At 43.6% G+C, this 72,089-nt stretch overlaps 4 protein-coding genes across 4 annotated transcripts; 2 read left to right on the top strand and 2 right to left on the bottom strand.

Annotated features, from left to right (window-relative positions):
• Positions 1–19,691: 19,691 nt before the first annotated feature.
• LOC109754652 (two-component response regulator ORR42-like) lies at positions 19,692–20,459 on the bottom strand. The gene is made up of 2 exons (XM_020313567.3): positions 20,251–20,459; positions 19,692–20,142 (listed from the first exon to the last, which is right to left on the bottom strand). Exons 1-2 carry the CDS (start codon positions 20,446–20,448, stop codon positions 19,963–19,965), a joined length of 378 nt encoding a protein of 125 aa, XP_020169156.1. The 5' UTR covers positions 20,449–20,459; the 3' UTR covers positions 19,692–19,962.
• Positions 20,460–36,453: 15,994 nt separating this feature from the next.
• Positions 36,454–46,412, top strand: LOC109754654 (structural maintenance of chromosomes protein 5). The gene is made up of 28 exons (XM_020313569.4): positions 36,454–36,967; positions 37,211–37,284; positions 37,367–37,516; positions 37,643–37,747; positions 37,847–37,992; positions 38,393–38,504; positions 38,599–38,754; positions 38,939–39,060; positions 39,128–39,272; positions 39,360–39,425; positions 39,944–40,072; positions 40,466–40,564; positions 40,657–40,822; positions 40,905–41,050; positions 41,144–41,207; positions 41,272–41,396; positions 41,491–41,568; positions 41,894–41,966; positions 42,432–42,535; positions 43,321–43,437; positions 44,038–44,115; positions 44,220–44,319; positions 44,406–44,460; positions 45,169–45,217; positions 45,320–45,407; positions 45,521–45,593; positions 45,713–45,816; positions 45,909–46,412. The coding sequence occupies exons 1-28, from the start codon at positions 36,562–36,564 to the stop codon at positions 45,965–45,967; spliced, it is 3,189 nt and encodes a 1,062-aa protein (XP_020169158.1). The 5' UTR covers positions 36,454–36,561; the 3' UTR covers positions 45,968–46,412.
• A 1,288-nt stretch (positions 46,413–47,700) lies between these two features.
• On the bottom strand, positions 47,701–49,550 carry LOC109754665 (putative RING-H2 finger protein ATL12). The gene has a single exon (XM_020313577.3). The coding sequence runs from the start codon at positions 49,320–49,322 to the stop codon at positions 48,018–48,020; it is 1,305 nt and encodes a 434-aa protein (XP_020169166.1). The 5' UTR covers positions 49,323–49,550; the 3' UTR covers positions 47,701–48,017.
• A 1,435-nt stretch (positions 49,551–50,985) lies between these two features.
• LOC141039227 (uncharacterized) lies at positions 50,986–51,698 on the top strand. The gene is made up of 2 exons (XM_073506566.1): positions 50,986–51,327; positions 51,441–51,698. The coding sequence occupies exons 1-2, from the start codon at positions 50,986–50,988 to the stop codon at positions 51,696–51,698; spliced, it is 600 nt and encodes a 199-aa protein (XP_073362667.1).
• The last annotated feature ends 20,391 nt before the right edge of the window (positions 51,699–72,089 follow it).

Genomic DNA, 72,089 nt, shown 5'->3' with positions numbered 1-72,089 from the left:
ATGAACTCCTGACAATCCTTCAGGCAATTCCATCTTGTAGGCAACTTCTCCCATACGTTCCAAAACTCTGTATGGTCCAATAAAACGGGGCGCTAGCTTTCCCTTAACTCCAAAGCGCTTCACTCCTCGAAGTGGCGATACTCGCAGATAAACTCTGTCTCCGACTTCGTGAACTGTCTCCTTACGTTTTGAATCCGCATAACTCTTCTGCCTGGACTGGGCTACCTTGAGCCTATCGCGAATCAACCTCACTTTCTGTTCAGACTCCTTAATCAAATCTGGTCCAAACAACTGACGGTCTCCAACTTCGTCCCATAACAACGGTGTTCTACACCTCCTTCCGTACAAAGCTTCGAAAGGGGCCATCTTCAAACTAGTTTGATAACTGTTGGTGTAAGAAAACTCTGCATATGGCAAATTATCGTCCCAACTAGATCCATAATCTAGTGCACAAGCTCTCAACATGTCCTCCAAAATCTGATTGACTCTCTCGGTCTGTCCATCTGTCTGTGGGTGAAAGGTTGTACTAAATTCTAGCCTGGTTCCCAATGTTTCATGTAACTGCTTCCAAAACTTCGAGGTAAACTGGGTTCCTCTGTCTGATACAATGGTCCTCGGAACTCCATGCAAACATACGATCCTGATCATGTATATCTTTGCCAACTTAGCACTGGTGTAAGTGGTCTTCACTGGAATGAAATGAGCTACTTTCGTCAAACGGTCGACTACAACCCATATTGAGTCATAGCCTGAACGAGTCCTGGGCAATCCCGTGATAAAATCCATGCCTATTTTATCCCACTTCCATTCGGGTATTGGCAATGGTTGTAGCAATCCTGCTGGCTTCTGATGTTCTGCCTTCACTCTCTGACATACATCACAAACTACTACATACTCCGCAATGTCCTTCTTCATTCCGGTCCACGAGAAAGTATCCTTCAAATCCAAATACATCTTGGTATTTCTTGGGTGAATCGAATACGGTGAATCATGGGCCTCTTGCAAAATCAACTTCCTGATCTCCGGATCATTGGGCATGTAAACGCGGTCCTCAAACCATAAGGTATCGTGCTCATCCTCACGAAATCCCTTGGCTTTTCCTTTGGTCATCTTTTCCTTTATCTCATCAATCTCCTTGTCTGTCTTCTGAGCTTCTCTGATCTTTTCCATCAAGGTAGACTGAATCTCCAATGTTGCTAAGTAGCCTCTTGGGACTATCTCCAAACATAGCTCGCGAAGGTCCTCGGCTAACTCCTGAGGTAACTCTCCTGTCATGAGGGTGTTGACATGGCTCTTGCGGCTCAACGCATCTGCTACTACGTTAGCCTTCCCTGGGTGATAATGCAATCTCATATCATAGTCCTTAATAAGCTCCAACCATCTCCTCTGTCTGAGATTTAACTCCTTCTGCGCGAAAATGTACTTCAAACTCTTGTGATCCGTGTACACCTCACAATGGTTTCCGATGAGAAAATGTCTCCATGTCTTCAACGCATGCACTACGGCTGCTAATTCCAAATCATATGTGGCATAATTCTTCTCATGGGGTTTAAGTCGTCGTGAAGCATATGACACAACTCTTCCTTCCTGCATAAGCACTGCTCCAAGTCCTCGACGAGAAGCGTCGCAATAAACTTCATAATCCTTGCGTTGATCTGGCAGAATCAACACTGGTGATGTAACCAATCGTTTCTTCAATTCTTGGAAACTAGCTTCACATTCCTCAGTCCAATTGAACTTGGTGTCCTTCTTTAATAGCTCAGTCATGGGTTTTGCAATCTTTGAGAAATTCTCAATAAACCTCCGGTAGTATCCTGCAAGTCCAAGGAAACTCCGGATCTCTCCAACTGACGTGGGTGATTCCCAACTTTTTACCGTGTCAACTTTGGCGGGGTCTACTGCTATTCCTTCTCCAGATATAACATGTCCGAGGAATCCAACTTCCTTCAGCCAAAATTCACATTTGCTGAACTTGGCGTATAACTGATGTTCTCTGAGCTTCTCAAGTACCAAACGCAAATGCTCCTTATGCTCTTCTTCATTCTTGGAAAAGACTAAAATATCGTCTATGAACACACGACGAACTTATCCAAAAACTCCATAAACACTTTGTTCATCAGGTTCATGAAATAGGCAGGTGCGTTAGTCAGACCAAATGACATAACGGTATACTCATATAGCCCATATCTGGTGGTAAAGGCCGTCTTAGGTATATCCTGCTCTCGAATCTTTAACTGATGGTATCCTGATCGTAGATCGATCTTGGAAAATACTTTAGCTCCTTGTAAGCGGTCAAACAAATCATTGATCATCGGCAGTGGGTACTTGTTTTTTGATGGTCACTTCATTCAATACACGGTAATCAACAACCATCCTCAACGATCCATCTTTCTTCTCCACTAGAAGTACTGGTGATCCCCAAGGTGACGAACTTGGGCGAATATAGCCTTTATCCAATAACTCCTTAATCTGCTTCTTAATTTCCTCCAAATGTTTTGCGGGCATCCTGTACGGTCTCTTAGATATTGGCCCTGTGCCTGGCAAAAGTTCAATCAAGAACTCAATGTCTCTATCTGGTGGCATGCCTGGCAACTCTTCTGGAAATACATCCGGGTAATCCTTCACCACTGGTACCTCCTCCTGTACAACTCCTGATAAGGAATTCACTTGAGTCCTCTTTGGCACATGCCGGGATACATACTTGATCCTTCTTCCTTCCGGGGTGGTAAGCATAATCGACTTACTGGCACAATCAATGTTCCCTCCATACTTTGATAACCAATCCATGCCTAATATCACATCCAATCCTTGCGATTCCAATATTATTAGGTCTGAGGGAAACAGGTAGTTACCAATCCTTAACGGTAACCGTTCACACCATAAACTAGCCATATACTCTGCTCCTGGCGAGGTTACTAACATGGGTGACCTAAGGGCTTGGGTTGGCAGTTTATACTTATCCACAAATCCCCTTGATATGTATGAATGCGATGCGCCAGTATAAAAAAGAACGAGTGCCGTAAATGACTTAACCATAAACTTACCTATTACTGCATCAGGCTGTGCTTCAACCTCTTCCACGCTCACGTGGTTCACATGTCCTTTATTGAAAGGGTTCGGCTTCTTCCCAGAGCTTCCATTGCCATTTCCATTCTGGGCTTCAGGACAATCATTTGCATAGTGTCCAGTTTTCTGGCACTTGAAACAATTAATGTGGCTTAGATCCCTCTTGGCTGGGGTAGATGGGTTGGTGCGGTTCTGTCCGTTGCTTCCTCCATTCCCATTACCATTCTTGGAGCCATTATGGTTGTGCGAACTACCTCCTCCATGGGTATGTTGAAACTGCCCTCCTGGTTTCGGGGCAAAACGTGGCTTCTGCTGAGCTCCAGAATTGTACTTCCCTTGTCCATACTTCCTCTTACGGTTTTCAATCTGCTGCTGCTTCCCTTCAATCATGAGTGCTCTATCTACCAACTCCTGGTAGTTGTTGAAGGTTGCTACCATTAGCTGCATGCTCAGCTCATCATTCAGTCCTTCCAAAAACTTCTCCTGCTTGGCTGCATCTGTAGCAACGTCATCTGGTGCATAACGTGCTAACTTACTAAAATCCTCCACATACTGGCCTACGGTGCGTCCTCCTTGGCGTAGGTTGCGAAACTCACGCTTCTTCATAGCCATAGCTCCTGCTGAAACATGGGCTGTACGGAAAGCTTGCTGAAACTGGTCCCATGTGACAGTGTCAATAGGGTGTGTGGCTGTGTAATTCTCCCACCATGATGCTGCGGGTCCATCAAGCTGATGTGCGGCAAAACGCACTCTTTCCGCATCTGTGCATCCTGCAGTGGCCAACTCCCTTCCAACTTTGCGGAGCCAATCATCTGCAACAATCAGCTCGGTGCTGCTGGAAAACACCGGCGGATTTAGCCTCAAGAAACGGGCTAAGTGATCAACAGGTGGAGGTGGTGGGTTGTTGTTGTTGTTGTTGCCTTGGTTCTGTACCAACACTTGCATCAGGGCATTCTATTGCTGAATCAACTGAGTGATCTCTGGTGGGAAAACAAATCCGGTGTCGCGTCTCGGAGGCATCTGATGGGTTAGAAAAGATGAGAGTTAAGAATAGAATGAGGTCTAGAGAGGAAACACTACCCATATGCTCATGAGACAAATACAATCAATATCACTCAATCAATTCAAACAAGGCATACAATCGATCTAACTAGCGTTACAAAGTGCTTGAACTATACTATTAAATGGGGGAAAACTACTACTGATATGGTGGTCTACTAGAAATTCTGATCAGTTGAAGACTCCATAATATCTGCTCCAGCTTCACCAACAAAGTCATCTTCACTGGGGTCCGAGTCGGTGTCGTCGATGATGATGTAGTTATCCGGGCAAGCGCATTCGTCATCTTCTGCTTTTGACACTGGATTTCCCATGAATACTCCAATCTTCTTCTCCAGGTCATCATTCTTTCCTACTAGTGCGATGATTTCCTCCAGATAATCCTCGCGTGTAGCCTTGAGTTCTTCCTCCAGCTCCTTGATTTTCGTCAACGCCTTCTTCAGCTCTATCTTGTCTGAGCACATCTGGTTCTCCTGGCGACGAATGTGTTGGTTTTGCTCCTGGATGAAAGCTGCAATTGATCCATCCTTCTTGGTGCTGATCATCTCCCATTGCTCGTCTCGGCGTCCACAAATCTGATAAATAGTATCCTTAAGCTCCCTGTGGTAGACTTCTCCAATGCGTCCCATAGCGATGTGGGCTGCCATGCTCTTCCCTAAACTCCAGGTTGGTGCTTCAAAAGCCAATCTTATAGGTTCAGTAACTGGCGCAAACGTCCTTCCTGGAACTTGAACTTGAATCTTCCAGCTCTCCTCTTCAGGTAATGTGGCGTTGTAAGTTCCGGTGATGCTTGGTATTCCTATGTTCAAGTACTTAGTGACTTCCTTCAAGTGACGTCCAAAAGGCGTATCTTCATCTGGTTGCATGAACTTGCTCCTTGCATCCGCCATTCCTAAAAGAGTAGAAAGTGGAGAGGGGTCAGAAATGAGAAGAGAGAAGTGTTCTAGGGTTTAAGCTTAGTGGTCGTGTCCTACAGTCAGCGTGTGCTCTGATACCACCTTTGTAGCGACCAGACCTCAAACAGTCTGTGCTGCTGTGCACCAGTGTCATCCCTGGATCTATAATGCTGACACGCACAGTACAAATGGAGGATTTATAACAGAGTAGCAATCACACACTTATTACAATAAATATCTCAAAAGAGAATAAGTATGATAAATATGGCTTAAGGCCATCTAAAATGATAACAGCGGAAGGCTTCGAAGATAAGTGAGTCCATCAACTCCAACGGCATCACTGAGTATAAGACCACGACCTAAGGCACCTTACTCGTCGTCTGAAAAGTCTGCAACATGAAACATTGCAGCCCGAAAACGGGTCAGCACATGGAATATGCTGGCAATATAACACATAGAGAATAATGAACATAATAATGCTATACTACATGCATATATGGCTGGTGGAAAGCTCTATGGTTACAGTTTTGCGAAAAGCCAATTTTTCCCTACTGCAAAGGAATAAGTTATGTTTAACTATCATGGTGGTTGTTAAACATTGAGAAGGTACCTCCAACTCAATCCCAATTAAGTGTCATCATTAACCCAACAAAATTAATTAAAGTAACATGGTGATGAGATTCACATGATAATCCAGGTACTAGATACTCAAGTTGTCCATAACCGGGGACACGGCTAACCATGATTAGTTTGTACACTCTGCAGAGGTTTGCGCACTTTTCCCCACAAGACTCGATCGCCTCCGCTTGATTCTCGCACTGCATGATGTTTGAGAAACGGATGACCGAGACACAGTCTTTCAGAAGCGTTAACTCTCTACTCCGGGTAGACCGTACCACCTACATCCCCTACATCTGCTAGTCTACCTCTTCAAGAGCTCACACAACTTAATCAACTATGCTAGAGCCCATAATAGCTTGTGGCTGCACACGGAAGTTTCTAGCATGAAAAATCTCATGATCCCTTTTAGCCTGGGTGGCGGTCCATAGGATGATCACACGGGTACCCCGGGATATCCAAAAATACAGGCAGCACTGGGTTCCCCAGGTGCCTCAATCCACCCAGATGTGAGTTTTAGTTGCCACCTTAAGTAAACCATTATTAACAATCTCACATCTGTCATGAATATCTCTCAAACCCAATCCACGTCTACGAGCATAGCATGGCAATATAAGCAACGTAGAAGTAACTCCCAAGGGTTTGATAAATAAAACAAGTAATAGGTACTACCTCAACTACTTCCCAATACCCACAATTTAATTAGATCCTAACCATGCAATGTTTGAGGATTGATCTAATGCAATAAAAACTGGGTATGGAAAAGTATGATCAAAGTGTTACTTGCCTTGCTGATGATCCGCGAAACCTAGAGATTCGAAGTAACAAGCGGCGCACTCCGGGTACTCTATCGCAAACAAACAAGCAAAGAATAAGTACTCATCTAATGCACAGGTAAAACTCGAATAAAAGATACAACCAGAAAGTTCAACTTAAGAACTCCGGTTTGCAAAAAGAATCAAATCGAACGAAGCAACGAAAGTCAAACGGCGAAAGAAACAAGCTTCGTTTACTAATCTGGATCTAGGTCAAATTTTACAGTAGCAAAAACTTGTTTGAGTAGGTTAAACGGAAAGAGAATTTCGAGACGAAACTCTAGGCGCTTGAATCGCCTGATTTCCGATAAACGGGCGAAAAGTTAAATGAAAACGAAGATCCGATCAGGAATCGGGATCTGGAAAATCGCGGAAAAAATCCGACAAAAAAGAAAACTGACGAACGGTTAAACGAACGAACGTTCGTTAACAGGGAAAATCCGACGAACACGTTCGTTAAAACGAACGGGTCGGTGAACGTTCACTAAATAATAAAACCGAAAAAAAATAAACCGATCTAGGGTTTAGAAAAAAACGAATTGTTTTTTTTTTAGAAAACCGGCAAACGGCGGCGGCTCGGTACCTCGTCGGGACGGGCTCCGGCGGGGTCGGCGAGGCTCCGGCGGGGGCTCGGCGAGGGCGGCTTGGGGCGGCGGGGCTCGGGCGGGGCGCGGGGCGGCGAGGGGCGGCGTCGGCGGCGGCGCACGGCGAGCGGGGCGGCGGGCTCGGGCGGCGGCGCTGCGGGCTCCGGCGGGGTCGGCCTGGGGCGGGGACGGGGTGAAGGGGGGGCGGCTTATAAGAGAGGGGGGCTGGTGGCGTGGGGGAGGTGGCAAGGCGGCGGCGGCCGTGCTCCAGGCGGACTCGGGCGCGGCGGCGGCTGCGTGCGCGCGAGGGAGACGAGGAAGGTGGGCCGGCCGGCTCGGCTGGGCCTCGGCCCGGTCGGGCGCGGGGTTTTTTTTAAATATATTCCGCCGAATCTAAAAAATCGCAGAAAAATAAATAAAAATCCAAAAATGATAAAACAAATTTTCCCCGTCTAATAAAATTAATTAGAACAAGGTGAACATTTTTTTTGACCCAAAAATGCAGTTTTAATGCAATTAAAATTGCAAATAAAATCCGAATAAAATCCAATATATGATTTTAATATTTTTCCTCCAGTATTTCAATTGTTTTGGAGAAGTCATATTTTCTCCTCTCATTTATTTTAATGTGAAATATTTTCCCGGAGAGAAAATAATTAAAACCAAAATCCTCGTTTTATTATTTGATAAAAATCAAATATGAAAAACCGGTTAAATCCCCAACTCTCTCCGAGGGTCCTTGAGTTGCTTAGGATTTATCGAGGATTTGCCAAAATGCAATAAAATATGCTATACAATGATGATTTAATGTATAACATTCCAAATTGAAAATTTGGGATGTTACAATAAGGCATGGTTCGCAAGCATCAACTGATTCCAAAAGCCCATCAGCATGGATTTTCTTCATGCGCTTTACACCAGTATGACCTAAACGGCAGTGCCACAAATAAGTTGCACTATCATTATTAACTTTGCATCTTTTGGATTCAATATTATGAAAATGTGTATCACCACGATCGAGATCCAACAAACCATTTTCATTGGGTGTATGACCATAGAAGGTTTTATTCATGTAAACAGAATAACAATTATTCTCTAACTTACATGAATAACCGTATTGCAATAAACATGATCCAATCATATTCATGCTCAACGCAAACACTAAATAAAATTTATTTTAGGTTCAACACTAATACCGAAAGTATAGGGAGTGTGCGATGATGATCATATCAATCTTGGAACCATTTCCAATATACATCGTCACTTCACCCTTAACTAGTCTCTGTTCATTCTGCAACTCCCGTTTCGAGTTACTATCCTTAGCAACTGAACTAGTATCAAATACTGAGGGGTTGCTATAAACACTAGTAAAGTACACATCAATAACATGTATATCAAATATACCTATGTTCACTTTGCCATCCTTCTTATCCGCCAATTACTTGGGGTAGTTCCACTTCCAGTGACCAGTCCCTTTGTAGTAGAAGCACTCAGTTTCAGGCTTAGGTCTATACTTGGGCTTTTTCACTTGAGCAGCAACTTGCTTGCCGTTCTTCTTGAAGTTCCCCTTTCTTCCATTTGTCCCTTTACTTGAAACTAGTGGTTTTTGTTTACCATCAACACTTGATGCTTTTCTTGATTTCTACCTTCGTCGATTTCAGCATCACGAAGAGCTTGGGAATCGTTTCCGTTATCCCTTGCATATTATAGTTCATCACGAAGTTCTACTAACTTGGTGATGGTGACTAGAGAATTCTGTCAATTACTATTTTATCTGGAAGATTAACTCCCACTTGATTCAAGCGATTGTAGTACCCAGACAATCCGAGCACATGCTCACTGCTTGAGCTATTCTCCTCCATCTTTTAGCTATAGAACTTGTTGGAGACTTCATATCTCTCAACTCGGGTATTTGCTTGAAATATTAACTTCAACTCCTGGAACAACTCATATGGTCCATGACGTTCAAAACGTCTTTGAAGTCCCGATTCTAAGCCATTTAAGCATGGTGCACTAAACTATCAAGTAGTCATCATATTGAGCTAGCCAAACGTTCATAACATCTGTATCTGCTCCTGCAATAGGTTTGTCACCTAGCATCAAGGACATAATTCTTCTGTGCAGCAATGAGGATAAACCTCATATCACGGATCCAATCCGCATCATTGCTACTAACATCTTTCAACTTAGTTTTCTCTAGGAACATATCAAAAATAAAACAGGGGAGCTAAACGCGAGCTATTGATCTACAACATAGATATGCTAATACTACCAGGACTAAGTTCATGATAAATTTAAGTTCAATTAATCATATTACTTAAGAACTCCCACTTAGATAGACATCCCTCTAATCCTCTAAGTGATCACGTGATCCATATCAACTAAACCATGTCCGATCATCACGTGAGATGGAGTAGTTTCAATGGTGAACATCACTATGTTGATCATATCTACTATATGATTCACGCTCGACCTTTCGGTCTCAGTGTTCCGAGGCCATATCTGTTATATGCTAGGCTTGTCAAGTTTAACCTGAGTATTCCGCGTGTGCAACTTTTTTGCACCCGTTGTATTTGAACGTAGAGCCTATCACACCCGATCATCACGTGGTGTCTCAGCACGAAGAACTTTCGCAACGGTGCATACTCAGGGAGAACACTTGTACCTTGATAATTAGTGAGAGATCATCTTATAAAGCTACCGTCGAACTAAGCAAAATAAGATGTATAAAAGATAAACATCACATGCAATCAAAATATGTGACATGATATGGCCATCATCATCTTGTGCCTTTGATCTCCATCTTCAAAGCATCGTCATGATTTCCATTGTCACCGGCATGACACCATGATCTCCATCATCTTGATCTATATCAATGTGTCGTCACATGGTCGTCTCGCCAACTATTGCTCTTGCAACTATTGCTATCGCATAGCGATAAAGTAAAGCAATTATTTGGCGCTTGCATCTTATGCAATAAAGAGACAACCATAAGGCTTCTGCCAGTTGCCGATAACTTCAACAAAACATGATCATCTTATACAACAACTTATATCTCATCACGTCTTGACCATATCACATCACAACATGCCCTGCAAAAACAAGTTAGATGTCCTCTACTTTGTTGCTGCAAGTTTTACGTGGCTGTTACGGGCTGAGCAAGAACCGTTCTTACCTACGCATCAAAACCACAACGATAGTTCGTCAAGTTAGTGCTGTTTTAACCTTCACAAGGACCGGGCGTAGCCACACTCGGTTCAACTAAAGTTGGAGAAACTGACACCCGCTAGTCACCTGTGTGCAAAGCACGGCGGTAAAACCAGTCTCGCGTAAGCGTACGCGTAATGTCGGTCTGGGCCGCTTCATCCAACAATACCGCCGAACCAAAGTATGACATGCTAGTAAGCAGTATGACTTGTATCGCCCACAACTCACTTGTGTTCTACTCGTGCATATAACATCAACGCATAAAACCTGGCTCGGATGCCACTGTTGGAGAACGTAGTAATTTCAAAAATTTCCTACGCACACGCAAGATCATGGTAATGCATAGCAACGAGAGGGGAGAGTGTGTCCACGTACCCTCGTAGACCGAAAGCGGAAGCGTTAGCACAACACGGTTGATGTAGTCGTACGTCTTCACGATCCGACCGATCCAAGTACCGAACGCACGGCACCTCCGAGTTCAGCACACGTTCAGCTCGATGACGTCCCGCGAGCTCCGATCTAGCAAAGCTTCGAGGGAGAGTTCCGTCAGCACGACGGTGTGGTGACGATGATGATGTTCTACCGACGCAGGGCTTCGCCTAAGCACCGCTACGATATTATCGAGGTGGACTATGGTGGAGGGGGGAACCGCACACGGCTAAGAGATCCAAAGGATCAATTGTTGTGTCTCCAAGGGGTGCCCCCCTCCCCGTATATAAAGGAGTGGAGGAGGGGGAGGGCCGGCCCTCTCTATGGCGCGCCCTAGGAGGAGTCCTACTCCCACTGGGAGTAGGATCCCCCCCCCCTTCCAAGTAGTAGGAGTAGGAGTCAAGGAAAGGGGAAAGAGAAGAGAAGGAAGGAGGGGGCGCAACCCCTCCCCCTAGTCCAATTCGGACTAGGCCTTGGGGGCGCGCAGCCTCTCCTCTCTCTTTCCCCTAAAGCCCAATAAGGCTCATATACTCCCCGGCGAATTCCCGTAACTCTCCGGTACTCCGAAAAATACCCGAATCACTCGAAACCTTTCCGATGTCCGAATATAGTCGTCCAATATATCGATCTTTACGTCTCGAGCATTTCGAGACTCCTCGTCATGTCCCTGATCTCATCCGGGACTCCGAACTACCTTCGGTACATCAAAACACATAAACTCATAATATAACTGTCATCGAACTTTAAGCGTGCGGACCCTACGGGTTCGAGAACAATGTAGACATGACCGAGACACGTCTCCGGTCAATAACCAATAGCGGAACCTGGATGCTCATATTGGCTCCCACATATTCTATGAAGATCTTTATCGGTCAAACCGCATAACAACATACGTTGTTCCCTTTGTCATCGGTATGTTACTTGCCCGAGATTCGATCGTCGGTATCTCAATACCTAGTTCAATCTCGTTACCGGCAAGTCTCTTTACTCGTTCCGTAATACATCATCCCGCAACTAACTCATTAGTTACAATGCTTGCAAGGCTTATAGTGATGTGCATTACTGAGTGGGCCCAGAGATACCTCTCCGACAATCGGAGTGACAAATCCTAATCTCGAAATACGCCAACCCAACAAGTACCTTCGGAGACACCTGTAGAGCACCTTTATAATCACCCAGTTACGTTGTGACGTTTGGTAGCACACAAAGTGTTCCTCCGGTAAACGGGAGTTGCATAATCTCATAGTCATAGGAACATGTATAAGTCATGAAGAAAGCAATAGCAACATACTAAACGATCAAGTGCTAAGCTAACAGAATGGGTCAAGTCAATCACATCATTCTCCTAATGATGTGATCCCGTTAATCAAATGACAACTCATGTCTATGGTTAGGAAACATAACCATCTTTAATTAACGAGCTAGTCAAGTAGAGGCATACTAGTGACACTCTGTTTGTCTATGTATTCACACATGTATTATGTTTCTGGTTAATACAATTCTAGCATGAATAATAAACATTTATTATGATATAAGGAAATAAATAATTACTTTATTATTGCCTCTAGGGCATATTTCCTTCAAAGAAGAAGAGAGACCCAAGTATAATCTCCAGCCAGGATTTATGATGATTTTTATGAATTGGCTGAGAATGCAGGCCTCACCGACTTCCTCCGCGACAAACGTGAACAGTACCTCTTACTCACTAATATCTTTGTGCAAAATTTTCATTTCCATTCTAGGAGGTCACCACCTTTGGTGGATTTTTATTTATATGATGAGTATAAGAAGATGACCCTTCATGAATTTTGCGAGGTTTGCAAGTTGCCTTATCCGGGCAGCGTAGACGAACCACGTCGTGACGATGTGGAGGGGTTTATTGAAACAATTGTCGTAGGGGAAACTAGGAAAGTTTCCGATGCAAGAATCACTAGCATACATTTTCCTGTTTTAGGTTACTTTGCATTATTTGCTAGTAGATGCTTAATTGGTCGCGGAAACTGTGGCAACCTAAGTGCCCCTGATATTGTTATTTTGTGACATGCCTTGTTTCGTGACGATTCATTCAGTATGGGCGCTATTGTTGCAAAGCGGTTAAGTCTTAACCGTACTAAGGGCCCCATCTTGGGAGGCATCTTCGCCTCGCGCCTTGCTGCATACTTTAACATACCTATTAGGCATTATGAGAAGGAAGAAAATTTGTTGCCTACTGTTCTTCTAGATTACAAGAGATGATTGCACATGATTTCATTGTTAAGAACAGGAAAAAGGAGCTTAACTATAGACTGTTATTTGATAAAAATCACCCTGAAACTATTACCTTGCCTGCTCCTTCCTTGTTTGATTTAACTGCAGGCGAGTACCTTGTTCCGTTAGAGGCCATTCACACCTACTGGAACCCCACATCAGCTACAGAGCCAGATCCGGAACCACAATTTGTTCCCCCACGCCAGTCTGTTTACCAGTGGAATCCGGAGGAGGTTGCCAACTAGTGGCAACCCGAGGCTTCATCTCAGTACGACCCCAGCTATAACTTTGGATATCCGCCAGGCCAGCTGTGGCCATAGACCAACTTAGGCCAAAAGCCTAAGCTTGGGGGAGTACGTATTTCTCACCGACATTACATTCATGTTTACACACTCATTGCTCGATGTCGGTGCTCATACTTTTTCATTGTACTATCCATGCTAGTTTATTTTCCTTTTTATGCTTTCTTCTTGTGTGTTTTAGAAACCTTAAGAAAAACTAGAAAAATCAGTAGTAGCTTTTAGCTAGCTTATTTTCTTGCTGTAGTAGTAGTACTTAAAAAGAAAACCCAAAAAGATTTCTCGTTCTTCTTTTGCTTGTTGGGAGCTTTCCCGTGTAAATAGTTTTATTTCTTTTCTTTTCTTTGGGGGTCGATAGGAGAAGACCATAATAAAATTGTTGAAGTGGCTCTTATATGCATTATTGTTGATTTAACCAAGAGCCCATATTGCCTTGTCTTCTCCTGTTTATTGAATGCTCGCAGATTCCAGCTTAGTCCAATGCACGTGCACTATTATTATTATTCACATCGTTCGGTCGTGCAAGTGGAAGGCAATAATGACGATATATGATGAACTGATTGAGATGAGAGAAGCTGGTATGAACTCGACCTCTCTTGTTTTTTTAAATATGATTAGTTCATCGTTCCTAATTCAGCCTATTATGAATAAACATGTTTGCAATGACAATTAGAGATTATAGTTGCTTATGCCATGCTTAATTAGCTAGGAGTTTATAATGGTTTACTTTGTGTGCCAACATGCTATTAAAATGGTTGTGATGTGGTATAATAGGGTGGTATCCTCCTTTGAATGATTCAAGTGAGTTGACTTGGCACATGTTCACGCATGTAGTTGAAACAAAATCAACATAGCCTTCACGATATTTATGTTCATGGTGGATTATATCCTACTCATGCTTGCACTTAATGTTTATTAATTTTAATGCATGTTCATGACTGTTGTCACTCTCTAGTTGGTCGCTTCCCAGTCTTTTGCTAGCCTTCACTTGTACTAAGCGGGAATACTGCTTGTGCATCCAATCCCATAAACCCCAAAGTTATTCCATATGAGTCCACCATAGCGGTATCTACCTGCCATTCCAAGTAAATTTGTATGTGCCAAACTCTAAACCTTCAAATGAAATTCTGTTTTGCATGCTCGAATAGCTCATGTATACACTAGGGTTGTCTGTATCTTCCATGCTAGGCGGGTTATTCTCAAGAGGAGTGGACTCCGCTCCTCACTCACGAGAAAATGGCTGGTCACCGGGATGCCCAGTCCCATGCTTTATGCAAATCAAATCAAAATAATTGCAAACAAAACTCCCCCGGGACTCTTGTTAGTTGGAGGCACTCGTTGTTTCGAGCAAGCCATGGATTGATGCTTGTTGGTGGAGGGGGAGTATAAACTTTACCATTCTGTTTAGGAACCGCCTATAATGTGGTAGCATGGAAGATATCGCCATCTCTCGGTTGTTATGTTGACAAGGAAAGTATGCCGCTCAAAATATTATTTATCTCTATTTCAAAATCGAGCTCTGGCACCTCTACAAATCCCTGCTTCCCTCTGCGAAGGGCCTATCTATTTACTTTTATGTTGAGTCATCACCCTCTTATTAAAAAGCACCAGCTGGAGAGCACCGCTGTCATTTGCATTCATTACTATTAGTTTATATTGGGTATGACTATGATTGGATCTCTTTTACCATGAATTACAATGTTTAGTCAGTCCTTGATCTTTAAAGGTGCTCTGCATTTATGTTTTGCGGTCTCAGAAAAGGCTAGCGAGATACCATCTTGTTATATCATATTATGATTGTTTTGACAAAGTGTTGTCATCCGAGATTTATTATTATTGCTCGCTAGTTGATTATGCCATTGATATGAGTAAACATGAGACCTAAATGTTATTGTGAATATGGTTAGTTCATAATCTTTGCTGAAAACTTGAATGCTGGCTTTACATATTTACAACAACAAGAGTAAACAAAGTTTGTAAAAGTTTTTCTTTATCACTTTCAGTTTATCAACTGAATTGCTTGAGGACAAGCAAAGGTTTAAGCTTGGGGGAGTTGATAAGTCTCTGTCGTATCTACTTTTCCAAACACTTTTGCCCTTGTTTTGGACTCTAACTTGCATGATTTGAATGGAACGAACCCGGACTGGCGCTGTTTTCAGCAGAATTGCCATGGTGTTATCTTTGTGCAGAAACAAAAGTTCTCGGAATGACCTGAAACTTCAAGGAGATTATTTTTGGAAATATAAAAAATATTGGCGAAAGAATCAAGGCCAGGGGGCCCACACCCTGTCCACAAGGGTGGGAGGCGCGCCTGCCCCCCCCCCCATGGCGCGCCCCCTGCCTCGTGGGCCCCCTGGAGCTCCACCAACCTCAACTCCAAATCTATATATTCGTGTTCGGGGAGAAAAAATCAGAGAGAAAGATTCATCGCGTTTTACGATACGGAGCCGCCGCCAAGCCCTAAACTCTCTCGGGAGGTCTGATCTGAGTCCGTTCGGTGCTCCGGAGAGGGGAATCCGTCGCCGTCGTCATCATCAACCATCCTCCATCACCAATTTCATGATGCTCACCGCCGTGCGTGAGTAATTCCATCGTAGGCTTGCTGGACGGTGATGGGTTGGATGAGATTTATCATGTAATCGTGTTAGATTTGTTAGGGTTTGATCCCTAGTATCCACTATGTTCTGAGGTTGATGTTGCTATGACTTTGCTATGCTTAATGCTTGTCACTAGGGCCCGAGTGCCATGATTTCAGATCTGAACCTATTATGTTTTCATGAATATATGTGAGTTCTTGATCCTATCTTGCAAGTCTATAGTCACCTACTATGTGTTATGATCCGGCAACCCTGAAGTGACAATAATCGGGACCACTCCCGGTGATGACCATAGTTTGAGGAGTTCATGTATTCACTATGTGTTAATGCTTTGGTCCGGTACTCTATTAAAAGGAGGCCTTAATATCCCTTAGTTTCCAATAGGACCCCGCTGCCACGGGAGGGTAGGACAAAAGATGTCATGCAAGTTCTTTTCCATAAGCACGTATGACTATATTCGGAATACATGCCTACATTACATTGATGAATTGGAGCTAGTTCTGTGTCACCCTATGTTATGACTGTTACATGATGAACCGCATCCGGCATAATTCTCCATCACCAATCCAATGCCTACGAGCTTTTCACATATTGTTCTTCGCTTATTTACTTTTCTGTTGCTACTGTTACAATCACTACAAAACTATCACTGTTACTTTTGCCACCGTTACCGTTACTTCCATACTACTTTGCTACTAAACACTTTGCTGCAGATACTAAGTTATCCAGGTGTGGTTGAATTGACAACTCAACTGCTAATACTTGAGAATATTCTTTGGCTCCCCTTGTGTCGAATCAATAAATTTCGGTTGAATACTCTACCCTCGAAAACTGTTGCGATCCCCTATACTTGTGGGTTATCAGTCATCGAGCTAAACGTGTGCAGAACTCGGAGGTGCCGTAAGTTTGGTACTTGATCGATCGAAACGAGAAGAAGTTCGACTACATCAACCGCGTTGTCAAACGCTTCCGCTTTCGATCTACGAGGGTACGTGGACACACTCTCCCCCTCTCATTGCTATGCATCTCCTAGATAGATCTTGCGTGAGCGTAGGAAATTTTTTTAATTGCATGCTACATTTCCCAGCAGGTTTGACCCGCAATTTTGTATGGCACTGAGTGTTGGCCGACTAAAAGGCGACATGTTCAACAGTTAGGCGTGGCGGAGATGCGTATGTTGAGATGGATGTATGGCCACACAAGGAAGATCGAGTCCGGAATGATGATACACGAGATAGAGTTGGGGTAGCACCAATTGAAGAGAAGCTTGTCCAACATCGTCTGAGATGGTTTGGGCATATTCAGCGCAGGCCTCCAGAAGCCCCAGTGCGTAGTGGACGGCTAAAGCGTGTGGAGAATGTCAAGAGAGGTCGGGGTAGACCGAATTTGACATGGGAGGAGTCCGTTAAGAGAGACCTAAAATATTGGAGTATCACCAAAGAACTAGTTATGGACAGGGGTGCGTGGAAGCTTGCTATCCATGTGCCAGAGCCATGAGTTGGTCGCGAGATCTTATGGATTTCACCTCTAGCCTACCCCAACTTGTTTGGGACTAAAGGCTTTGTTGTTGTTGTTGTTGTTGTTGGATATGCTGGAGATGCTTTAAGAGCATCTACAGCTTGACCCCTCTCATATCGTCCCTGAAAGTCCAGAGAGATGGCCCGGTCAGTGACTGCTGACGGAAATGCGACCCAACCGCACCCCTTAAACCGGCCCTATACGTCTGGGTTGTCTGGCCCCCTCAAACCCATCCCATATATAGGGCGGATATGGGGAGGCCCGGACGCGTCTGCCACATCGGATCCGACAGACCAGACCCACCCCAAATCCCTCCAAATTGACCTAGTCCACCTAATTGACCGCCCTCCTCCCACGTATGCCTCCATTTCTCGCGTCCGAGTCATCGTCGTCCTCCATCATTGCTCCCAGTCCGCGTCGCCTCCCTCATCCACCGTCGTAGATGTGTACCGCGTCCCCCACCTTTGCCATGCATGTTGCCTTGGCGGAGTCTGTGGGGTCAGTTGTAAGGTGGAGAAGATCACCCGGAGGGAGCGACACGCCAGGTGGCGTGAATTGGAAGCTGCGACCAAGGAGGTGATCCACATCAACATGGATGCATCCGATCCAGTGGAGCCGACCGCCCCATACGCATCTGCCCCACCACCGAGAAAGAAGGTGCCATCCGCTTTGCTCGTGACCGAGTCCGTTCCGCCGTCCGAGTGGGCGGGGATTCCGGATGGCTTGGCGAAACAAGACGCATCAGAGATGGTGTACAACTCGCCGCAACTCCATTGGGTGTAGACAACCCTAGGAACCATCGGCGCCAGGTTTGCCTAGGTCATGTTTGACGAAATCGTGGCGGAGGACATGGTACATTTTTTGCCACACTTTGTATTGATTCGTTCATTTGTTGCGTATGCCATTCAATCAATTGTCATTGAATCATTTTTTTGTGTATGCCACTGAATCTTTTAGTTGCACATGACATTAGTTTATTTGTGATCATGACCATTTTAGGAGGTTATCATGACATACATGGTCAATGACGGTCAATATCCTATGCATTATGACTTGGGCGATACCTCTTTTATGTATGATGTCGGGCAAACACCAACCACTCTAAACAAAAAAAAGATGCTCAAGGCAATAGGTGTGACATTCTCAATTCATGAGATGTTTTGTTGTGTGAAGCTTGGTTGGCCACAAGTATGAACCCTATATATGGGACCAAGCAAAAGGGAAATAAGTATTGAGAAAAGATCCACAAGATTACCATCAACACAAGGAATATGTGGATTCGAGCCCTAACCACACCACCTGCAATGAGACCTCTCTCCAACATAGATGGTCGATCATCCAAGAGAGTGTGAACAAGTTTTGCTGCCACTATTCTTCCATGGTTAGCCGGAAACAAAGTGGCGTTGGAATCAAGAGTCATGTAAGGTGACTTGCTTCGTTTTAACATCATTATGCTAGCTTTGTTTGTTGCATTCTCATGAGTGATTCTTGTTTGCTAGATGAGGTCTTGCACCAACAAATCGAGGGGAAGTCATTCACTATGTGTCATTGTTGGTTGAAATTGAATGGGAAACCAAACTGGCAAAAATTCATCTATGACCTCAAGAACGACAACAAGAAGTTGAAGAAAAAATGATGGCTCAAGCTCCCAACAATCCATTGGATTGGGTGACGAAGATGAGGAAGGTGGAGGAGAGGAGGGACAAGCCACCATGCCAAAGAGGGACAACCAAGTGATGGGAAACAAGTGGGATAAAAGCAGGGTCTTGCATGACGTTGTGTCGAACAAAGTGTCTGCCATCATGGAGAAGAAGGAGGAGGAGAGGTACAAGCTCTTCTTGGATGTGAAAAAGAGAGGATAGATTGGGACCGGGAGAGGATGAACAACAAGTTACAACTTGAGAGAGAGAGAGAGAGAGAGAGAGAGAGAGAAGATAGACTTGTAGGAGCATGAGGCGTATGCCAGATGGAAGCTCGAGAAGGCAAAGACTTTCGGATCAGTTGAGCTCGAGAAAGAGAGGTTGTAGCTAGCGCATTTGATTTCATTCAAAAAGTCTTTCAATATCAATCTGCGCCGCTTTTCTAATTTCATCAAGAAAAAATCAAATATTGGTTGGCGTATCTTTAGTGATTAAATGAGCCATGTATAAATATTTATTTATGTATTTATTTCATGTTTCTAGAAAGAAATTATGTGCACGCATGCGGTATGCTTAGCTTCACAGGTGTCGTTAGTTAGACGTACCATGCCAACAAGAGAAATCCAATCCATGAAACAATTATCAAATTAATTGGGTGTCGAATAACTTGCCTCTGGAACACTTGCACATGGCACACACACACCCTGAAGCACAAATTAACGAGAAGTAATAGATTAAATTCAAAAGGTTACACATTACATTGATTCCAACTATCTCATTACTGGTAGCCTCTCTTCTTGTTCTTTTTTGCTTATCACGCCCGACCTTTAACATGACCTTGAAACTAAAATGACAACACGACAACAATATAATGCAAAACAAATTAAATCTATCAAACATTCACGGTATATCCCTCGCAAAAAATAACATTCATAGTATATGGGCTAGCTTAATTTATTCATCCATGGCTGGATCGAGCAAGCGTCACTAATTATTCTTCATGTTGATGACCTCCTGAATCATAGGCCCGAGAACCTCAAGCCTCATTGGTTTGGGCACAAAGTCATCAGCACCGGCACTCATGAAGGCCTCCATGGCGTTATCATCAGCGGACACCCCGACGATCTTCACATCGGTGGCTCCCATAGCACGGATCTTCTTGATTGCCTATATGGAGTAACATGTACAAGTGTCCGATGAGGTGACCATCCAATATATGTTATGTTCAAGCAAAAAAGGAAAAGAAAGAAACCGTAAATTAACTCAAGTACATACCTCAGGACCAGTCATTATGGGCATGTCCTTATCACACACAACAATGTCAAACTTGTTACCCTCAAGGAACATATCAACATCTTCTTTCCCATTCTTAGCCAGGATGACCTCACAGTGAAATTTGCGTAGCATGAAGGAGAGAACCATTCTGTCAACCGCAGTATCCTCAACAAGCAGTGCCTTGAGGGATGATGCCATGATCAGCTAGCTAAAGTAACTACAAACAGAATTAAATAAGGAGATTAGTTATATCTGATACACACCAAGATCAGCACACGTTTCATAGGCAACAACAGCCAGTGCAACAAATATTGGCAGTGCATGGTTTAGGCACCACCTCTAACAATCTCGATCTGTGTATGCATGGAGCCAAATTAAAAATAGTGCACCAGCAATGATGCAAAAAAAGTCAGAAGAAACAAATTAAGGAAGGAACAGATACAATCATCAGAGTACCTAGTTGTTGTTGCAAGAGGTACACTCTCTTAATTGGTAATCTACCCCTTTATGAAATGCTTCACCAGAAATAACATAAGGATACAAAAGTCAAAAAAATACAACCCAAAATGTTTTTTGGCCAAAATAGATGCCTATACATGGCTGCCAACAACAACCAGAAAGTGTGCTGCATGGACGATCAAAATGAACAATCTCGATCGATCTTTTAGGCATGCATGCAGAGAAAACTACTCCATCCGTTCCTAAATATAGGTCTTTCTACAGATTTCAACAAATGACTACATACGGAGCAAAATGAATGAATCTACACTCTAAAATATGTCTATATACATCCGTATGTGATAGTTCATTTGAAATCTCTATAAAGACTTATATTTTGGAACGGAGGGAGTAGTGGAAGATGCACGACAAGACAGAGATGGAGGACAGTGGGTATGAACCTTTGAGCTTATGACTGAAACTACTACGCGTTGCTCTTGCTTGCTGCTTGGGGCTTTGGTGGTGTTGTGTGGCTTGTACCCGGCCAAGGTACAGGGGTATTTATAGGGGTGGCTACTGAAACTACTACGCGTTGCTCTTGCTTGCTGCTTGGGGCTTTGGTGGTGTTGTGTGGCTTGTACCCGGCCAAGGTACAGGGGTATTTATAGGGGTGGCCGGTCGATCTCGGCCGTCCACCCGTAATCGGGTTGCTTCACACATGCAAGTATCCATGTTGCACCGCTTTCTAACTCCACCAGGAAAATCAAATATTTCGCTGGCTGGCGTATCTTTTGTGTTTAAATGATATATGGAGTATCAAAGTATTTTCATGTTTCCGGAAAGAACTTACTACAGCAGAGTATATATGGCGTCAAAGCTTGTCGATTATGGCGCGTATATCTGCCTCGATCACAGCTAGCGTATATACGAGTATATCTGTCTCGATCGCCGCGTATATAGCTGAATCCCACAGCATGATTAAAATTAATTAATTCCTTGTTTAATTTGCAATCAGCGATGTGCGAGTGGCAGTTCATCCCGAGATCAAATAGATCGTGGCAATTAATTCTTGGTTTCATTATGAAAATAGACGTATTATGAACACGCCAAGATATATAAAGATCCATAATGTATATACTCCGTAGTATACTACAGTGTATTCCAGCTAGTGTATATACGTAGTATATCTGTCTCCATCCCAGAACATGATTAAAATTAATGTTTTTGTTTAATTTGCAATCTGCGATGTGCGGGTGCTAGTTCATCTCGAGAATAAATATGTCGAGGCAATTAATTCTTGATTTCATTATGGCAGGAAAAAGCAGACGTATTTTGGACGTGCCAAGATATATAGAGATCCAGACCATATATTGCGTACTATAGTGTATTCTTTTTTTTTTGAGCATCAGTACAGACACAAGCGCTCATATACACGCGCATACACTCATCCCTATGAACGTACACACACACACCCTATCCCTATGAGCACCTCCGAGAGACTGAGCCAGCATATCATCTTGAGATTTACGAAGTCACCGTAGGCGCCTCGTCGTCGACGGGAACGTCTCCTCCCACTAAAGCGCATCGCCGGAAATCCTGAAATAAATTCAGGAATAATGCGAGCATCATGATTTGAACCCTGGTGGGTTGGGGATACCACTGTCCACCTAACCAACTCAACCACTGGTTGATTCGCTTCTACAGTGTATTCTACCTAGCGTATATATGGAGTATATATGTCTCGATCCCAGAACATGACTACAGTTAATTTCTTTGTTTAATTTGCATTCAGCGATGGGCGGGTGGCAGTTCATGTCGACATCAAATAGATCATGGCAATTAATTCTTGGTTTCATTATGGTTGGAAAAAGAACAAATGTATTTTGAACGTGCCAATATATATAGAGATCTAGACCTTATATTGCACACTGCAGTGTATTCCAGCTAGCGTATATACGGAGTATATTTGTCTCGGTACCAAAACATGATTTAAATTAATTTCTGTGTTTAATTTGCAATCAACAATGTGCGGGTGACAGTTCATCTTGAGATCAAATAGTTCGTGACGATTAATTCTTAGTTTCATTATGGCAAGAAAAAACAGACATATTTTGAATATGCCAAGATATACAGAGAATTAATTAGTTAATGTAAGATCTATATTTATATATATACCTTAATTTTTTTACTAATGAACCAAGGTGTGTTTCTTCGATTAATTCATCCGTTCACTTCTGATTTTTTTTTCCAAGGTGGTAACAATTTTTTGTGTGTTCGTCTGCTAGAAAAGACAAAAACGGTTTTTCAGAATTCTGTATGTGGGCCGCGCGTGCTATGGCGCAGCTAAGCCAGCCCACTATTTTCCTGCCCACGTAGCTTGGAAAGCCATATTTGCCGCATGTGCCGGCAAATAGTCGCAGCCTCCCACAGGGTGCCTAAGATTGGGCTGGCCCATTTTCCTTTCTTGTTTTTTCTGTTTCTTTTTTCATTTTTTTGTTCCTTTCTCTTTTTCTTTCATGTTCCTTTTTTCTTTTCTTTTCCAAGTATATTTTTCTGATTTAGCTTTTTTGTAAATTCGAATTTTTCAAAAGACTTTCGGAATTTCAATTTTTGTTATACTTTTTGAAAAGTGTTCAGAATTTCAAATTTTTGTTCCTGTTTTGAAAACTGTTCGGAACCTTTAAACTTTTGTTCTCATTCCAAAATTTGTTCATTTTAGAAAAAATCCCATTTTCAAAAAAATGTTTGTGTTTTCTAAAATAGTTCGAGTTGAAAATGATGCATTTTTTAAATGTTCCAAATTAAAAAAAACTTATTTTAGTGAAATGTTCATAAATTCAAGGGAAAAGTATTTTAAATAGTCCCACATTGCTTCTTTACATACGGTCCTACAAATTTATATACATGTTCGAATATGCCTATACTAATAACTGGATGAAGGATGGATGGATTAACTTGGATGAAGGATAGATGGATTGGTATGTGAGCTAGCTGGAATAGGACCCTGGATCTCTTAAACTAAAAAAAAGGTTCCCAACTTTCCAAAAAAAATGTGTTTTTCCAAAATTGATCGAGATTTTCAAAAAAAGATAGCAAAAAAATGCTCCAAATTTGAAAACTATTCTTATTTTAGTGAAACATTCACAAATACAAAATAATGTCCACGTTAAAAAAATACACATTTTGTAATACTGTTCTGAATATTAAAAACATGTTCCCGTTTCAAAAATTGTTCACGAATTCAAAAAATGTTTGTGTTTTTATAAAAGGTTCGTGTTTTCAAAAAATGTTTGTGAATTTTAAAAAATGTTCCTGTTAAAAAAATGTGTTTTCCTAAAATGTACGGAATTTTCAAAAAATTGTTCCCATTTTTTAAAATAGTTCGAGATTTAAAAAAAATTCATCTTCCCACGAATATTTGGCAATTCATAATAATAATTATTTTTTGAATATAAGTAAACAAAAAAATCGATTCTAACATTGTACTAGTATATTCTTAAATATTTGTGTTGGTCATTAGTTAGCAGGACGTGTTTGTTTGGTGGCTGGCAACACTTTGTAAGGTCTTTGAGGTTGTGAGTTTGATCCTTGAACTTAACTTTTTTGGATTTTTACTCGTGCCTTAGCCGGCCTAACTATTTGGGAAATAAGGCAACAATATTTTAAAGAGTCTCACATTGCTCCTTTACCATACAATCATACCAATTTATATACGTGTGTGAAACTACATGTAGTAGGCTAGATGAAGGATGGATGAATTAAGCTGGACGAAGGATGGATGGTACATGAGCTAGCTGGAAAAAGACCTTAAATTTAAGAAAAAATAACTCTAGTACATGAGCCAGATGGATAGATTGTTACGTGAATTATCTACAGAAGGACTATGAGCTAGATGCATGAAAAAGATAAGACCTGGCTCACTTTCACATTATGGAACTTCACACCTTAAATCACGTCGATCAATGAATCAAAAAATAGCGGAGTAGAATTAATTCCGCTTGTACTATATCTGTGACTTGTACATGGAAAAGAGAAGACCCGCCTCACTTTCATATTATGGAACTTCATACCTTAAAATCCCCTCGAATGAATGAAAAAATAGACTGAATAATTCGTGGGCCTTCTCTGGCGTGCGATGACCTAACAAAACCCTTAAGTCCCCTCGATCATGAACCAAAAAATAGCGGATTGATTACTTCACACGCGGCGAAACCCAGAACCTAAATGTTCCTTCTCGGCATGCACACATGGTTTTGCTTGGAGAAAGCACAAGTGCTCCCTGGGTGGTTTTGGTAATTAATGTCAACATATCTCTGGTTGGACTAATGTTTTTGTCTAGAATATTTCAGACAAGTTCAACAGATGGAGTGGCGTGGACAAAAGGATGTGGAACCCCTTCAAGATGCTAAGGACAAAGGATTGGCTCAAGACTCTACATTTTACTTTTAGTGATCCAAGATCACATTGAGTCCATAGAAAAAGCCAATACTATTAAAAGGGGATGAGGTGTTGCTTAATGGCTTGCTTGCTCAAGATGCTTAGTGATATGCTCCAACAGCCCTCAACCACTTTCTCATATCTACATATGTCCCAAACCAAAAGTCAAACTCGGCCCCACTGAATGTTCTATCCGGCGCCATCGAGTTCACTTTACATAGCCACTGCCAGAAACCCTGGTCAATCCGGTCTCACCGATGGGATCCCGGTCTCACCGAGATGGGATTGCAAACTCTCTGGTTCCTATTGCAATAAATTCGGTCTTACCGAGATTTGTAATCGGTCTCACCGAGTTTGCTTGACCAACTCTCTGGTTAGCTCATTACCAAAATCGGTCCCACCTAGTTGTGTAATCGGTCAAACCGAGATGAGGTTTTACCCTAGCACATCGGTCCCACCGAGTTGGTCATATCGGTCCCACCAAAATGCCTAACGGTCACATTATGAACTAAATCGGTCCGACCAAGTTTTCTGATTCGGTCCCACCGAGTTTGGTGAATTGTGTGTAACGGTTAGATTTTGTGTGGAGGCTATATATACCCCTCCGCCCACTCTTCATTCGTGGGGACAGCCATCAGAACATGCCTACACTTCCAACATACATTTTCTGAGAGAGAACCACCTACTCATGTGTTGAGGTCAAGATATTCCATTTCAACCACATAAATCTTGATCTCTAGCCTTCTCCAACTTGCTTTCCACTCAAATCATCTTTCCACCAAATCCAAACCTGTGAGAGAGAGTTGAGTGTTGGGGAGACTATCATTTGAAGCACAAGAGCAAGGAGCTCATCATCAACACACCATCTATTACCTTTTGGAGAGTGGTGTCTCCTAGATTGGTTAGGTGTCACTTGGGAGCCTCCGTCAAGATTGTGGAGTTGAACCAAGGAGTTTGTACGGGCAAGGAGATCGCCTACTTCGTGAAGGTCTACCCTAGTGAGGCAAGTCCTTCGTGGGCGATGGCCATGGTGGGATAGACAAGGTTGCTTCTTCGTGGACCCTTCGTGGGTGGAGCCCTCCGTGGACTCGCGCAACCGTTACCCTTCGTGGGTTGAAGTCTCCATCAACGTGGATGTACGATAGCACCACCTATCGGAACCACGCCAAAAATCTCCGTGTCTCCAATTGCGCTTGCACACTCCAATCCCATCCCTTTACATTCTTGCAAATTGCATGCCTTACTTTCCGCTGCTCATATACTCTTGTCATGCTTGCTTGATATGTATTGTGAATGTTTAAACTTGTGCTAAAACTCCACCTTAGCTTGAAGAAATTAAAAACTGCAACTTTTCTTTGCTAAGAGTCTATTCACCCCTCTCTAGACACCTCTTCTCGATCCTTTCAATTGGTATCAGAGCATTGGTCTCCATTGCTTTGGTTTAAACACCTTTGGAGGAAGATGGATGAGTCTACGTTGGGGAGTCTTAGACGTAGAGTGCCTATACTTGATGGAGAGTACTTTCATGAGTGGAAAAATGAGATGCTTGTGATTTTCAATGAATATCATTTAAGCAAGTATATTACTAGCCCTTGTGCACCTCATGTTGATCCTTTGCATCCTACCCTTGATGAGTCTATTGACATGATTCGCAACCTTAGAACTGTCAATCTTATCACTAGAGGTTTGCCTAGAAACTTGATTGGATGTTTGCCTACTCTTGATTGTGCTTACACTATATGGAGATTTCTTGAGGAACGATTCCCAAATTATTCCTTGAAAAATCTAGATGAGATTCTTCATAAGTCTATTGCCTTGAATAGGATGAGTACTAATGATCCTAAGTATGGTGATTGTTTGTTTGAGCTTCGTGATCTTATGCGTGCCAAAGGAGATGTTGGAATCATTAGCAATATCATTTCCGAAGTCATTAGAATCCATAGAGATGAACATTGTTACGGTCATAATTCTAATGAATCACTCTCTCTAGGAATTGAACCATCACAAGACGATGTTGAACATGGATACTATGATGAGGATGATGATAGTGACTTCGATCTCGATGAGTCTATGAGACACTTTGGTCTTATGGCTAATCTTCGTGGCTACATGGCTGGAGGAAAGGAATGGGTCCTTGATAGTGGATGTACCGATCATATGACCGGAGATAAGGATATGTTTCGTGAGCTTGCTGAAAACAACGACCCTCGAAAGTATGTCACTTTTGGTGATAACTCAAAGGGTAAGGTGGTTGGCCTTGGTAAGGTGGCCATCTCACATGATAGCTCCATACAAAATGTTATGCTCGTTGAATCTCTTGGCTACAATTTACTTTCCGTATCTAGACTTGCTGATTTTGGCTTCAATGTCCTATTTACTGAAGTAGATTGCCAAGTGTTTCGTAGAGATAACCATAACATGGTCTTTACCGGTATACGTAGAGGTGATCTATGCATTGTTGATTTCACTAAAAAGGCTCAACCTAGAACTTGCTTTATTGCTAAATCTTCTAAAGGTTGGTTGTGGCATAGAAGGTTAGGTCATGTGGGCATGCGAAATCTTGATAAGCTTATTAAAGGTAATCATATCCTTGGAGTGAAAGATGTTATATTTGACAAGGATAGATTGTGTCGTGCTTGTCAAGCAGGAAAACAAGTTGGAGGAAGTCACACCGTGAAGAACATTATGACCACGAGAAGACCGCTCGAGCTACTTCATATGGATCTCTTCGGTCCCAATGCCTACAAGAGTCTCAGTGGAAACTCATTTGGTTTAGTTATAGTCGATGATTATTCAAGATTTACGTGGGTGTTCTTTCTTGATGATAAATTGCAGGTCCAAAGGATCTTCAAGAACTTCGCTAGGAAGGCCCAAAATCATTTTGAAGTGAAGATCAAGAAGGTTCGGAGCGACAACGGAACGGAGTTCAAGAACACGAATGTGGATACCTTTCTTGACGAAGAAGGGATTTCACATGAGTTCTCGGCTACGTACACACCTCAACAAAATGGAGTCGTTGAGAGGAAGAACCGAACTCTTATTGAGATGGCGAGAATGATGTTTGATGAGTACAAGACTCCAAAACACTTTTGGCCGGAAGCAGTTGAGACGGCTTGTCATGCAACAAATCGCTTGTATCTTCACAAGCTACTCGGCAGGACGGCATACGAGCTCCTCACCGGTAACAAACCCCAAGTTGGATACTTTCGAGTATTCGGCTCAAAGTGTTACATTCTTGATAAGCATCGTCGTTCTAAATTTGCTCCTAAGTCTCATGAAGGTTTCCTACTTGGTTATGGCTCAAACTCTCACACTTACCGTGTCTACAATAATTTCACCCGAAAGGTTGAAGAGACGGTAGATGTGAAGTTTGATGAATCTAATGGCTCGCAAGTAGAGCAATTGCCAATTGATGTAGGAGACAAAGACCCCTCGGAAGCAATTCAAGACTTGTATATTGGCAAGATCCGTCCAACGGAAGTGAAGGAGAGTACCTCGTCTGTCCAAGTGGAAGCTTCTACCTCACGACAAGGTGAACCAAGAGTTGACATGGAAGCATCCACAAGTGGGACACACCAAGATGAAGAAAACGAGGAAGTGCATCAAGATGAACCTCATCAACCCCTTCTCCACCACGACGAGAGAACGACAACGTCAACAATGAAGAAGGCCAAGAAGAAGGACAAGATGATGAAGAAGATGTTCCACCCCGACCCAAGCAAAAGCTCTCACGAGTTCGAGCAAGAGTCTCAAGAGACCATCCCGTCGAACAAATCTTCAATGATATTCAAACCGGGAGAATCACTCACTCTAAAACTCGTTTTGGCTAATTTTTGTGAACATTATTCATTCATCTCTAGCATTGAACCTATGAAGGTCAAAGAAGCATTGGAAGATCCGGATTGGATAAATGCCATGCATGAAGAGCTACACAACTTTGAGAGAAACCAAGTGTGGACATTGGTCGAGAAGCCCGACAACAACCACAACATCATCGGTACCAAATGGGTGTTTCGCAACAAGCAAGACGAAGATGGACAAGTCGTTCGCAACAAAGCACGTCTCGTCGCCCAAGGCTACACTCAAGTCGAAGGTATGGACTGTGGTGAGACATATGCCCCCGTTGCTAGACTTGAGTCCATCCGCATCTTACTTGCCTATGCTAATCACCATGATATCACCTTGTACCAAATGGATATTAAAAGTGCTTTTTTAAATGGTGAAATCGAGGAGGAAGTTTATGTTAAGCAACCTCCCAGCTTTGTCAATCCTAAGCAACCTAATCATGTCTACAAACTTCACAAAGCTCTTTATGGTCTTAAACAAGCTCCTAGAGCGTGGTACAAATGCTTGACCAAGTTCCTTATTGAGAAAGGCTTTGAGATTGGAAAGATAGATTCTACTCTTTTTACTAAAAGGGTTAATGGTGAATTATTTGTGTGCCAAATTTATGTTGATGATATCATTTTTGGTTCGACTAACCCTCATTTTAGTGAAAAGTTTGGGAAGCTAATGTCGAAGAAGTTTGAGATGTCTATGATGAGTGAACTCAAGTTCTTTCTTGGTTTGCAAATCAAGCAAACTAAGGAAGGCATCTTTGTCTCTCAAACAAAGTACACCAAGGACTTATTCAAGAAGTTCAACATGCAAGAAAGCAAAGGTATGAAAACACCCATGCCTACTAGTGGACATCTTGACTTGACCAAGGATGGCAAATCGGTTGACCAAAAGGTTTACCGATCTATGATTGGTCCATTGTTATATCTATGTGCCTCCCGTCCCGATATTATGCTAAGTGTGTGCATGTGTGCACGATATCAAGCGGCCCCCAAAGAATGTCATCTTAAGGCTGTGAAAAGGATAGTGAGATACTTAATACATACACCAAATTTTGGCATTTGGTATCCTAAGAGGTATTCTTTTGATCTTGTTGGCTACTCCAACTCGGACTATGCGGGTGACAAGGTTGATACAAAGTCCACTTCGGGTACTTGTCAATTTCTTGGTAGATCTCTTGTGTCTTGGTCCTCCAAGAAATAAAACTCGGTATCCTTATCCACCGCCGAAGCGGAATACATTGCCGTCGGTTCATGTTGTGCTCAGTTACTTTGGATGACCCAAACTCTTAAGGATTATGGGATCAATGTGAAACATGTTCCATTGCTTTGTGACAATGAGAGTGCTATTAAGATTGCTCATAATCCCGTGCAACATTCCCGAACTAAGCATATTGAAGTTCGTCATCATTTCATTCGAGATCATGTTGCTAAAGGGGATATTGATCTTAAGCATGTTCATACCGATAAGCAATTGACGAATATATTCACTAAACCGCTTGATGAGAAAGTATTTGCCGTTTGAGAGGTGAATTGAACATCATTGATGCTTCAAACTTGGAGTAGAAACTCCATTTGGATACATGCAAGGCATGAGCCTATGACTAATCCTTGACTTTTCTCTTATGATCAAGTGTCTTGGATATATTTGTACCCTTGCATGCTATCTAACCCTTGTAGGAACTTGGATGGATCTAAATCCATGGGATTGCAACTCACTCACATCTTGAGCAATCTCTACATCACCAAGTCTCTACACCATGGTGGTTGAAGACAAGGAAGCTTGAAACCCCTCAATATATCCTTTGACAAATTCTATATATCAAATTTCATTTGGTATCAAATTTCATGATTGTCATTTTGGATACACAAGTGCTCTTCCTTGCAAGACTAACCCATGTAGGTAGATGAACACAAACTACAAAGAGGTGCTCCAAACCAATGATGCGCTACATCAACCTTGAGCATCCCACACAAGTTCAACTACATGACCAAGTTCAACACCACCACCCAAGGTATGATATTCCATCTTAGAGAAGCTTTGTCCCAAGCCATGGGTCAAAGCAGCTCAACAAGATGCGAATACACCAAAATGCTTAAACGAAAAATGGTAATCCAATTTTGAGCTTAAACGATGAGTATGACCTACGATCAAGTGTTCTCACTTGACTCCTCAGTCAATATACTCTAACAACTCGGTGTCACCGACTCCACTGCAGAGAAGACAATTGCCACTTGTTCCTGCATTTTTGTTCCATCTCCACTTGATGATTCTTGTCCTCTACCAGCATCAGATTCTATATGCTGCTTTGCTCTGTGACTCAAGGACCAAACTTATTTTGACTCACACTCCAGAAGATTCCTTCTTGGAAATTGATGTCAAAGGGGGAGAGAGAGATCACATCAAAGCTTAATTACTTCAAAAGGGAGAGAGAGTACTTCAACAGGGGGAGAGAAGTAATCACATCAAAGGCCCAGATGCTTGGTATTCTAGAGGAGAGAAGTCACATGTCTTTGAGAGGGGAAAGACATGTTTATATTATGTTTCTGTGATCTGATCTGTTTTTGCTTTGATTTTTCTTCGTTATTTTCTCCCATTATCCAATATAAGATTCAGGGGGAGAAAGACTGCTAGGGAAGAAAATCTTTAAATTCATTGCATATCTTTTACCTTTGGGGACATGTCTATATCCAATAGAGTACCTTGTACTCACTCTCTACATGTCATCCCAGTCTTGGTACTCTTGTGGCTCTTTTGTTTGCTCTGTCTAGTAGTTATATCTGTGTTATCTAACCTTGTTTACTCAGGTTCATCTCTTCCTAAGCCAGCTCAAGACCACAAAGTAAGTATATGCATCACACTCATGTGCATGAAGATCTCTTGCTAATGTACATATTGTTTGCAAGTAGGAATCATGAACATGAAGTTACACTTCATATATTCATATCATTGCTCTGATGCATATAGCCAAGATACATGTAACACATTGCTTGCTCTGTCATGTCTATGCATTCACATGCTCTTACATTCCTTATTTACATGACTGCATACATGTAGGGGAGCCTATGCATTTTACATGTCTTTCCAAAGCTTTACTTGCTATTCTCTATATATTTATCTAAAGCTTTGATGTATGCTGTCATCAATTACCAAAAAGGGGGAGATTGAAAGCACAAGTGCTCCTTGGGTGGTTTTGGTAATTAATGTCAACATATCTCTGGTTGGACTAATATTTCTATCTAGAATATTTCAGACAAGTTCAACAGATGGAGTGGCGTGGACAAGAGGATGTCGAACCCCTTCAAGATGCTAAGGACAAAGGATTGGCTCAAGCTCAAAAGCTCAAGACTCTACATTTTACTTTTAGTGATCCAAGATCACATTGAGTCCATAGGAAAAGCCAATACTATTAAAAGGGGATGGGGTGTTGCTTAATGGCTTGCTTGCTCAAGATGCTTAGTGATATGCTCCAACAGACCTCAACCACTTTCTCATATCCACATATGTCCCAAACCAAAATTCAAACTCGGCCCCACCGAAATGTTCTATCCGGCGCCACCGAGTTCACTTGACATAGCCACTGCCAGAAACCCTAGTCAATTCGGTCTCACCGATGGGATCCCGGTCTCACCGAGATGGCTTGCAAACTCTCTGGTTCCTATTGCAATAAATTCGGTCTTACCGAGATTTGTAATCGGTCTCATCGAGTTTGCTTGACCAACTCTCTGGTTAGCTCATTACCAAAATCAGTCCCACCGAGTTTGTGTAATCGGTCAAACCGAGATGAGGTTTTACCCTAACCCTAACACATCGGTCCCACCGAGTTGGTCATATCGGTCCCACCGAACTGCCTAACGGTCACATTATGAACTAAATCGGTCCGACCGAGTTTTCTGATTCGGCCCCACCGAGTTTGGTGAATTGTGTGTAACGGTTAGATTTTGTGTGGAGGCTATATATACCCCTCCGCCCACTCTTCATTCGTGGGGAGAGCCATCAGAACATGCCTACACTTCCAGCATATATTTTCTGAGAGAGAACCACCTACTCATGTGTTGAGGTCAAGATATTCCATTCCAACCACATAAATCTTGATCTCTAGCCTTCTCCAACTTACTTTCCACTCAAATCATCTTTCCACCAAATCCAAACCCGTGAGAGAGAGTTGAGTGTTGGGGAGACTATCATTTGAAGCACAAGAGCAAGGAGTTCATCATCAACACACCATCTATTACCTTTTGAAGAGTGGTGTCTCCTAGATTGGTTAGGTGTCACTTGGGAGCCTCCGTCAAGATTGTGGAGTTGAACCAAGGAGTTTGTACGGGCAAGGAGATCGCCTACTTCGTGGAGATCTACCCTAGTGAGGCAAGTCCTTCGTGGGCGATGGCCATGGTGGGAGATAAGGTTGCTTCTTCGTGGACCCTTCGTGGGTGGAGCCCTCCGCGGACTCGCGCAACCGTTATCCTTCGTGGGTTGAAGTCTCCATCAACGTGGATGTACGATAGCACCACCTATCGGAACCACGCCAAAAATCTCCGTGTCTCCAATTGCGTTTGCACACTCCAATCCCATCCCTTTACAGTCTCGCAAATTGCATGCCTTACTTTCCGCTGCTCATATACTCTTGTCATGCTTGCTTGATATGTATTGTGAATGTTTAAACTTGTGCTAAAACTCCACCTTAGCTTGAAGAAATTAAAAACTGCAACTTTTCTTTGCTAAGAGTCTATTCACCCCCCCTCTAGACACCTCCTGTCGATCCTTTCATTTGGACAGATAATTCTCACTAAATTTGAATGCACACTATTGTTTTCTGTTTTTTATGGTATATATGCATGCATGATTTGGACCATTTTTTGGCGGGGATTTTTGGACCAAATTTTGTATGTATGGCGGTCCGTTGCTTTCTCAGAAAATTATGTGTTCCATCAAGAATTAATTAGTTTTAACTATTGTGGACAATATGAGGTTTTTATAAATAAATCTATAAACCGCTACAAAGCTGGATGCACATGTGAGCACCTCATTTTCCCCTCATTGTAATCACGAAAGAAAATGTTTAAGCAGTAATAATGCTCTTATTGGAGTTCTATATTATATATCTAATATAGAATATTTTAGGAAACTGAAACACAAGTATATAAACTAACTTCCACAAATAAACTTATATATCTAATATAGAATATTTTAGGAAACTGAAACACAAGTATATAAACTAACTTCCACAAATAAACTTATATATCTAATATAGAATATTTTAGGAAACTGAAACACAAGTATATAAACTAACTTCCACAAATAAACTTGTCACATGGATTTTTTGTCTCTCATGCACACCGCACCCTTAAGCCCTTGCTACAGGCATCACCGTACGCGGTGTCACGCCCTAAATCAACCAGTTTTGATAAGCTTCTAGAAGCTTCCGACCAGTTTTATTTCATTTGTTTTTCATTTTCATTTTCTTTTAATTCAAATTTGCAAAAACTTAATTTAATAGTTTTTCATTTTAAATTAGTTTTTTTCTAAAATTCTCAAACCTTTTTAATTTCGCATTTTTTTTCAAATTTGCAAACTATTTCCCTTTTTTTTGTCATTTTCCAAATTTATGAACTTTTTCATATTTATGAACCTTTTCGACTTCAGGATTTCTCAAACTTCATGGACTTATTTTCAAATTCGTGAACTTTGTTCAAGTCCACAAACCTTTTCACATTTAAGATCTTTTTTCAAGTTTATGATTTTTTTTTCATATTCCTATATTTTCAAAAGAAATGGACAACAACCAACGTTTGATAGTCAACTAGTCAACCGGTCAATCAAGCAAACAAAGTGCCAAAGCGTCCAAGCTACTCACGTTGTTGGGTTGGCCCATGCCAGGGGGGTGAGCATGAGCGATGGATTGGCTGCTCGGCATTGACGCGCCGACTAGGAGGTTTCACATCTTAGTCCTTGTCTTATTTCTTGATCTTAGATCATTAAGCGGATGGTCCTAAGCAGGGGTGAATATAGGCCTAGGGCGAATGGAGCTTCAACCCTAGCCCTTTGGACAAAAGTCCCAAAGAGACAGTATCTTTTTGTATAAGCCTAAGCATAGTAAGATTTACGGCTAGTTCTTTTGGCGATTTAAAAGATAAGCTATTTTCTTCCTAGCTTATTCCATAAGCCTCCTCTCTTATTCACTAGGGCTTATAAAACTAGTTATGAGATGACTAGTTCATAAGCCTCAAAAATTTAGGCGGCGACTTATTTTTTAAACTGGGGAGAGGCGGCTTATTTTTCAAGCCGCCAAAAGAACTGGCCTTTGGGCTATGTCGTGTGTGCTCTATTGATGGCTCTATCCCAATAGTATAATATTTTGTTCCTCTCGAGCATCATATGAGTGGTTTTAAGCAAGTACAAATATGGACTCAAGGCAACCGGGGCTTCTACTCCAGCCTAGGAAAAGTAAAAAATATGGGTATATCTTATAATAAAAATTATAAAGTATAGCCCAACATGAGACTTGCTATAGGGTTGGCTCTACCACTCCTGCCTCATCCTGATAGTGTTAACATATTCTCTAGCCAAGGTATGGAGTGATTGATGACGATGCATAGCTTTTAGGATTTTTTTGGAAACTTACATCATTAGATATTCTCCACGGTATTCATTGAGCACCAATTCCAAAGGGTTCGGTGCCTTCTTTCTTCCTAAATATCTGACCCTTTCTTTCTAGATCTTAGATCACTCAGCGAAGGTCATCGTGAGAGATGCCACAGCCCACCTACTTGAGGTGGCGAGTAAAGATTGATTGGTAGAATGTTCGGCGAAGCAAGCACGATGATATGTCATAGCTTGAGATGTCAATTGTAACACAATATGGGTAGCCCCAACTTATAGTTTTCATGTTGTGGAGGTGCCATGGGGTGGCTAGCCATTCACAAGAATATGAAGATGAGTGATATATACCATGGAAGATGGAGAGGGGGAGGATGAGGTTGACTGGAGGCCTTGGCGGTGGCAAAATTGGGTTAGAAAAAACCTCTGGAGGATTTGGGTTATTGTGTTGTAGAGGTGCCAGAGGCTCGTTGGCGAAGTCCTGAGGCGAGGAGTTCTTCCACATAGCTGCATTCGCTTGTGGGTCATAAGAGATCATCTCTTAGCTAAGAGATGCTAAGGATCTTTTTTCATGTCATTCTTTTTCGGCTCATCCTACGTGGCATCATTAAGATAACACCATTCATTGTACAAGCCCTAAGTTCCATCTGAAGATTTGGCCAAAGGAAAAAAAATACTTTACAAAAATGGTATTTGGCAGCATGAAAGTAAAACAAATATCTACTAGTTGTGAGGAAGCAAGTATTTGATTTAACTCGAATCAATGCTTATTTTAAGTAATTTTTGTTAATTACTCGATTGTTTTTTTTTGAGGCAAATTACTCTATTGTTGGAGTTGCTTTTATATTCGTGGGCCAAAAACGAAAACGTTGCTTTTATATTTGAGGCGATTGCGCCGCACTCCCAAATTCCCCACCCCGTCCCGCCCAACAAGGAGAGCCCAAACCCCAAAAAAGCCCTAGCTAAGCCAGCCATTCCCCTCCGGCCGCCGACCCGCCGGCGATGGCGCCCGCCCGGGCCGCCAAGCGCCCCAAGCTCGAGCCCTCCACCTCCGCCGCCGGCGCGCCCCATCAGCGGGGCGACGACGACTACGTGCCGGGCAACATCGTGGAGATCGAGCTGTGCAACTTCATGACCTACGACCGCCTCGTCTGCCGCCCCGGCCCGCGCCTCAACCTCGTCGTCGGCCCCAACGGCTCCGGCAAGAGCTCCCTCGTCTGCGCCATCGCCCTCGCCCTCGCCGCCGACCCCGCCATCCTCGGCCGGGCCGCCAGCGTCAGGGCCTTCGTCAAGCGCGGCGAGGAGTCCGGCCACGTCCGCCTCTCACTCCGCTCCCAGGACCAGGGCCGCGACATCGGCATCACCCGCAAGATCGACACCAACAACAAGTCCGAGTGGCTCCTCGACGGTACAAACCCTATCTATCTATCTATCTATCTATCTATCTATCTATCCCCTTCCAGTAGAGATCCCCTTTTGTTGCTGCTTGCTCAACACCATATATAGATAGAGAATTAAAGATTCATCCATTATCTTGTAGGAGTAATAATGTTGCAAGAATTAGATTCCCTCTATTACTACTATTGTTGCTGTTTGCTCAACACAATATACAGAGAATTAGAGATCCATTCCTCCGTTTCCCTTCCTGCAGGCGCCACCGTCCCCAAGAAGGACATCATCGACGTCATCAACAAGTTCAACATCCAAATCAACAACCTCACTCAGGTCTGTGTATCATCCCCCTTTTCTTCATGGATGGAGTAGGCGACTGCATAGCTATACCTGATGACGGTTTCTCTCGATTTAGTTCTTGCCCCAAGATCGTGTGTGCGAGTTCGCAAAGCTCACCCCCATCCAGCTGCTAGAAGAGACAGAGAAGGCCGTGGGCGATCCCAATTTACCTGTTCAGCATCGCCAGCTTATAGAATGGAGCAAGGAGCTCAGGAATCTTCAAGTGGTAAACATCAGTCTTCTATGTTTTCCTCAACATCTCAAGCTTCTCTGGCTTCGTTCATACAGACGGTCTCTTACACACCACTATACCAGCCAATTGATTGACCACCGAGCTTGTGTCCAATTTCAGGCTGTAAAGCAAAAGGAGCAGACCTTGAACAACCTCAAGGCCCTCAACGCCGAACAAGAAAAAGATGTCCAACGTGTCCGCCAAAGAGATAAGCTCCTCAAGAAGGTCCGTTGCATTGTTTCTCTGTGATGAATGCTATCGATATAGCAATTTAATTTCCCATGACATTCTTATAATACCGTTTGTTGGTTGATTTTGCCATAGGCTGAGCTAATGAAGAAGAAGTTGCCCTGGCTCAAATACGACGCCAAGAAGGAGCAATTCCAGAAGGTACAGGAGGAGGAGAAAATTTTCAAGAAGAAAATGGATGATGCAGCCAAGATCTGGCAAGATGCAAAAGCCCCTATCGAGTATGTACCACAGCCAATAGGATACAACTCATGTACTAAATTTCTTCACTTGCCAAATCGCTTTATACATGTTTCTGGAAGTCCCTAGTAGTATTTGCTTCAGTGTTTGCAAGACCTTTTTAATTCGAATGCACACTGTTTTGTTGATCTGTCACTTTTGAACTAGTATTCTTTTAACACTTCTGAAATAATATTCGTTCGTACAGAAAAAAAACTTAACTGGAACTCAATTTCTGGTTACATGGGTGATATATAGCATAATGCTTAATTTTCACATCGTATTTCTGGTTCAGTAATGTTCCTATTTCACGAAGTAACCTTCTGTGTCTTCTTGAGATTCCTAAGATTGAGGTTCCAATTTCTAATGGAATACACATCTTTCTTTACCCTGTTTATGTAGAGGGCTCAAGAAAGAGAAAACGACAATTACTTCAAGTATGAAGAAGATAACCAACCAAATAAATCAAAACACAAACAAACGTCGGGAAGTTACAGACGACGAGATTCAGCTGGTGGGTACTCCCCTTACCCCCCTCCACGCGCTCAAATCAGCTCCTGTGTGCAGTTTGGTCTGTTGTCAATCCTTGACACATTTCGTTGTATCAGAGTGCACGATTGAAAACCACGCTTGATGACATAGAACATCTGAAAAGGCATGAAAAGAATCTGCAACAAAAGATCTCAAAGGCTAAGGAAGGTCTTGCTGCTGCTGAAAGGGAATTTCAAGATCTACAACCATATGAACCACCTAGAGATGAAATGGTTAGTTTTGTCACTTTAGTTTCCACGATCTTTTGCTTTCCATGTTTCCATCTGTACAGCTCTGTTGGCACCTATAACCAACTGGTATCCCATAACCAACTGGTTCCCCATAACCATAGTATCTAGTTCATGAGCAATGGTATGGTATCTACGCCTGTGGCTAAGTTAATTTTTTTTTTTGCAGACACAACTAACAAATGATATTGGACATAAAATTTGTGGCATAAACGATCTGAAACAAAGACGGAAAGAGAAGGAGTGGCAGTTATCACAAGAGAGAGAAAATCTTAGGAAGTGTTCTGACAGGTATCCATCCAGCTTATCAACTACCATCTACACTATCAGTGACATAACTAATGCACGTTCACTACAGGCTGATGCAGATGGAAAGTAAGAACAATAAGCTACTCCAAGCATTGCAAAGAGCTGGTGCTGAAAGAATCAATGAAGCATACTCTTGGGTCCAGAACAACAAAAATATGTTCAGGGGAGAAGTTTATGGGCCTGTTCTCCTTGAGGTTTGTTTAGTTGGTTGTATGCCTACCAACTGCTGCCTTCTCTGCATCCAAGATTCTTATGATGATACTTCCTTTGACTGATTTCAGGTCAATGTTCAGAGTAAAACTCACGCTGGTTACTTGGAAAGCCATGTTCCGAACTATATATGGAGGGTACTAATGCTACGATAATTTTTCATGTTCAGTTGCTAAATCCTGGTGTGCTTGCTACTTATTGTTTTCCTTTACCTTAGCATTTCGACTGAATATACCTCTCAATTCATAATATGTTCGGCTAGCATACCTAGGAGGCACAAAATTGAAGTAATACTTGACAGGACTCAGAAGAGTCCTATCCTATACTTGCATTTTGTGCCTCCTAGGTAGTCATGCTGGGCATATACTATGAACTGGAGGTAGTATAAAGCAAGGAGCCTTTGATCGAGCCGGTGCAGGTTTCTGCCGTTGTGCACATGTCCTGTGAATGATTAATATGCAGTGTAGACTGATTGTCCAGTTACTGAAGATGATTAGTGTCCAATAAGATGACATGCCTGCAAACTTTTTTTAGATATTATTCCTTTGCTTACTGTCTGTATTTCTTTTGCAAATCTTGTCAATTATCTTATTGATTTCCATGTGAAAACATTTTATCTGCAACAAATTAATTGCCATTTCGTTGTGTGTGCCAGTCATTCATTACACAGAATGCTTCCGACCGTGACCTCTTGGTTAGACAACTGAAGCAATATGGTACTCCTATTCTCAACTACACAGGGGGCAATAGCATCATGTGTGAGCCATTGAACATTACCCCAGAGGTCAGCACCTATATGCCAATCAAAATTAGCATTTTAGGGCATCGATGTTTGATACTTATTGTTTCTCTCCTGTTTGTTTTATGAGCGCTATTTTGTTTTGAAATCTTTGTGCGTGTTACAACGTGTTTTACAATGCTTGAAATCTTTGTTTCTTTCTTCCATTACTTTCACCCTCTTCTCTAATTGTTTATGCATGAACAATTCACTTCACCACACAAATTGTCATCTCTCATCTTAGGTACACACTAAATGTGAGGACATCATAGTAAAGTAATCGTCTTTGACTTAATCAACATTGGATCTTTCTTTATTGTTGTGCCCAGTTAAAATGTGCTCAGCAAAAATAAAATCAAGGGGTTAAAATTTCAGTGTCTGTTAATTTCATTTTGGCAGATGAAGCAACTTGGGATCACATCAAGACTTGATCAAGAATTTGATGCTCCTCCTGCTGTAAAAAATGTTTTGATTACTCAGGCTTCAGTGGATCAATCGGTATAACACTGCTTATATCCGGTTCATGAATCTGCACCAAGTTGCAGTGGTTATGACTTTAAAGAATTTGCTTCTTTTTTATGTCCATGCAGTATATAGGTACAAATCAAGCGGATCAAAGCGCAGATGATGTGGTAAAGTTAGGTATTAATGACCTTTGGACTCCACGTAACCATTATCGATGGACCAGATCAAGATATGGTGGCCATTTGTCAGCAAATGTAGATTCAATCTACCCGTCGCGCCTCTTCATGTGTGGTATGTGTTATGATCTCAGCCTTGATAAGTTATTCGATTATATGGTTAACCTATGCCTAATGCTTGTCCGCTTTTCTTGCAGACGTGAATGTTAGTGACATTGAAATGCTTCGATCTGAGAAGGATGAACATACAAGAAATGTTGAGGGCATGGAGGAAGCCTTAAAAGAGCTCCAGAAAGAGCAGAGAAAATTAGAAGATGAAGAGGCAGAATTCCGCAAGAAAAAGGTTTCAAATATTTTAATGTCATTCAATAAATTATATTAAACTATATCCCAGTTGTTTCTGATAATGGTTATCTTTTGGTTGTCATGTTATCAGGAAGCAATTGCTGACAGGGTGAGGCTTGAAAAGAAGAAGCGAGAGGACATACAAAGGCGTATCGGTATGGTATTCTTTTCTCTGTTCTTCTGCATGTAGCTTGTATAATATGTTGTTCTTCTATCTAGATTTGAAAAGAAGAACTCTGGAGGACATATCAAAAGAGGAAGATGTGGAATCCAGCACAAGAAAGCTTACTGATAAGCTAGCTAAGTTAAATGATGATCGATTTCGAGCATTGCTAAAACTCAAGGTTAGCACCTCCTAAGCTAGCTACCGATATTTCATTTATCTTTATCATCATCAAAGACTATGTTCTTACGTCAACTTGATTTTCATCCTCTCAGAATTTACTTGGTGAAGCTGTTGCTCTCAAATGGAGTTATACAGAAAAGAACATGGCTTCTATTGAGCTTGATACAAAGGTATGCTCATTAAGCAGTTACATCTGCAAAATTGAAGTTCTTAGATCGGATGTCCTTACAAATTGTTTCTGTAAGACAATGGTTCGTGCTAGTAGTTTGGTGTTACTTCCATCAACAGTGCACAAACCATAAATAATGGCATAGGAAAATGAAGAGCTCATTCAACAACAATAGATAGATGCTTATATTTATGTTGATCCATGTCTCTAAACATTCTCGTGACATAGAATTATTTGGCCTGGCATCATTAAATGGAAATATTAGAAGTTTTGGATATCCAACTTCTGTGTGTGTTTTCTCTTTGACTGTTGTTTTCATCTCATAGATATGGGAGATGGAAAAGGATGTGAAGAAACACGAAAAGGATGTTCTTAGTGCTTCCAGAGACTATGAAAACTGTGAGTTGTTGCCACAAGCCCACAATCAGTTGCGTATCTTTTTTTTAACAAGCATATTGAAATAATTGTTTGTTGGTAGTCGACACAGTATTAATGGGTAGAGTGACTAAGCTGTTCTTTCTTCCCTTTGTGCGTTAAGATTTTGCCATGCTATGATATCTTTGGGTCTACAGTTTCCAGACACAAGTTTTATGTAATACACACCATGCAATCCATGCTGCATATTCATTGTTTTGTAAGGTTGTGTTACAAAATATCAGTGAATAATTTATATTGAGTTATTATTTTAATTTTCAGCATGATTTTGTGTGTTACTGCCCAATGCAATGTGTTGCTGCTGCACTGCTTGCTGATCAAAATAGATCTCAGCTGAATAGTTGATATTCCTCGACATTGATTGACGAATAGTTTAGCATATGGTACCTTACTGTTTCATAATGGCAGTTTTGTAAATTTTACCATCAGGTAAAAGAATCACTCAAGAGCATAAGCAGCTGGTGCTTAAGGCAAAACAGCATGCAGAGTCAGTATCTATGATCACGGACAACCTTGCAAAAGAGTTTGAGAAGGTATACCCTGAACTAATTTTAATAAACTCTGCTAAAAAGTTATTGTAGTATTTCAATTTTTTTGCAGTAAAAGTTCAACATATAAGTACTCAAATGTATAAATGATGCAAATGAGACATTTGGGAACAGAACAGAACAAAATTGTAGTATCTATGTTTGTTGTAGTTTCATTTTTTATCACAACTATGGCGCCTAGTGAGTTAGGAGGTATAAACTTTTTGATGCAAGAGGTAGAAATCTCTCTACCTATATTAAAAGCATCAAAAGTGTCACAACAAGGTTAAAAAGTGCAGTAGAAACACCAAGTGCGAACACCCTTGAAGACTTCAACCAATGGAGTGTGTATTTTGTCAGTTATTTGAAGTACCTTTTCTTTTGGATTTTGTGCTTCCTGAGAGAGAATGGTCAGAACTCTCTTTGAATCTTACTGTGATACCCGATACTTCACAATAGGGTAATGGGCCAATAGCCTCTCAGCTTCCGACCCATTCACCCAGAGCGTTGCTCTTTTCTTATAATGAAAGAAAGTTCATTTGATCATAGTTCCTTAGAATGCTCCCCCTCTACAAATCCTCATTCTGTGTGCTTGTGAAGAGTTATCTGATGTATTGCTGTTCACGTGTTTGGATTGGTTATGCTGTTTTCCGGTCTAGCTCATCCAGTTTTTCTGTTCATTCTTGGAATCTGCAATATCCTATGTGCTGGTGTTTTCTTGGACCAGATAAACAACTTGTTGTCTTAGCTGTATACATATGCACTTAACCCCCATTTTTTGATGGTTGCAGATGCCGACCACCATAGAGGAATTGGAACTTGCAATACAAGATACTGAATCAGAAGCAAATTCTATGCTATTCCTCAACCAAAACGTTTTGCAGGAGTATCAAAACCGGCAACGTGAGGTACAACAAATCTACCTACCGATGAGTGCATACTTGCCTTTTACTTTTGTTCAGCAGGGAGTATTTCTTTTTCATTGTTTTTGGTTATCGTTAGCAGAGTTTCTTGAAACTTGCTCTAGAGCGTAACTGAGGGAATCAATGGTGGGGTTATGACAGGAGAATTATAGCTTGTGGAGGTTGCTCATGCTAGAGCGATGTTCCCTTGAAGGAATAATTTCCTTTGTAGGCAGAATGTGCCACTATTTGACTGCAGGAAAGAAAGATCTCCCTACGGAATCTACATATTTGTCAGTTGCTATCCTTGTCCTAATATAGTACTACCTCTGTCCCTGAATATAAGACGTTTTTGCAGTTAAATTTGAACTGCAAAAAATGTCTTATATTTAGGGACAGAGGTAGCAGCATAGATAAAGGTAGATTGGAACCTTGTATCAGTACGATCTGATAGATTCAGAGTTTGAGCCGATAGATTCACGCCAAAGAAAATCTCTTCATGTGCCAGATTATAATATGTTCCTTTGAGCTGCTCATCAGTCTGCTTCTTGCCTACTTATACATGGATTATTGCTGACAGAGACATTGCTTATCTCCATTGTGTAGATTGAATCAATATCAACAAAACTGGAAGATGATAAAGCAGAATGTGAGAGGTGCTGCTCTGAAATAGAAACTACAAAGGTTTGAACATTTCATCTGATGACCTATATTGCCGTCACTTCTCAACCTTTTGCGATCTTGTCACTGCCAAGTCCTGACCTGACTTGACTTTGCTGATTTTGTAGGGTAAATGGCTTCCAACTCTCAGAAGTCTTGTTTTAAAAATAAATGACACCTTTAGTCGCAACTTCCAAGAAATGGCTGTTGCTGGAGAAGTTTCACTTGGTATGTATGTCTGATCTGTTTTATGTCGTTGTTTGTACACTTTTGTGTAACACTAAGTGCTGTATCAAAATTTCCTTTCCTGGCAGATGAGCATGGTCTCGATTTTAGTCAATACGGTATTCTTATAAAGGTGAAGTTTAGGTAAGTTTCTTTTCCCATTGAGCGTGCTATTTTATTATTTATTGCAATTGGGCAAAGAATAAGGTCCACCGCTGCACTTTGCTCAAAATTGCACTGTTTCTTGATGCCTGATAGCAACCACACCAGTTAGTTCTTATGTCATCAGTTTACTTAAACCTGTAGTGGGATGGGGTAGCCATGATTAGTTGTACTGCATGATTACTGGGCGTTTTTTATTGCAAATAGCTGATTGTATTCTAGGATGTGTTTAACCATAATCCTGTGATAGGCAGTCTTGAGTTTTACTCCCTCCGTCCCAAAATTCTTGTCTTAAGTTTGTCTAGATATGGATGTACCTAATACTAAAAGGTGACTTGATACATCCGTATTTAGACAAATCTAAGACAAGAATTTTGGGACGGAGGTAGTATTTATTATGAGAAATAACCTGTTGAAATCGATAATGTATCATGTACTTTTTTACAGCCTATTTCTTCTTTCCCGCCCGTTCTTGACTCTCTAGTTCCTAACCTGAGGAGCTCTGGCCAAGTTGATGCGTGGTCCTTGCATGCACTTCCATCATGAGCTGTTTATCTGTTATACTGTTATTAACATCTAGTTGGTCTAGCATATCGGCAATCTATCAAGTGTTGTTTCAGAGAAGAATACTCTTTATTTGCATGGTTTTAATAGGATTGTAAAATTTACTGTGATTGTTATTTTGGTCAGGCAAACTGGTGAGCTGCAGGTGCTAAGTGCTCATCACCAATCTGGAGGGGTATGGATAAACGCTGTCTGTCTCAGATGTGTATTGTGTTTGCACCTATCTCTGGTGTGTGTTGTTATAGTTGCTATTTATTTTCATGTGATTTGTTTGTAGGAGCGGTCAGTTTCCACGATCCTGTATCTTGTATCGCTCCAAGACCTCACCAACTGCCCATTTCGGGTTGTTGATGAGATAAACCAAGGCAAGCAGACTTTTGTTTTACCATGTGCAGTGCTAGTCAACATTGTTAGACCTGCAGGAATGAATGAAGGATGCAGTGGCTTACTTGTTCACCCCCAAAAAACATGCATGCAGGAATGGATCCTGTAAACGAGAGGAAGATGTTCCAGCAGCTTGTGAGGGCGGCGAGCCAACTCAACACACCACAGTAAGTCTTGCGCAACAAACAGTTTGACCGACCTTGGATCTGCTGGGGTGTGCTTGCTTTCCTTGTAAACCTGGTGGGTCGGTATGGTTCATCGAATGTGGGTGCTGCTGTGTGTGTAGGTGCTTCCTGCTGACGCCCAAGTTGCTGCCTGATTTGGAATATAGCGACGCGTGCAGCATCTTGAACATCATGAACGGTCCCTGGATTGAGAAACCAGCCAATGGTAATGTGTCTGACTTAAGAGTTTTTTGTTTATAGTGGATAGTTGACTTGTCCTTGCCATTTTGGAAGCTGACGACTGCCTTTGGAATGCAGCTTGGCGCGGGGGAGATAGTTGGAGAAGCGTCATGGGGTTGGCTGGGAGCGGGAATTGAGTCTCCTCTCGTGATGGATGATCCACTTGAAATGCAGCTTGGCTGGCTGCTGCTGCTTTTGGGATGTAAATATAGGTAGCTAGCCACTATTGAAGATGATAAAGCAGAATGTGGGTGCTGCTGTGTGTTTAGGGTTTAGTAGGAGGCGTGGAGCGGATAATGGCTTAGCTGATTGCATAGCTTTATTATTATGATTATCCAGAAGAATCGGAGTAGATGCAAACTACTCCCTCTGTAAATTAATATAAGAGCGTTTAGATTAGTGATTCAGTTGAGTATACTACAGTACTATTTATCAGCAAGCAGTTAGTAATTGGGCCGGTGTGAATAGTTAAAAGTAGGGGGCTCGGCTGGAGCAGGTAACGATGATGATGATGTATCTAAGACTAGACTATTACGTATCCTTTTGATTGACAAGTTGTACTAGTAACTAGTTTGAGTTTGAGTTTGACTCTTGCTCTCTTGTGCCAAGAATTAGATTATAAGAAGAATTAGATTGCAAAGGATACGAGCCAGGCTGGCTAGTACTCCCTCCGTAAAGAAGTGTGATCTGAACGCTGTTATATTTCCGTAAATTTTACAGTGCTGATGCTCGCTGTTTCTCTCTGTTGGGCGTTCGTCATGACAAACTGAAACTGGGTATGTACAGTATGCTCTTGTGTTTGTTTTAGGGTTTATAGTAAATTATAAATACAAACACTAATATAAATTGTCATACGTCGACGACTGACTGACAGCTACTCTCTTGGGACTATTTATTTATTTATTTTACACACACAAATATAAAAGAGAGAGAGAGAGTAGAAGAGAGCAGTTGTGTGCTACGTCTAGTTGGCTAGTGACATTTTAGATTTATTATTATTCCGTTTGCTTCAACCTAGTAGGTATCGCTGACCTCACTACAACTGGGTAGGCAGTAATTCAAAGCAAAGATGATGTTTGGTTTGATGTCTCAACGCAGGCTTGCAACTAGCCTTTCTTTAGTTTTGTCTTGTGCTACATATATGGATGGATGGATTCTTTCTTTCTTTCTTTCTTGTATCTAGATAGATATATTTGCATATACATACATACATACAACCACATTGGTTTGGTTTGGTTTGGTTTGGTTTGGTTGACCTCATCACCATTATGCAATCCAATTCAAGTACACACGGATGTATAAATATATACCTATGTATGTAATGTGGCGGCCGGGAAGGAGATGTAGTATATTCTATCTGTCTTGTCAGCATATCTATCTATCTAGTAATATCTGATGCATGAACGCATTATTATTCATGTCCAGCTCCAGCTCCAGCTCCAGGCAGCCATTGATCAAGCTCCAACTGCAACGGTGGTTGAGCAAGCTGATTAGTATTTTGTTTGAATAACCAAGTTGAATTATTTGATCCTCAAGCATTGCAATTAACTAGTCCCTATTTGTAATCTTGCTGTTTGTGCATACACACATACTACATGCTAACTCTAGCAGCCAACCACATGCAGGCATGCTAATTCTCAGCCAGACTCACATGTTGGCCGGTCTAATATACTATTTCTCATAGTCATGTCATGGCTCAGAGGTGAGAGGTGCATCCAAATAATATACCTACGTTTATGTATGTATGTATGTATGTAACATGTAGCAGGAGCAGTTAGACCTGGCTACCAATTATTGCATAATTGGCTCCTCACATGATTTTGCTGTCAGATTAAAATCATTACAGTATGCACAATTGTATTGTAGTACATACATACAACAATAATTGGCTAGTAAATTTTTGTGGCATTTCAGTATAATAATTGGCTAGTAATTCCATGCATGTGTGCTAGCTACCTAGCCTATGCACAATTGTATCGTACTCCTACATACATACAACAATACACGCATACATGTGCAACATCAGATCACCATCTTCTTCTCGTCGTCAAAGCAAGGACTTGTCTCTCAAAACATTTTTGTCATCTGCTTGCCTTCCTTGAGCACCGGATTGATTTAACCGTTGACTGACTCACTGATTGATTGACAGCGCCCGCCGTAGTTTCTCTTCTTCACATTATTACATTATTACACACGGAGGCGGAGGCGGTCGGCGGCGTTGACGTCCTCCTCCCTGCTCCTGGCCGCGAACCACCGCGCCGTCCGCCGCGCGATGGGCACCCACCGGTGCCGCGCCCTCTCCTCCTCCTCCGTCGCCCTTACCGCCACCCGAGGCAGCCGCACGATCTCCGACATGGACCGCACGCCCGACGACACCAGCCTCGACGCCGCGCGCACCGACGATGGCTCCACCGCCTCCGACCCGCCGCACCCTCCCAGGCTGGGCCCTGTCTTGCTGCCGCTCCCCACCTCCACGTCCAGCAGCCGCTTCTTCTCAATCTCAATGGACATGCGGGCGCCGTCGTCATCGTCTCGGCCCGGCTTTCGAGGTTGCTCCTCCTCGTCGTGCTCGTCTCCCACGAAGATAATGTCGTCGTCGGGGTAGGGGTACGGGTAGGGGAAGCGGCCGCTGGAGACGGAGCGCAGCATCTCGGTGTCCAGCGCGATGAGGTCCGCCGAGTTGAGGTCGCTCCACCGGCTCTTGAACACGCTGTCAGACACCACGATGCGGTGCCGGTGCCGGTCCAGCTCCACCTTGTTACAAGAATCATCGGCAGCACCGGCATCATCATCACCGAAGCGCGCCGACGGCACGCGCTCGACAAAGATGCCGGCGAGGAGGTCGCGGCCGGACCCTGCTGACGACGGCACTGCCGCACCGACAGTAGCGTCGTCGCCTGCTGCGCCGAAGACGAATCGCGCGCTGGCGGCGGCGTACTTGAGGCCGAGGTCGGCGTCGTCGGGGTGGACGCGGGCGCGGCAGAGCGGGCAGCTGGCGCTGGAGTGCAGCCAGCGGTCGACGCAGTCGAGGTGGAAGGCGTGGCGGCAGCGCGGGAGCAGGCGGAGCAGGTCGGCGTCGTCGAAGCGGGCCAGGCACACGGCGCACTCCAGCCCCTGCCGCGCCCCGCGCAGCGCCGCGAACCGGAAGAAGGGCAGCGACTCGATCACCGCCTTGCCCACGCCGGCGCCCGCCTCCTCCAAGGCCGCCGCGGCCTCTGCCGTTGTTGCAGGTGGGCGGGACGGGCTGGCGGTGGTGGCGGGGAGGAGTGGCGTGTTGGCGGGGTGGCAGAACTTGGCGTACATGAGGAGGAGGAAGGTGAGGGAGAAGATCATGGTGAAGATGCCCACCACGATGGCCACGCTCGGCCGGAACGACACCTTCACGCCCGCCCCAGGCGGCGTCTCCTCCTCCGCCGGCCGCGCAGGCGCCTGCGCGTGCGCCCGTGCGGCGATCGTGGCGCAGAGCAGCAGGAGCAGCAGGGTTTTCGCCATGGCCACGTACGATCGGTCGAACGGTCGACGGCAGAGCGATGATCGATGGCGGGTGTATGTGGTCGCCCAGGTCACTAGTCACTACCGTGGAGTTGACCGCGCCATGGAAATGGAAATGAAACGCAGGAGAGGTGGGAGTGGAACCGACGATGATGATGAGAGAAGAAGACGAGAGAGAGGAAGAAGTAGCCGCCCGCTGAGGTCGTCGATCACAAATTGAAGTGGGGTTCGGTTTGGTTGCTTGTCTTGTTCCCTCTGTGCCTACTCCTACGTGCTTGCTTATATCATCAACATTGCCAGGCCACTGACTTCCTCCTCTACGTGGTGGGTCCCATCCAGCTCTTTTATTTCCATATTGAAAGTCGCCGTCTTCTTCTTCTTCTTCATCGGACCGCCGGATCATACATACGCAAGGCCGGCCACATATATGATTTGATGTCGCCTGTCATTTTTCTTCTTCAGTTTTTTTTTTGTCACGACAAGTACCTATCGATGGTGTATATATGAGCTATATCATTTTTCTTCTTCTGATGAACATAGGTTTTATTGACTTTTGACGTCGCATCGAGGCCATGTAACCGTAAAGAATCCACACTCAGCTAGCCTGTGCATAATGAGATGCGCACAACTCATATTGACTCACGCAAACATTTTGACCAACGGTTTGACAAAATAAAGGAAAAGCCAGTTCAACAAGACATGCCCGGTAAACAAATCCTCCTTGCTTCTATTTCTACTTTGTGCTCCAGTGGATGTAATACTGGGAATCAACTACGTAGTACAGAGCCAATATAAGTATGCACGTGTGTTTGATCTCTGAGTCTCATGCATGATGACTTGTTGTGGCTGCATGCGTTGTCCAGATGCAGAAGCCGGGGCCATCTTTTTTTATATATAAATGTATAATGACTTGTGTTCATGTCTTGTATTGCCTCTGTAAACAGATATAAAAGCATTTAGATCACTAAAGTAGTGATCTAAATACTCGTACATTTCTTTACAGAGGGAGTATTAGGTATTTTCTCACGCGTGCATGCCTGGTGTCCAAAAGTTTAAATTTTACTAGCAAATGGATGCATGTACAGACTCCCATGTGACTGATAAAAGAGATGTTGTGCAAACTACAAGTTAATAACTTCAACCAGAGCAGAGTGGCAACCAACAAACCAATCCAATTGCAATATGTGTGCTCCCATGGTTGCAATTACTCAAGATGCAACTTGGATAAAAAAATGTTGACGTGGAGTCGAAACACTCGCAACAGATGCTCAAAACAACCGTCAAACTACTATATCGATGTATGTTGCTTAATTGGCACCTTCGGAAGGAAAAAAGCGCTATGACCCCTAGAAAAAAGAGCCCCGTGTTAGAATAAGTTGTATAGGGATAGGAGATTAGTTTGAATTGTAATCTATCCTTCTATCCCTTCTTCTGTTATTCCCCCTGTAACCGATGAGATCGATCTCTCTTCTCTCAATCGATCTCATCTTCCTTGTAAGCCACGGCAAACTCTCGATATAATACAATGCGGCCCAGATGAAAGGTGGTTCTACGCTTCCCAACTTGTTTTACATGGTAACAGAGCCTCTTCGTCATTAGATCAGAAAGAGATCGCATCTAGCTACCTTCCGCGACTGAAAACATGTCCACCATCTCCGCCGCCATGACGCCCAACACCATGGGTGCGGTCACCACCACCTCATCCTCCGCTTTTGCCTCATCCTCCACCTCCACCAACTCCTCCCTCCTCGGATCGCCACCCCAAGAGAAGCTGACGAGGGGAAACTTCCTGCTATGGAAGGCTATCGTGTTGCCCCAGATCAAGGGCGCGCAGAGGGAGCACCACCTTGACGAGAAGAGCCTGGCACTGCCGACCACCCTCACCATTACCAAGGATGGCAAAGAAGAACAGGTGGTCAACTTTGCAAGATCCCTCTGGTATGCACAGCAACAACAACTCCAAGGATACTTGATGGGTTCACTTTCCCGCGACATCCTTCCACAGGTCGCCACACGCTCCAAACGTCGGCCGAAGTATGGCATGCCATCCATGCCATGTTTGCTGCTCAAAGCCAAGCTCAATCGATCAACACCCGTATCGAGCTCACGAATCTTCAGAAAGGTAACATGACCATGGCTGAATATCTTGGAAAAATTAAAAGCCTCACCGATGAAGTGGCTTCCATCGCCACCGCGCTCTCTGATCCGGAGATCGTGTCCAAGATCCTTGCCGGGCTGGACATGGAGTACAACCTTGTTGTCTTGGCTCTTGCTGCTCGGGTGGAACCGATCACAGTTCAGGAGCTGTATAGCCATCTCTTGAGCTTTGACGCCTGCCTCAGTCTCCTCCACGGCGCCAACTCTGCCTCCCGTTGACGCGGCCGTGGGCGCGGTCACCAGGGGCAACGCAGCAGTGGGCGCGGGCGCGACAACAATCTCCAGAGCGATGGTGGCTACAACAACACCGGTGGCGGCAGCGACTACAACAACAGGGCAATGGTTTTTTTGACAGATTCTGTGTAATGTGTAATTCTGCCTGTCATGAAGACTGAGCCCACCTTTTCTTTGCATGCAACTTCAGTCAACGGGTTTGGAATTACCTTGGCATTTCATGGATTCTTCAACCAAACCAGACTACTTATGAGATGGCTTTATCTGCTAGGAAGGATTTTGGTTTTCCTTTTTTCACAGAGGTGGTCTTCACTGCCACATGGAATATTTGGACTCAAAGGAATTGGAAGATCTTCAGAAATGAGCTGCCTCTTTAGATCCTGGAGGAGAAATTTTGTCCATGACATTTCTCTCTTAGCTCATAGAATCAAATGTAAATATAGGAATAGCCTAACATCCTGGATAGCTGCCCTCCCATAGTTACTCTTTGTAAGTATCTTCTTTGTTTCTTTTACTTGTAATTTGTAACCTTGTAACTTCTCTGGTTCTTTTTTAATAAAGAACTGTGAGGCTGTTGCCTTGCAGTATATAGTTAAAAAAACAGGGCAGGGGGTGGCGGCTTCAACAACAACAACAACCGCCGTCCCTCTTCCTCCCGTGCGCGTCCTCGATGCCAGCTCTGCAAGAAGGCGGGCCATGAAGTCATGGACTGCTGAAAGTGAAATCACGCCCTTAATCTTATTTTGATGTTGATGACAACATGCATATAGGGGACTAATCATGTTTATCAAGTATATCTCAGGATTAAGTCTCAAGGGCCGTGTGTGGATCATGACTACAGACAAATATATATCACTCAAGAGCGGAGATACAAGACAATAGCTTTGGCTCTTTTTCGGTTTGTTCTTGAGTATAAGGATCCCGCACTATTAAGAGGGGATCATCGGATTTCGTGAGACTTGCTCAAAACCCACAAAGTATCCTCTCACAACATCTCTGTTTCATCTCTAGTTCTTCCACTACTTTGTGCACAAAATCTGTTGTGAACCTAAGCTAGTGTACTCTGTTATCACCGGACGTCCGGAATTCTACGGACGTTCGACCCCTCACAGCCGACCGGCATCTGGCTGTCTCCGGATGTCTGGTGCATCTTCATAGAAAGAAAATAGCGGATATCCAGTCCTCTCCGGACGACCGGTCACCGGATGTCCATTTCTCTCCGGAAATCTGGTACATCCTCAGTAGAATACTTTTAACGGATTTCCGGTCCTCACCGGACGACCGGTCACTGGACGACCGGCTCTTTCCGGACGTCCGGTGGCTGTGTGTCTCGTGCTACTTCGTGGCCTGGTGGATTCCCAGCGACCGGACGACCGGCGGCCTGTTCGGACGTCCGATCCAATCTGTGCCACCGGACGTCCGACAACTAAAGTACGTTAAGTGGCTCAACGGTCAGTTTTTACACTACTACTATATATAGCCTTCTCCCTCCACGGGATAAGGCTGACCATTCACTTTGAGCTTCCAAGAACACGTTTCACTCTCTCTCTCTTGATCCCCTACACCAAATCCTAGATCCCCAAGGGATTTGGGAACATTTAAGAGAAGTTCTCCAATCAAGTGATAGATCCACTCCTTCCCCTTCTTCTCACCAAAGGAATTCGTGATTTGAGCAAGTTCTTGAGCTTTTCCCATCGTTCTTGTAACTCTTGGAGGTTGGAGACTCCTATGCGGTAGGAGTCATTCGGAGAGGAATCGATCATTGTGATTACCCCCCGAAAAGTTTGTGAGGGTTTGGAGATCACCCAAGGTCTACCACTAGTGGTTGAGAAACGCCTTCGTGGTGTTGTCTCAAAGGGAGAATAGGGTGAGCCTTCATGGCGTTGGTGTGCTTTCATGGTAACATCCACCTCTCTAACGGTGACGTAGCTTCCCTCCAAGGTAGTGAACATCGGCATAAATCCTCGTCTCTCGGAGTTGCGGTTATTCCTAACCCTAACTCTCTACTTGGGTTACTTGTCTCTTAGTCCTTACTTATATCATATTGTGCTTGCTTACTCATATAGTTGAATTACTTGTTTACCTTGCTTAGCTCTTAGCATCATACTTGCAATTGTTAGGCACACTTTCATATTACACATTATTGCCTAAAATTGCTAAGTAATAATTAAAATTTGTAATTGTACCTATTCACCCCCTCTAGGTCCATCTCGATCCTTTCAATTGGTATCAGAGCCTCGTGCTATATTCTTTTGGCTTAACCGCCCTAGAGCGAGATGAACCCCGATGGGACTCCCCTTGTTGCGGATCTAAAGAGTACGGGCACGGCTTCCACGGAAGTCAAGTCCTTCACTTCCGAGGATCTAGAACGGGCGCTTGCTAAGCAAAAGGAGGAGCATGATGCTTCTCTTGAGGCCTTGGTCCAAATGAGACTAGCCACACTAACCACGATGCTTGCACCACTTTCTGGTGGTGTGGCCTCGAATCCAGCTGTGCCTACTCCTTCACTTGGTCAACAACCTCCTAGTAATGAACACTCCAGTGTTCCTTAGCTTTATGCAAGACCTCAAATAGAGAAACCAAAGTATAACCCTCAAGGCAAACCTCCTTTACTTGATGACACTATCGATTTTGCTTTGTGGAGAGTTGCTATGCAGGATCATCTTCGATATGGAAATGATGAGATGTTGGAAATCTTGGCGTATGGCTACCAAGCTGTTGACCCAAAGAATCTTACTCCAAGAGAGGTATATGACAAGAATATCAACGACACAACAACCATGTGCATAAGGAGATGTATGACTGACAAGCAAAGGAGACCATACATACATATCACAAGTGCCAAGGAATTATGGATATCATTGTGAGGACCAAGACCGGTACCTCCACTCTCCGGCTTGCTCAGTATGAAATTGCCAAGGGTCAATTGCAAAACTTTTGTATGCAGAAAGGTGAATCTCCTAATCAACTCCTTGAGCGTCTCATGACTCTCACCACTGACATCGAGTCTTGTGAGTGTGACAAGACACAAGATGGATTCAACTTGACTAAGCGATTTCTCGTGGACAAGTTGCTTCATGCTCTTGCTCCATATCATCATCAAATGGTGTGAGACATAAGACAACACCATGGATTCAAGGAAATGACTTCGGATGACATCATATCCACCTTCCAACTATTTGAAGAGTCAAAGGCAAATGCTACAAAACATCTTGCCATGCATGGTACCTCAACATCAAAAATCAATCTTGCATTGAAGGCCAAGCATGTATATGAAGAAGAGGAAGATGATGAGGATGAAGATGTGATGAGATTGACTTCGATGAGAGTCCTTCATATGAAGACATTGCTCTCTTTGTCAAGAAGTTAGCGCGGGAAAATTCAAGGGAAGATTCCAGAAGAAGAAAGTGAGAAAATGCTACAACTGTGAAGAAACCAACCACTTCTCCAACGATTGCCCTTATGAGAAGAGAGAAGATAAACCAAGGTTTCCCAAGAAGAAGTTGCCAAATCCTTTGAACTCCAAGCTCAAGAAGAGAGATGGGAAAGCAATGGTTGCTCATGAAGAATCCGATCCGGATGATGTTAGTCGTGTTGCCGGAGTAGCCCAAGATTCTCAAAACACTTTGAGGCTAGTCAACAAGAGTGGTGATGTTGTCACCTACAACTACATGAAAGACTACAAGGGCAACACTCACAAGTGCCTAATGGCAAAGGCTATGGTAGAAGATGGAGAGGATCAAAACTCTCCTGACAAGGTCAAGGTAACCCCACGATCAAACCCTCCTCTTTTCACTCCTTCTACTCCTAGTGATGAGTATCTTGATGCGGAGGATAATTATGATGATAATGATATAGATGACCCCATGTTTGCTAAATTAAATAAGGTCATGTGCTCCCTCAAAGGAAAGAAGCTCACTATGTTTCGTATGCTTATGGAGATGGTGGGTAAGCACACCGTCACCATTAAGGAACTCGAAACCCTCGTAACCAAGGAAAAGGAAAAATATGAAATCCTTGAGCGGAAAGTCCAATACGAGGAAGCACGAAATGATGAACTATGCTTGAAAATTGGTGCAAACATTGATGATCATGCTATAGAGCTTGCCTCCTTGAAAAAGGCTAAGGACTCTTGCGAAGAGTTGATGAAGGATAAAAGTAAGCTTGTGAAGTCTCATGCATCTCTCTCTAAGGATTGTGAGCTTCTATCTGTGTCTCTCAAGATGAAGGAAGAAGAGCTCACCCTTCTTACAAAGAGTTTTGGGACGCTCAAGCTTACTTATCTTAAAACTCTAGCTAAGGCTCACTCTTCCCCTATTATCAATGTTGATGCTTGTACTACTAACTCTAGTAGTGACCTAGCATCTATTCTTGAGGAGAATCACTTTCTCAAGGCTCAAATCGAGAAAGGTCTCATGACATGTGCTCAAGGACAAAAGAACCTTAATGAGGTATTGAGCCAACACAATGAGGTGTTTGCCAAAGAGGGTCTCGGATTTGAGTCAAGCATAAGCAAGAACAAGACGTCTTCTCAAAAGTGCACCACCCCTCTAAAAGAAACATTTGTACGAGAAGGGCACAAGGAGAAAGGTAAGGTTGTCAGTGGGAAGGCCACAAGGGGCATGCCCACTCTCAACAAACCAAAAGAGTTCATGTCTCCATCCTATGTACTTCGTAAGACTAAGGATGGAGAAGTTTATGCAAAATTTGTTGGTCCTCGAAATGCATTCCGGTTCTATGCTATTTGGGTCCCTAAGACCCTTGTGACTAACTTGAGAGGTCCCATTGCAAAATGGGTGCCTCTAACCAAGTCATAATTGTGTGTAGGTTGCTTTCTCTGGTGGAGTAAAATGGGTGATCGATAGTGGATGTACCAATCATATGACCGGAGATAGCAAATTGCTCTACGATTTCATGGAAGCTATTCAACCATTTATGAGCATTATGTTTGGTGGAGGATCAAAAGGACAAGTACTCGGGTTGGGCAAGGTGGCTATCACAAATGACATGTCTCTTGCAAATGTCATGCTTGTTCAATCCCTTAAATATCATTTGCTTTCTGGTCGCCAATTGGCTTCTATTGGTTATGATACACTCTTTGGACTAACGGATGTGAAAGTCTTTAAGAGAGATACTCTCGAAGTGGCCTTTGTTGGAGAGTTGGATGGCAACCTTTACACGGTTGATTTCTCGAAAGAGAGCACATTCCATGCAACTTGTCTAATGGCCAAGGCCGACAAGGGGTGGCTATGGCATCGCCGGCTAGCCCATGTCGGCATGAGAAATCTTCAAGATCTCTTAAAGGGTAATCACATCCTTGGACTAACCAATGTCTATTTTGAGAAAGATCATGTGTAGTGCATGCATAGCCGGGAAGCAACATCAATCAAAGCACCCACCCAAGAATATCGTGTCTACTTCAAGGCCTTTGGAGCTCCTTCATGTGGATCTTTTTGGTCCTCCTTCATGGGATAGTCTTGGTGGGAAAAAGTATGGACTTGTCATTGTTGATGATTACTCAAGATATACATGGGTGTTTTTCCTCAAGTCCAAGGACGAGACGAAGATACCTTCATTGATTTTGCCAAGCAAGCACAACGCAAGTTTGACAAAGAAATCTTGGCAATAAGAAGTGATAATGGCTCCGAGTTCAAGAACTATACATTGGAAGAATTTCTTAGTGATGAAGGGATTGAGCATCAATATTCAGCTCCATACACTCCTTAGCAAAATGGTGTAGCCGAAAGGAAGAACCGTACACTTGTGGATATGGCAAGGTCCATGTTGGATGAATAGGAGTCGCCACATAGTTTTTGGGCCGAGGCTGTCAACACTGCATGCCATGCATCAAATCGGCTCTTCCTCCGCACAATATTGGAAAAGAATCCATATGAGCTCCTAACTGGGAACAAGCCAAATGTCAAGTACTTTCGTGTATTTGGGTGCAAATGTTTCGTCCTCAACAAAAGGGAAAGGTTAGGAAAATTTCAATCCAAAACAATTGAGGGCATATTTGTTGGCTATGGATCAAACTCTCACGCCTATAAAGTCTACAACAAATCCAATGGATGTGTTGTAGAAACTTGTGACGTGGTGTTTGATGAATTTAATGGCTCCCATGGGGAGCAAGTTGATCTAAGTGATGTAGGTGATGAAGATTCTTCTCAAGATATTTCGACCATGGGTGTTGGTGCACTTCTTCCAATGGAACAAGAACCTCATGATGAAGAAGAAGAAGATGGAAGCTTCACACATCATCAAACTACTTCAACACCCATACCAGCACAAGCTCCTGTTGCTAAACCGATGCCCTTAGTTCAAGTACAAGAAGATGATCAAGTACCTCTACATGATAATTTTCAGGAACAAGATCATCATCAAGGGCAAGAACAAGAAAGTGCAATCATTGATGATGAACCTCAACAAATGCAATATGAAGAAGAAGATCTTCCACCACACATTAATGATCCATATGTTGAGGACGTGGATGATGGACATGAAGTTGAAGCTCGTGAAACCCTAACCTCCATCATGCCTCGAGTGGCCGGTTGTGTTGATGTTGAGAAAATTCTCATCGGCATATCGGAAGGTAGAGTCACTCATAAACATTTGACAAACTTTTGTGCTCACTTCTCGTTTGTATCTAGTGTTGAGCCTCTCAAGGTACAAGATGCATTGATGGACAACGATTGGCTCGTTGCTATCCAAGAAGAGTTGCACAATTTTGAATGCAACCAAGTGTGGTCATTAGTCGAGAGGCCAACTACGGAACACAATGTCATTGGAACAAAATGGATTTTCAAGAACAAGCAAGATGAGAATGGTGTAATCATCCGCAACAAGGCAACGTTAGTGGCACAAGGGTACTCACAAGTTGAAGGTTTGGACTTTGGTGAGATCTTTGCTCCCGTTGCCCGTCTTGAATCTATTTGCATCTTACTTGCTTATGCTGCTTTCAATGGCTTTACATTACATCAAATGGATGTGAAGAGTGTTGGCGAACGTAGTATTTCAAAATTTTCCTATGATCACGCAAGCTCTATCTAGGAGAAGCATAGGAACGAGCGGGGAGAGTGTGTCCACGTACCCTCGTAGACCGGAAGCGGAAGCGCTTAGTAACGCGGTTGATGTAGTTGAACGTCTTCGCGATCCAACCGATCCAAGTACCGAACGCATGGCACCTCCGCTATCTGCACACGTTCAGCTCGATGACGTCCCTCGAACTCTTGATCCAGTTGAGGCCGAGGGAGAGTTTCGTCAGCACGATGGTGTGGTGACGGTGATGATGAAGTTACTGGCGCAGGGCTTCGCCTAAGCACTACGATGATATGACCGAGGTGGAAAACTGTGAAGGGGGGCACCGCACACGGCTAAAGATCAACTTGTGTGTCTATGGGGTGCCCCCTTCCCCCGTATATAAAGGAGGGAGGGAGGAGGCCGGCCGGCCCCTAGAGGCGCGCCCAAGGGGGGGAGTCCTACTCCAAGTAGGAATCGACTCCCCCTTTCCTAGTCCAAGTAGGAGAAGAAGGAAGGAGAGGGAGAGGGAGAGGGAAAGAGGGGACGCGCCCCCTTCCCCTAGTCCTATTCGGAATCCCCTTGGGGGGGGCGCCACCTCATGGACGCTGCCCTCTATGATGCCCTCGATTCAATCATACACTAATCATACACGCAAATGTGTATGATCAACATTAAGGACTCACGGGAAGATATCACAACACAACTCTAGACACAAATTAAAATAATACAAGCTTTATATTACAAGCCAGGGGCCTCGAGGGTTCGAATACATAAGCTCGAATACACAAGAGTCAGCGGAAGGAACAATATCTGAGTACAGACATAAGTTAGACAAGTTTGCCTTAAGAAGGCTAGCACAAAAGCAACATCGATCGAAAAGGCAAGGCCTCCTGCCTGGAAGCCTCCTAACTACTCCTAGTCGTCGGCGGCCTCCACCTAGTAGTAAGCATCGGTGGTGGAATCTGGCTCCTGGGCTCCGACATCTGGTTGCATCAACTGGAAAGAAGAAGAAAGGGGGAAAATGGGGAGCAAAGCAACCGTGAGTACTCATCCAAAGTACTCGCAAGCAAGGATCTACACTACATATGCAACATTATCAAAGGAAGGTTGTATATGTGGACTGGGCTACAGAAATGCCAGAATAGAGAGAAGGCCTAGTCCTATCGAAGACTAGCATCTTCTGGAAACCACCATCTTGCAGCAACAAGAGGGAGTAGAGTAGCATAAAGTAAAGTAGTAGTAGTGTTATCAACCTCGGCCAGAGATCCTTTCTCGACTCCCTGCGAGAAAGCAATCCTAGAGCCATACTATCCATTTCTCATCACATTCCAATTCTCATCACAAGTATCCAGTTCTAGTTGTATCGATCGGGATACAACTCCAAGTGTCCGTTACCGTAGGACAGGCTATCGATAGATGTTTTCTTCCCTGCAGGGGTGCACCAACTTACCCACCACGCTCTATTAACTCCGGCCGGACACTTTCCTGGGTCATGCCCGGCCTCGGCCAAACAATACGCCGCAACCCGACCTAGGCTTAATAGAGAGGTCAGCATGCTGGACTAAACCTATGCCCCCAGGGGTCATGTGCCATCGCCCCGGGAACTCCTGCACGTTGCGTGGGTGGCCGGTGAGCAGACCTAGCTACCTCCTTCAAAAAGGCAGGTGCTTACGCAGTCCAACCCGGCGCGCGCCGCTCAGTCGCTGACGTCTATTAGGCTTCGGCTGATGTATACGATGCAGAATGCCCATACTATGCCCACGTGATGGTTAGTGCTATCAGGCCAGAGGCCCCTCGGATCAAATATCCAAATTGTAGTGGATTAGGAGCACGCGGTAACAAGCAGAGACTCACGAAAGATGTGACCCCGTTGCCCCGTCTCGAGGACTTGCGGCAAGGGCTAGGAATGCCCGGCCACGCCTCGTAAGTATCTCGCGGGCACCTTCCAGGTCAACCCGACTCCACATCACTCCCGGGTACCCCTCAGGGTCGACCCGCCTTTCCAAGAAACAACTGTAAAGTCCAAGTATCCGTGTGTCCAAACATCAAGGGGAAAACCCGAGGAATCACCCCCGGTGAATTCCACTCGATGTAATCATCAAGGTGAACGTAAGAGGAACCACCCCGAGGTTCACACTTGAGGGGTTGCACGACAGAGTCGTATCGGAAGTGGTTAAGGCGGAATCACCCCCGATGACCACGACCGAATAGCTACACTACAGGGTTAACATCAGAAGTGATGTAGAGGTCTCACCCTCGGCACTCAATAGTAGCCCAGTAGTGTCGAGCAACTAAGGGGAAAGTGATGTGCGGTGCCGGGCCCTGGTCTTCGATCCCATTGATCGGGTCTTCAATGATGAAGCAGGGGCAACAAGGACAAGGTGGGGGTCACTGATGGATCACTAACCAACCTATACTAAGCAGTTTAGGATAAGCAGGTAGGTAACAAAGAGCAGGTTACAAAAGCAGGCTATGCATCAGAATAGGAGCAAACAATAACAGTAGCAAAATCTAATGCAAGCATGAGAGAATGGAATGGGCGATATCGGGATGATCAAGGGGGGGGGGGCTTGCCTAGTTGCTCTGGCAAGGAGGGGTCGTCGTCGACGTAGTCCATCACCGGAGCATCATCGGCCTCGGGGTCTACCGGAGAGAAGAGGGGGAAGAAACAGTAACTATAAAGCAAATAGAGGTACCACTAAGCATGACAAGATGATAAGCAGAACTAGGGTAGACCTAACGTAGTATTGCACGACATAGGTGAAGGGGGAATTCAACCGGGAATGTATTCCCGGTTCCGGACCTGTGTCAGACAGATGACCGGAGGGGGAATGTTCCATGTTCAGATAGTTAGAGGCATCTGACAGGTAAACGGACCGCGTATCCGGATTCGTTGGATTTTTCTGAGCAACTTTCATGTAGAAAACATTTTCATCGGAGTTACGGTTTATTTTCTATGAATTTCTAAAGGTTTAAACATTTTCTGGAATTAAATAAATTATCAGAAAAGAAATACTACGTCAGCATGACATCACTGTGGCGTCAGCAGTCAACAGGACGGCTGACCAGGTCAAACTGACCAGTGGGTCCCACCTGTCAGCCTCTGTTACTTAACAGAGCTTATTTTAAACTAAACTGAGGTTAATTAGCTGCTGGGCCCCACATGTTAGTGGCTGATTAGCTAAACTAATTACTTTTAATTATAAAACCATTTTAATTAGTTATTTAAGCGGTGGGGCCGGCTCGTCAGTGGCACTGTATTGCCATGTCAGCGTGTTGACTTGGTCAACCCAGTCAACGGGGCCCCTAAGGCCCACTGGCAGTGAGCTAGGGGTGGGGCCCGCCCAGCCACGTCGGCGGCGGCCGGCGTCTCGCCACCAGCGATGCTAGAACGCGGCGGAGCCGCTCGGGCCTCATCGGAAACGTGCTAGGGGCGGCCGTTTCGCGTGCGGTTGGCACCTTTTCGAACACGCGCACGACGCCGTGTCGGGTGGTGGTGGTGGATCTCCCAGGGACGGCCGGAATAACTATCGGCGGCGGCAGCGTTCGGGGCCACGTCGGAAATGGGCTAGGGGCACGAGAGGGCGAGAGGAAGGGCTCGCCGGGCTCCTGGGAACACCAGGAGCACGACGGAGGGCTCGGACGGGGGCCATGGCAGCGGTGGCCACAGCGGTGACGCAACAGGGCGGCGGTGAGCTACGACTACGGCGGCGAGGCGTAACATGGGAAGCGATCGAAGGGGGGAACAGAGGGGAAGCGGGCGGTGCTCACCGAGGAGCACAAGGTGGCTCGTTGAGGGCTAGAAGCGCAGGGGGGTGGCCGGAGTCGAAGGAGATCGCCGGTGATCTGAGGAGGAAGAAGAAGGCGCAGATCCGGGCGGTGGGGCTCGTCGGCTCGCGTTCGTGGCCGTAGTCGACGTAGCGGAGCGCAGCGGAGCGGCTGGTTACGTCGGAGGAGCACGAGGGAGGCGGTCGCCGCGGTGATGCGAGGTGGGACGGCGGCGATGGCGCTCGGGTGAGGCGGGCGAGCGAGACAGAGAGGGGGAGGAGCGTGTGGATCTGGGAGGCGAGAGAGGGGAGTGGAGGTAGGTGGGGAGGAGGCCGAGGCGTCGAGGGGAGGGGTTGACCTTATCCTCTCCGGGTAGTCGCCGTCGAGGCGGTCCGGCGGGGCTCGCCCCAGTTGCGACCCCGGTCGGGGGAACAGGGGGGGAAGGCGACCCGGGGAGGGGCTGGGCCGGACTAGCTGGAGTGGGCCGAGGCTCGGGCCAGGTACTGTGCACTTGGCCCAGTGCACAAAGGCCTGTGCTCTTACTCTTTAAAAAAAATTAAGATAGAGAGAGGAATGATCTATTTGAGCATCCAAAGGATTTAGGAAAAATATGGGACTTGGCCCATTAATTCCTCCACATTTTTAGGTATTGCCACAAATAGTTTGGAGGCAAGAGGAATTGTCTAGGAATTTTGGAAATTGGGAAAGGCATATTTAAATGCTGCTGGAACACGAATAAATTTCCAGAGGCCAGTTGGGAACTCCAAAGATTTTGGTCTTAACATGAAAAATACTTAGAGAATATTTGTCATATTGTGAACTATTTTGATTGCATGAAAGAAGAGCAAATATTTGACATGCAAATTGAATTTGAATTTGAAGTTTGGTTTGAAACAAAGTGAGGATTAGCAACTTAAATATGATGACATGGCATCATTAGGCATGAGACTGCTGTAGCATGATTATCCGGGCGTCACACCCTCTCTCCCCCCTAAGGCCCACTAAGGCCCATTACTTCCCCGGGGGGTTCTGGTAACCCCTCCGGCACTCCGGTTTTATCCGAAACTACCCGGAACACTTCCGGTGTCTGAATGTAACCTTCCAATATATGAATCTTTATGTCTCGACCATTTCGAGACTCCTCGTCACGTCCGTGATCTCATCCGGGACTCCGAACAACCTTCGGTCATCAAATCACATAAACTCATAATACAAATCGCCATCGAACGTTAAGCGTGCGGACCCTACGGGTTCGAGAACTATGTAGACATGACTGAGACACATCTCCAGTCAATAACCAATAGCAAAACCTGGATGCTCATATTGGCTCCTACATATTCTACGAAGATCTTTATCGGTCAAACCGCATAACAACATACGTTGTTCCCTTTGTCATCGGTATGTTACTTGACCGAGATTCGATCGTCGGTATCATCATACCTAGTTCAATCTCGTTACCGGCAAGTCTCCTTACTCGTTCCGTAATGCATCATCCCGCAACTAACTTATTAGTCACATTGCTTGCAAGGCTTATAGTGATGTGCATTACCGAGAGGGCCCACAGAGACCTCTTTGACAATCGGAGTGACAAATCCTAATCTCGATCTATGCCAACTCAACAAACACCATCGGAGACACCTGTAGAGCATCTTTATAATCACCCAGTTACGTTGTGACGTTTGATAGCACACAAGTGTTCCTCCGCTATTCGGGAGTTGCATAATCTCATAGTCATAGGAACATGTATAAGTCATGAAGAAAGCAATAGCAATAAACTAAACGATCATAGTGCTAAGCTAACGGATGGGTCTTGTCCATCACATCATTCTCTAATGATGTGATCCCGTTCATCAAATGACAACACATGTCTATGGCTAGGAAACTTAACCATCTTTGATTAACGAGCTAGTCAAGTAGAGGCATACTAGGGAACTCTATTTGTCTATGTATTCACACATGTACTAAGTTTCCGGTTAATACAATTCTAGCATGAATAATAAACATTTATCATGATATAAGGAAATATAAATAACAACTTTATTATTGCCTCTAGGGCATATTTCCTTCAGTCTCCCACTTGCACTAGAGTCAATAATCTAGATTACAAAGTAATGATTCTAACACCCATGGAGTCTTGGTGCTGATCATGTTTTGCTCGTGAGAGAGGCTTAGTCAACCGGTCTACAACATTCAGATCCGTATGTATCTTCCAAATCTCTATGTCTCCCTCCTTGACTTGATCGCAGATGGAATTGAAGCGTCTCTTGATGTGCTTAGTTCTCTTGTGAAATCTGGATTCCTTTGCCAAGGCAATTGCACTAGTATTGTCACAAAAGATTTTCATTGGACCCGATGCACTAGGAATGACACCTAGATCAGATATGAACTCCTTCATCTAGACTCCTTCATTTGCTGCTTCTGAAGCAGCTATGTACTCCGCTTCACACGTAGATACCGCCATGACGCTCTGCTTGTAACAGCACCAACTTATAGCTCCTCCATTCAATATAAATACGTATCCGTTTTGTGACTTAGAGTCATCCGGATCAGTGTCAAAGCTTGCATCGACGTAACCATTTACAACGAGCTCTTTGTCACCTCCATAAACGAGAAACATATCCTTAGTCCTTTTCAGGTATTTCAGGATGTTCTTGACCGCTGTCTAGTGATCCACTCCTGGATTAATTTGGTACCTCCCTGCTAAACTAATAGCAAGGCACACATCAGGTCTGGTACACAGCATTGCATACATGATAGAACCTATGGCTGAAGCATAGGGAATGACTTTCATTTTCTCTCTATCTTCTGCAGTGGTCGGGCATTGAGTCTGTCTCAACTTCACACCTTGTAACACAGGCAAGAACCCTTTCTTTGCTTGATCCATTTTGAACTTCTTCAAAACTTTATCAAGGTATGTGCTTTGTGAAAGTCCAATTAAGCGTCTTGATCTATTTCTATAGATCTTGATGCCCAATATATAAGCAGCTTCACCGAGGTCTTTCATTGAAAAATTCTTATTCAAGTATCCTTTTAATGCTATCTAGAAATTCCGTATTATTTCGGATCAACAATATGTCATCCACACATAATATCAGAAATGCTAGAGAGCTCCCACTCACTTCTTTATAAATACAGGCTTCTCCAAGAGTCTGTATAAAACCATATGCTTTGATCACACTATCAAAGTGTATATTCCAACTCCAAGAGGCTTGCACCAGTCCATAAATGGATCGCTGGAGCTTGCACACTTTGTTAGCACCTTTTGGATCGACAAAACCTTCTGGTTGCATCATATGCAACTCTTCTTTAAGATATCCATTAAGGAATGCAGTTTTGACATCCATTTGCCAAATTTCATAATCATAAAATGCGGCAATTGCTAACATGATTCCGACGGACTTATGCATCGCTACGGGTGAGAAGGTCGCATCGTAGTCAACTCCTTGAACTTGTCGAAAACCTTTCGCAACAAGTCAAGCTTTGTAGACAATAACATTACCGTTAGCGTCAATCTTCTTCTTGAAGATCCAATTATTCTCTATGGATTGCCGATCATCGGGCAAGTCGACCAAAGTCCATACTTTGTTCTCATACATGGATCCCATCTTAGATTTCATGGCCTCAAGCCATTTCATGGAATCTGGGCTCATCATCGCTTCCTCATAGTTCGTAGGTTCATCATGGTCAAGTAACATGACTTCCAGAACAGGATTACCATACCACTCTGGTGTGGATCTTACTCTGGTTGACCTACGAGGTTCGGTAGTAACTTGATCAGAAGTTTCATGATCATCATCATTAGCTTCCTCACTAATTGGTGTAGGAATCACTGGAACCGATTTCTGTGATGAACTACTTTCCAATAAGGGAGCAGGTACAGTTACCTCATCAAGTTCTACTTTCCTCCCACTCACTTCTTTCGAGAGAAACTCCTTCTCTAGAAAGGGTCCATTCTTAGCAACGAATATCTTGCCTTCGGATCTGTGATAGAAGGTGTACCCAACAGTCTCCTTTGGGTATCCTATGAAGATACATTTCTCCAATTTGGGTTCGAGCTTATCAGGTTGAAGCTTTTTCACATAAGCATCGCAGCCCCAAACTTTAAGAAACAGCAACTTGGGTTTCTTGCCAAACCACAGTTCATATGGTGTCATCTCAACGGATTTAGATGGTGCCCTATTTAACATGAATGCAACCGTCTCTAAAGCATAACCCCAAAACGATAGCGGTAAATCAGTAAGAGACATCATAGATCGCACCATATCTAATAAAGTACAATTACGACGTTTTGACACACCATTACGCTGTGGTGTTCCGGGTGGCGTGAGTTGCGAAACTATTCTACATTGTTTCAAATGAAGACCAAACTCGTAACTCAAATATTCACCTCCACGATCAGATCGTAGAAACTTTATTTTCTTGTTACGATAATTTTCCACTTCACTCTGAAATTCTTTGAACTTTTCAAATGTTTCAGACTTATGTTTCATTAAGTAGATATACCCATATCAGCTCAAATCATCTATGAAGGTCAGAAAATAACGATACCCGCCGCGAGCATCAACACTCATCTGACCGCATACATCAGTATGTATTATTTCCAATAAGTCTGTTGCTCACTCCATTGTTCCGGAGAACGGAGTCTTAGTCATCTTGCCCATGAGGCATGGTTCGCAAGCATCAAGTGATTCATAATCAAGTGATTCCAAAAGCCCATCAGCATGGAGTTTCTTCATGCGCTTTACACCAATATGACCTAAATGGCAGTGCCACAAATAAGTTGCACTATCATTATTAAACTTATATCTTTTGGCTTCAATACTATGAATATGTGTATCACTACTATCGAGATTCAATAAAAATAGACCACTCATCAAGGGTGCATGACCATAAAAGATATTACTCATATAAATAGAACAACCATTATTCTCCGATTTAAATGAATAACCGTCTCGCATCAAACAAGATCCAGATATAATGTTCATGCTTAACGCTGGCACCAAATAACAATTATTCATGTCTAAAACTATCCCGAAGGTAGATGTAGAGGTAGTGTGCCGACGGCGATCACATCGACTTTGGAACCATTTCCCACGCGCATCGTCAACTCATCCTTAGCCAATCTTCGCTTAATCCGTAGCCCCTGTTTTGAGTTGCAAATATGAGCAACAGAACCAGTATCAAATACCCAGGTGCTACTACGAGCATTAGTAAGGTACACATCAATAACATGTATATCAAATATACCATTCACTTTGCCATTCTTCTTATCCGCCAAATACTTGGGGCAGTTCCGCTTCCAGTGACCAGTCCCTTTGCAGTAGAAGCACTCAGTCTCAGGCTTAGGTCCAGGCATGGGCTTCTTCACTTGAGTAGCAACTTGCTTGCCGTTCTTCTTGAAGTTCCCCTTCTTCCCTTTTCCATTTTTCTTGAAACTAGTGGTCTTGTTAACCATCAACACTTGATGCTCCTTCTTGATTTCTACCTCCACAGCTTTTAGCATTGCGAAGAGCTCGGGAATTGTCTTGTCCATCCCTTGCATATTATAGTTCATCATGAAGCTTTTGTAGCTTGGTGGCAGTGATTGAAGAACTCTGTCAATGACACTATCAACCGGAACATTAACTCCCAACTGAGTCAAGTGATTGTGGTACCCAGACATTCTGAGTATATGTTCACTGACAGAACTATTCTCCTCCATTTTGCAGCTTTAGAACTTATTGGAGACTTCATATCTCTCAATCCGGGCATTTGCTTGAAATATTAACTTCAACTCCTGGAACATCTCATATGCTCCATGACATTCAAAACGTCATTGAAGTCCCGGTTCTAAGCCGTAAAACATGGCACACTGAACTATCGAGTAGTCAACAGCTTTGCTCTGCCAGGCGTTCACAACGTCTGGTGTTGCTCCTGCAGCGGGTCTTGCACCTAGCGGTGCTTCCAGGATGTAATTCTTCTGTGCAGCAATGAGGATAATCCTCAAGTTATGAACCCAGTCCGTGTAGTTGCTACCATCATCTTTCAACTTAGCTTTCTCTAGGAACGCATTAAAATTCAATGGAACAGTAGCACGGGCCATTTATCTACAACAACATAGACTTGCAAAATACTATCAGGTACTAAGTTCATGATAAATTAAAGTTCAATTAATCATATTACTTAAGAACTCCCAGTTAGATAGACATCCCTCTAATCATCTAAGTGATCACGTGATCCATATCAACTAAACCATGTCCGATCATCACGTGAGATGGAGTAGTTTTCAATGGTGAACATCAATATGTTGATCATATCTACTATATGATTCACGCTCGACCTTTCGGTCTTAGTGTTCCAAGGCCATATCTGCATATGCTAGGCTCGTCAAGTTTAACTCGAGTATTCTGCGTGTGCAAAATTGGCTTGCACCCGTTGTATGTGAACGTAGAGCTTATCACACCCGATCATCACGTGGTGTCTCGACACGACAAACTATCGCAACGATGCATACTTAGGGAGAACACTTGTACCTTGAAATTTAGTGAGAGATCATCTTATAATGCTGCCGGACTAAGCAAAATAAGATGCATAAAGGATAAACATCACATGCAATCAGTGTAAGTGATATGATATGTCCATCATCATCTTGTGCCTTTGATCTCCATCTCCAAAGCACTGTCATGATCACCATCGTCACCGGCTTGACACCTTGATCTCCATCGAAGCATCGTTGTCGTCCCGCCAACTATTGCTTCTACGACTATCGCTACCGCTTAGTGATAAAGTAAAGCAATTACATGGCGATTGCATTTCATACAATAAAGCGACAACCATATGGCTCCTGCCAGTTGCCGATAACTGTTACAAAACATGATCATCTCATACAACAATTTATATATCATCACGTCTTGACCATATCACATCACAGCAAGCCCTGCAAAAACAAGTTAGACGTCCTCTACTTTGTTGTTGCAAATTTTACGTGGCTGCTACGGGCTTAGCAAGAACCGTTCTTACCTATGCATCAAAAACCACAACGATTTTTCGTCAAGTGTGCTGTTTTAACCTTCAACAAGGACCGGGCGTAGTCACACTCGATTCAACTAAAGTTGGAGAAACAGACACCCACTAGCCACCTGTGTGCAAAGCACGGCGGTAGAACCAGTCTCATGAACGTGGTCATGTAATGTTGGTCTGGGCCGCTTCATCCAACAATACTGCCGAATCAAAGTATGACATGCTGGTAAGCAGTATGACTATTATCGCCCACAACTCTTTGTGTTCTACTCATGCATATAACATCTACGCATAGACCTGGCTCGGATGCCCCTGTTGGGGAACGTAGTATTTCAAAATTTTCCTACGATCACGCAAGATCTATCCAGGAGAAGCATAGGAACAAGCGGGAGAGTGTGCCCACGTACCCTCGTAGACCGAAAGCGGAAGCGTTTAGTAACGCGGTTGATGTAGTTGAACGTCTTCGCGATCCAACCGATCCAAGTACCGAACGCACGGCACCTCCGCGATCTGCACACGTTTAACTCGGTGACGTCCCTCGAACTCTTGATCCCGTTGAGGCCGAGGGAGAGTTTCGTCAGCACGACGGTGTGGTGATGGTGATGATGAAGTTACTGACGCAGGGCTTCGCCTAAGCACTATGACAATATGACCGAGGTGGAAAACTGTGAAGGGAGGCACCGCACACGGCTAAAGATCAACTTGTGTGTCTGTGGGGTGCCCCCTTCCCCCCGTATATAGAGGAGGGAGGGAGGAGGCCGGCCGGCCCCTAGAGGCGTGCCCAAGGGGGGAGTCCTAATCCAAGTAGGAATCGGCTCCCCCCTTTCCTAGTCCAAGTAGGAGAATAAGGAAGGAGAGGGAGAGGGAGAGGGAAAGAGGGGTCGCGCCCCTTCCCCTAGTCCTATTCGGACTCCCCTTGGGGGGGGGGGGGCGGCACCACCTGGCCGCTGCCCTCCCTCTCCCCTAACGCCCACTAAGGCCCATTACTTCCCCGGGGGGTTCCGCTAACCCCCCGGCATTCCGGTTTTATCCGAAACTACCCAGAACACTTCCGGTGTCTGAATGTAACCTTCCAATATATGAATCTTTATGTCTCGACCATTTCGAGACTCCTCGTCACGTCCATGATCTCATGCGGGACTCCGAACAACCTTCGGTCATCAAATCACATAAACTCATAATACAAATCGTCATCGAACGTTAAGCGTGCGGACCCTACGGGTTTGAGAACTATGTAGACATGACCGAGACACATCTCCGGTCAATAACCAATAACGGAACCTGGATGCTCATATTGGCTCCTACATATTCTACTAAGATATTTATCGGTCAAACCGCATAAGAAGATACGTTGTTCCCTTTGTCATTGGTATGTTACTTGCCCGAGATTCGATCGTCGGTATCATCATACCTAGTTCAATCTCATTACCGGCAAGTCTCTTTACTCGTTCTCTAATGCATCATCCCGCAACTAACTTATTAGTCACATTGCTTGCAAGGCTTATAGTGATGTGCATTACCGAGAGGGCCCAGAGATACCTCTCCGACAATCGGAGTGACAAATCCTAATCTCGATCTATGCCAACTCAACAAACACCATCGGAGACACCTGTAGAGCATCTTTATAATCACCCAGTTACGTTGTGACATTTGATAGCACACTAAGTGTTCCTCCGGTATTCGGGAGTTGCATAATCTCATAGTCATAGGAACATGTATAAGTCATGAAGAAAGCAATAACAATAAACTAAACGATCATAGTGCTAAGCTAACAGATGGGTCTTGTCCATCACATCATTCTCTAATGATGTGATCCCGTTCATCAAATGACAACACATGTCTATGGCTAGGAAACTTAACCATCTTTGATTAACGAGCTAGTCAAGTAGAGGCATACTAGGGACACTCTGTTTGTCTATGTATTCACGCATGTACTAAGTTTCCGGTTAATACAATTCTAGCATGAATAATAAACATTTATCATGATATAAGGAAATATAAATAAGAACTTTATTATTGCCTCTAGGGCATATTTCCTTCAAAGAGTGCTTTCCTTAACGGTCCTCTACAAGAAGAAGTATATGTATCACAACCACCTGGGTTCATTGATCCCGATCACAAGGACTATGTGTATAAACTTCATAACGCTTTGTATGGCCTCAAACAAGCACCTCGTGCTTGGTATGATCATCTTAAGAAGTTTTTACGCGGGGATGGTTTTGTGAGAGGGGTGATCGATCCCACTCTTTTTACTATGAGGGACAAAGGTGATTTGATCTATGCCAAATCTATGTAGATGATATCATTTTTGGTTCTCCTAACATTCATTTGTGCAAGAAGTTTGCGGGTTCCATGACCAAGAACTTTGAGATGTCACTCAATGCAGATTTGAAGTTCTTTCTCGGATTCCAAATTCAACAATTTCAAGAAGGAATTTTCTTGTCTCAAGCAAAGTACCTCAAGGATATTCTAGAAAAGTTTGGCATGTCAGATGCTAGTCCATGTAAGACACCCATGCCAACCAAAATTGTACTCACTGAAGACACAAACGGTATCCCTTTCGACCCATCTACTTACCACTCTATGATTGGT

Source organism: Aegilops tauschii, chromosome 1, assembly GCF_002575655.3.
Source record: "Aegilops tauschii subsp. strangulata cultivar AL8/78 chromosome 1, Aet v6.0, whole genome shotgun sequence".
NCBI lineage: Eukaryota > Viridiplantae > Streptophyta > Magnoliopsida > Poales > Poaceae > Aegilops > Aegilops tauschii.
The sequence above is the reverse complement of the archived record's forward strand: the minus strand, read 5'-3'. Positions and strand labels throughout refer to the sequence as shown.

Excerpts from the sequence above, each read along its gene's own strand:
- LOC109754652 (XM_020313567.3), bottom strand. The coding sequence starts at position 20,448 with ATGGCATCATCCCTCAAGGCACTGCTTGTTGAGGATACTGCGGTTGAC. Across the intron at positions 20,143-20,250 it reads CCATAATGACTGGTCCTGAG|GCAATCAAGAAGATCCGTGC; the intron begins GTATGTACTTGA and ends TACTCCATATAG.
- LOC109754654 (XM_020313569.4), top strand. The coding sequence starts at position 36,562 with ATGGCGCCCGCCCGGGCCGCCAAGCGCCCCAAGCTCGAGCCCTCCACC. Across the intron at positions 37,285-37,366 it reads AAATCAACAACCTCACTCAG|TTCTTGCCCCAAGATCGTGT; the intron begins GTCTGTGTATCA and ends CTCTCGATTTAG. Across the intron at positions 37,517-37,642 it reads AGCTCAGGAATCTTCAAGTG|GCTGTAAAGCAAAAGGAGCA; the intron begins GTAAACATCAGT and ends GTCCAATTTCAG.
- LOC109754665 (XM_020313577.3), bottom strand. The coding sequence starts at position 49,322 with ATGGCGAAAACCCTGCTGCTCCTGCTGCTCTGCGCCACGATCGCCGCA.
- LOC141039227 (XM_073506566.1), top strand. The coding sequence starts at position 50,986 with ATGACGCCCAACACCATGGGTGCGGTCACCACCACCTCATCCTCCGCT. Across the intron at positions 51,328-51,440 it reads CCCGCGACATCCTTCCACAG|AAAGGTAACATGACCATGGC; the intron begins GTCGCCACACGC and ends ACGAATCTTCAG.